The sequence below is a fragment of the Pseudorca crassidens genome, chromosome 11, assembly GCF_039906515.1.
Source record: "Pseudorca crassidens isolate mPseCra1 chromosome 11, mPseCra1.hap1, whole genome shotgun sequence".
NCBI lineage: Eukaryota > Metazoa > Chordata > Mammalia > Artiodactyla > Delphinidae > Pseudorca > Pseudorca crassidens.
Genome location: NC_090306.1, coordinates 41,734,676 through 41,806,353, shown reverse-complemented (window position 1 = coordinate 41,806,353; position 71,678 = coordinate 41,734,676). Strand labels below are relative to the sequence as shown.

The 71,678-nt window shown below is 40.2% G+C and overlaps 2 protein-coding genes and 1 long non-coding RNA gene across 4 annotated transcripts in view; 2 read left to right on the top strand and 1 right to left on the bottom strand.

Annotated features, from left to right (window-relative positions):
- ENDOU (endonuclease, poly(U) specific) overlaps positions 1–5,935 on the top strand; it is a 14,291-nt gene extending 8,356 nt beyond the window's left edge. Inside the window, exons 4-9 of the mRNA XM_067696307.1 lie at positions 1–81; positions 464–663; positions 3,308–3,421; positions 4,057–4,163; positions 4,893–5,035; positions 5,665–5,935. The exon at positions 1–81 is cut by the window's left edge and continues 91 nt beyond it. Coding sequence (XP_067552408.1) covers positions 1–81; positions 464–663; positions 3,308–3,421; positions 4,057–4,163; positions 4,893–5,035; positions 5,665–5,785 — 766 coding nt within the window. The 3' untranslated portion in view covers positions 5,786–5,935. The remainder of the gene's footprint in view (positions 82–463; positions 664–3,307; positions 3,422–4,056; positions 4,164–4,892; positions 5,036–5,664) is intronic.
- A 13,983-nt stretch (positions 5,936–19,918) lies between these two features.
- On the bottom strand, positions 19,919–20,568 carry LOC137201835 (uncharacterized). Its single transcript, XR_010932379.1, has 2 exons — positions 20,328–20,568; positions 19,919–20,216 (listed from the first exon to the last, which is right to left on the bottom strand). It is a non-coding gene; the product is annotated as an uncharacterized lncRNA (long non-coding RNA).
- RPAP3 (RNA polymerase II associated protein 3) lies at positions 20,500–62,242 on the top strand. Of its 2 annotated transcripts, none has more exons than XM_067696305.1 (17): positions 20,500–20,581; positions 23,313–23,496; positions 24,279–24,419; positions 29,480–29,602; positions 30,435–30,562; positions 33,696–33,817; positions 34,549–34,619; positions 35,638–35,763; positions 37,462–37,589; positions 47,716–47,837; positions 49,161–49,231; positions 49,348–49,449; positions 54,060–54,298; positions 57,748–57,934; positions 58,689–58,786; positions 59,253–59,353; positions 61,922–62,242. In XM_067696305.1, the coding sequence occupies exons 2-17, from the start codon at positions 23,344–23,346 to the stop codon at positions 62,005–62,007; spliced, it is 1,998 nt and encodes a 665-aa protein (XP_067552406.1). In that variant the 5' UTR covers positions 20,500–20,581; positions 23,313–23,343; the 3' UTR covers positions 62,008–62,242. The 2 variants fall into 2 exon arrangements, with proteins under 2 accessions (XP_067552406.1, XP_067552407.1); XM_067696306.1 differs by having other exon boundaries at positions 20,507–20,581; positions 23,207–23,496.
- The last annotated feature ends 9,436 nt before the right edge of the window (positions 62,243–71,678 follow it).

Genomic DNA, 71,678 nt, shown 5'->3' with positions numbered 1-71,678 from the left:
GGAGGAAGACATTGTTCTCAATCGCCAAAAGTGCATCTCGCCCTCGGAGGCCAGAGACCAAGTAGACCGCTGCCCAGAGCCGTGAGTTCCCTTCAGGCCTCTTCCTGCAGTCTCTCCCCCAGCTTTGCTCGCTTTGGTGCCTCAGCTCTTTTCTCCTCAAGGCAGGCAGGACCAAAGGGAGAGGGAAAAAATAGGTCTCCAGAGACAGATAAAGCCATCTGAGGACCTGTGGGGATCCATTTGGGAGGGTTTCTGGGACTGGCTGGGCTGAGAATAGAACTGACCTTCCAAGAGATGAAGTGGAAGAAAAGAGGGACCTCATGCGTTGTCCCCAAGAGTATGTGAAGTCCCCACTCTGCCTCTGAACCCAACCCTCTCATGCCCGCCCCTGCACCTGGAAGTTCTGGAGGGGTTTCTGCTCTGCGTGCAGGCCTCTCACTGGGCCTCCCTCTACCTGCCCCAGGCTCTTCACGTATGTCAATGAGAAGCTCTTCTCCAAGCCGACCTACGCCGCCTTCATCAACCTCCTCGACAACTACCAGCGGGCCGTGGGCCGCGGGGAGCACTTCACAGCCCAGCAGCTGGCTGAGCAGGACACCTTCCTCAGCGAGGTTATGAAGACGGCCGTCATGAAGGAACTCTACGGCTTCCTCCACCAGCAGAGTGAGTGACGCCGTGAGGCCTCCCCCAGGACCCGAGAGAGAGGGAGGCCCTGCTGAGGATGCGGTGTGCCCACAGCGGGCCAGGCACCCCTGGGGGCTCCACGGCGGGCAGGTTAAGAGAGCAGGTGGGGACTAGGTGGAGGCCAGTGGACCTCTGGGAGGGGACAGAGAGGGGCCTAGAAGAGACCACAGACCCAAGCAGGAGCTGAAAAATCCTCTGTCCGGCTTCGAAGTCAGCCCATCTTTTGACCTAATCTTAGCAGCCTGGTTTGCCCCCCACTTGCTGCTTCGGTCTCAGGGTTCTCCGCAGGCCGTGAGTCACCCAGCTCCCGCTCAGCCCCCAGGGCACTCCTCTGCCACCTGAGTTGATCCCGGACTCAGCACCGCTTTGCAGGCACGTAGGGTCCCTGCCCCCGCTCCCTCATCGGGCACTAAGTCCAGGAAGGAGGCCGGCCCATTCCACATTTTTGCTGGGGACACAGCAACAGAAAATCAACAAAGGTTCAGAGGGGGACGCGATACTGGGAAGGGTTCTGGTTGGAGAGACTCCAGATACAGATACATGTGAATCAGACCAAAAAAGGTTTGGGCCGCAGGACTTCTTGGCATGCGGTGTGTTTGTTGGTGTCCTCCAGATTCCTTTCCTGAACTCCGGGCAGCTGGGCCTTGCCTGGGGGTGGCTCCGTCCTGGTCATCCCTTGCTGGCCGTGGGATCGCCTCTGCTCGGAGCCGTTGCATTCCATCCTCCGGTAGCCCCGTTAAGAGTTAGTAACACTGTTTTTAGGTAAAGCCGGTGACACACAAGCAAGCCCTGTGAAGAGGGCGCGATCCTGCACTGCCCCCTGGTGTTCTCCTTGTAGTAAACACAGGAGAGGATCTTGGAAGTCGAGACTGAGCCCTAGTCCAGGCTGTTCCACTACCCACCCGGTCTGCGCCTCTCTCCCTGTCCAAATCCCACTTATCCTTAAAGTTCTAGCTCACATTCCACCTCATTTATGAAGCTGCACTTGCTGCAGCTCACAGCTGGCTTTCGGAGTCTCTTCAGAGGTCAAGGGTTTGGAGTGTGTCCTAAAATAGCCTTGGGCCAGAGAGACTTGGTTTCACTTGCTAATGACGCAAGGGATCCTGGGCCGTTTGACCCTCAGACCCCAACTGAGCCTTGTCTGTGCAATGCGGTCTTGGGGGATTCATGCATGTAAAACACTCAGTGGAAAGCCTGGCACCCGGTAAGCTGTAGCCATTCAGATTGCGAAGGCGTTCTCTATTATATCGTGTGTTCTTAGTCTTGTTTTCCAACTGCGTGGTTTTAAAAAACTGTTTATTGTATTTTATTTTTATTTTTGGCTGCGTGGGGTCTTAGTTGCGGCACGCTTTCTCTTCGTTGAGGTGCGCGGGCTTCTCTCTAGTTGTGGCGTGTGGGCTCAGTAGTTGCGGTGCGTGGGCTCTCTAGTTGTGGCACGCAGGCTCAGTAGCTGCCCCTCGGCATGTGGGATCTTAGTTCCCTGACCGGGGATCGAAACCCCATCCCCTGCACTGGAAGGCGGATTCTTAACCACTGGACCACCCAACCGTGTTTTAAGTCCTTGAAAGGAGGGAATATGCCTGGTATCTCTTTAGCGTCCTCTACACACAATTCTGGGCAGTGAACCGTCGATAGTTGCTAGCTCTCTAATTCAGATCTCCAGCCCTGACATTTCCCTGCCTGTCTAACTGGCATCTACTCAGAACTTAGGGTAAAGAGAACTCACGGTTCCTGCCTCTTCCTCCAGACCTGCTCCTTCCTCATCTTCCCCATCTCATAAATGACCCCATACTTCATCCAGTTGCTCAGGCCCAAAGCCCAGGGGTTATATTTGATTCTTCTCTTTACCTCCCCACTCCCCACCTCCATTTCCTCCACCAGGAACGCCTGGTAACAACCTGACATGAAGAATCTATGTGAGGATTGAAAGCACTCAAACAGTGCCAGGTACACAGAACAAACTCAGTAAATCGAAACTATTTTTCTTATTGTTAAGGTTTGACTGAGCTCCAACCTTCTTTGCATGGGCTGGCAGCTGCCTGCCTCTCAGACCTCCTCTCCTACCACTCTCCCTTCCTGCTGGCTGTGCTCCAGCTACATGGGCCCTCAGCTCTCTAAACACCGGGGTGTCCTGGAGCCTTTGCACTTGCTGCTCCTTCTACGTGGAAGGCTCTTTCCCCCAGGTCTTTGCATGGCTGACTCCTTACCCTTCAGGTCTCTGATCAGTGCTACCTTCTCAGAGAGGCCTTTCTAGAAAAGCTCCCACCCGAACCCCACCTCCAGGCATCATGGGACAATCTGCTTTATTTTCTTCATAGCACTTATGTGAAATCATACCGTTTATTGTTTGTTTATTATCTGTCTCCTCTACCGGAATATAAACTATAAAGACAGGAATCTTGTCCTTGTGATTCCCTGATGAATCCTCAGACTTTAGACCTGGGCCTGGCACAGAACAGGCGCCCCATAGAATCTATGGCATAGATAACTGCTGAGCGAACAACTGACTATGTTGGCGGAACCCACCTGTCTCTTGTCACGCTGGAGCAGGTGGCCCTTCCTTGCTTTCCAGGATCTGGCCCTGCCTTCCCCTCTCCTCAGTCCTCTGTGTTCCTCTCCCCAGACCGCTACAGCACAGAACAGGAGTTCGTCAACGACTTGAAAAACATGTGGTTTGGGCTGTATTCAAGAGGCAAAGAAGACGGGGACTCAGGCGGCTTTGAACATGTCTTCTTAGGTGGGATTACTCTGCTTGGGAAGAAAGAGTTGGAGGGATGAAGAGAGATGCTTCCCTCAGGCACAGGGCAGCATCAGCACCGATGAATCAGTAGTCGAGCCAGCTCGCAGGGCAGGGCACGTCTGCTCCCTGGCCAAGAGGGAGGGGACTGAGGGGCCATGTTTGAGGGCCAGTTTCTTCTGGAGTATCAGAGGGAGAAAGAAGCCCAGACACCGGGGCTCCCAAGGTGCACACGTAAGAAGAGAGACGTGTTTGAGGCCCTGGCTGTCTACCTCTCAATGGTCCTCTGCTTCCAGGACTTGGTCAGCAGTTTCCTAAGGAGGCCCCATTGCCCCAGCGTAAGGCTCCCACCAAGTCTGGCTTGCTCCTAGGGAAATGGCTAGAGGAGTATCTCAGAATGGCCCAGGGTCAGTGGGGAGAAGGAACTCTCCCAAGGGCTTCAGCTGAAATGGGAGTTGTGTGTGTGTGTGTGTGTAGCTTTCTGAGGTGAGAGTTAGGGGCGTGAGGGACTCTGGGAAGTTGGGGTGGACATTCTAGGAATAAGAGACTGGAGAAGGGGTACAGCCTTGGCACGGGAGTGGGGAAAGAGGTCGGAGGGGAGGCCCAGATCACCCACCTTGATCTGTTTATTACAGGTGAAGTCAAAAAAGGCAAGGTCTCTGGCTTCCATAACTGGATCCACTTCTACATGCAGGAGAAGGAGGGCCTGGTTGACTATTACAGTCACATCTGTGATGGGCCCGTGAGTACTGAGTGCTGACCCCGTGGGCTGGAAAAGCGCCGTCAGTACCCAGACATCCTGTCCTCGTTCTGAATTCCAAACAGGCAGACTTGTCTCCCACCCTGACCCTCTTGGCAGTCTAACGGGGATCGTGAATAGGACTTCCCCATTTGCTGGAAAGAGGGTTTAGCCAGCCAGGACGCTTCCAAACAGTGAAGGCTCCCGAGCTGCAGGGGGCAGGGGGCAGAGGGCGTCCTCTCTGGATGGGAGAGTGTGGGCAGGGGAGAATCCTTAGAGGGGAAAACCAAAGACCTGAATTTCCTTAGAATGTGGTGTCAGCTGAAGTTTCAGTCTGGCTAGTCTGAGTTAAACTTCTTATATTTTTATAAAAAAAAAGAACCCTTTGCTGCCCTGAGCCTGGAAATAATTTGGGGGCAATAAGCTGTCCTTCTCTTCCGCATGTGAGGGCCACAGGAAACGGTTATGTCCCTGCTCCCCTGGCATCGGGCACATGGATGCTGACTGTGGCCTTTCTGGGAGATGCGAGCTGGCGGCTCCAGAGAGAGGGTGTGCGCAGGACTCAGATACCCTAGCAGGGAAGACTGCATCGTCTGTCGATTTAAAGAATCCAGTCTCCCCAGGGAGCTCACACAGACCCCCCACGGGCCCTCGACAAATCCTAGCCAACCCTCCGTGCGACTCCGCACTGTGGCACTCAGCAGACCCCCTTTACCGCCCTTCTCTTCGCAGGGGGATTCTTACCCCAGGGTGCTGGCCTTGCAGTTCAGCTGGGACGGCTACTACAAGGAAATGGGTTCAGCTTTCATCGGCAGCAGCCCCGAGTTTGAGTTTGCCCTTTACTCCCTGTGCTTCATCGCCAGGCCAGGCAAAGTGTAAGTCCTGGTGGCTCAGGAGGGCTTGGACAAATCACTGTTCTGGGCCTCGGTTTTCTGTCTTGGAACGTGAAGCAGTTGATCAGATCAGTCGTGTAGCTGCCAACCTTCACCCCAGCAGCAGAACCACATCCCCTCCCTCCTCCAAGTGCAATCGTATGCAGGAGCTTAATATACAAAACAGTTAGAAATGGAGTTGCTCTGGGGCTGCAAGCCTCTCTGTTTGGCCCCTGAGGCTGTTTGGGGGAACGCTGGAGCCCCAGAGAGTACAGTTAGAAACCACTGGCCCTCATCTTCTCTAACATTTGAGGACTCTGGGCCCAACCACTTCTGAAACCCTAAGCGGACATTTCATTTCTGGAGGTCGCAGCTCTAGAGTTGGATTTGAGAATATTCCTGTAGGACAGATGAGAAGCAGTATTCTCTAAGAAGACAGAAAAGAAGACAGAGTTTAAGAGGGCCCTCTGCACGTGGGGAGCCAGAGGCAGACGCTGAAGCGAGCTGTGGCAGCTCCCTTAGAGGCTAAGACAGGGTGGAGCCCTTCCGCGCGGGCTGAACTTCATCCTTCCAGCTTGGGGACGGAGGTGGAGTGAAGCAGGTCCCTATGATTTGCTGATCTTTCCCCACAGGTGCCAGTTAAGCCTGGGTGGACATCCCTTGGCCATCCAGACCTATACCTGGGACAAGTCAACCTACGGAAATGGCAAGAAGTACATCGCCACAGCCTACGTGGTGTCTCCTACCCAATAGAGCTTCGAGCTAGAAAGGGGCGTGAGGGCAGTGAGAGCTCTTGTCGGACTGAGATGCTATTTGCTCTGCGCTGGAGGGGGAGGGAATGGAGGAGACTGGGAGGGACTCCCCAATCCAGAAATGCCCATATGAGAAAGAGAGAAAATGATACAAATTAGAGAAACAGTCACATCTTTGTCCTCCAGCATTTTGGAAACAGAAGGTGGGGACCCTCAATAGCTCTTTGCCCTGCTGGGAGGTGGAACCCTGAATAAGTCCTTGAGGTCTCCAGGCCTCATGTTTCCTTTTAATGCAAAGGGAAGGGGTTTGCCCCATTTCCTCTTTTGGGGGTTGGTGAGAAGGCAAACCTGATGACATTCTTACTGTGAAGATGTTTTCAATTGTTCTTAGGAAGAATGGCTGAGAGAAATTCAAGGTTACTCTAATGGCTGTTATGGTACACAGCTCTGCAAACTGTAATCACCCCCATACTGGGGCCTCAAATAAAACAGGCTATGGAGATCAAGGGTGGGTATTTGGTCTTTTCTAGGGTGAGATCCTCTCAGAACAGGGTCCGCGAGAGGGTAACGGCTGATGCAGCGAGTAGGCTGGAGCGGCAGTGGACTCCTCCAGGCCCGATTTTTTTGTAGTCAGCTAGGTAACTGCAACAAGAAGCTTCCTAACTGTGGGTATTTTGTGCAGTTACAGAGCTGTATTTTGATTCCAAATAGTTTGTAAAAGAGTTCCCCTCCTAGGCGGAAGATTTTGCATCAGAAGAAGAAAGGAACCTAGAGCTTGGTGTCACTAACGTAATTATTTTAAGTCTAACTCAGCAGCCATAATTTGCATAAGCTCTTAGAATGGAAGACAGGGAGACTGGGGCTCCCTGTTTCACTCAGTTATGCATTTCTCCCCTAATCACATTGGGAACCAGATGCTGTCCCACAGGGCAAGGCTTGAACTATGCTGTAGAGTCCTGAGTCTCAAGTCATTTCAGAAAACTTGAAATGTGTCTCTTCTTTGCATATGGTCCCCCTCAACTGTCTGTCTCCCAGCCTTTTCTGTGGAGCAGGGCTGGGAGTGATGCTTCTGGCTTTAGTGACTCTTTGGGATGACCTGGAGGATGTGGTATCTTGGTAAAGTTCCTGACTCACCTAAGTCTCTCTAGCTAAGACCGGTGGAGAATTCACCTGGTGGACTTGTAATGTGAAGGGCGGAAGGAGAGCCCTTCCCGCTTCTGGTTCCACATATAATTGAGCCTGGAAGTCACCATTCCATCCTAACAACAAGTAAAAACTGAACAGAGTGAAAAACCAACGATTCTTCTTGGATCTGTAAGACAGGGGAGAACACAGGCAAACTGTTGCCCTCGGACTGGAAAGACAGGTGAATGTAGGAAGACACAGAAACCAGGGCTGTGGTTCAAAAACCTGAACTGTAATCGATAACTGCTGGAGGTTCAGTGCAGTTGGCTCTGAGCGTTAAAAACTCCAGGGGACCCAGTCACAGGGCGCCTGCACAATGCTGTGAAATGTACCTCCAGGAGCTCCCATCATAAACGTGTGAGAAAAATCCCCTCAGCCTTCCCGCACCGGTGTGAGAAAAGAAACCATTTTGAAATACTCCAGAGCATTCTGTCCTTCTTAACAAAGTCTGCCCTGAGGGGAAGCTAGTTCACCAGAGCCTAAGCTGCTGGGGTATTGTCAGAGCCTAACTGACAGGTAGGGAGAGACCCAACTCTAGCCTTCCAAGTGGGAGAAGAGAAATTACCCAACTCCAGCCCCCTTCCATCCATCCTCTCCGCACAAGCGGGGAGAAGCACTTGGGAAATTCACAGTACAGAGGCATAGGCTGACTGAAGGACAGACCTACAGAGGACTACAGAATGCCTTCCCTCCCCTCACACCTCACCACCACATTACTAAAGGCCTATTTACAGCACTTTCTTTTACTGGTACATTATGTCTGGCTATCAAGAAAAAACTGTTACCCCAAAACGGGGCTCCCCTTTTGTTGGGTGTCGAGCCAAAAGACAACCAGGCCAAAGATAGGGAGGAAGAAGGATTTCTCACTTGCAGCCACAGTAAGGAGAACACTGGGGATCTTTCCCAAAGCAGTGTCACCCCAAACAGCAAAACTGGGGAAGTGTTAAGCTAAGGGCCCCTGCATGTTCATGGAGGGGCTTGGGCTGTCTGACAGAGTCCAAGCTTTAGTTGAGGGTCAGAAAAGGTCAACAACATCACCCCTCAGTTTCCAGCTGATGTGGTGGTTGAGCTCTTCAGGCTAATCTTTCTTTTTTGTGTGTGCGTTACGCGGGCCTCTCACTGTTGTGGCCTCTCCCTTTGCGGAGCACAGGCTCCGGACGCGCAGGCTCAGTGGCCATGGCTCACGGGCCCAGCCGCTCCGCGGCACGTGGGATCTTCCCAGACCGGGGCACGAACCCGTGTCCCCTGCATCGGCAGGCGGACTCTCAACCACTTCGCCACCAGGGAAGCCCCCAGGTTAATCTTTACTACTGAAACAGAACGGGGAGTTTTTACCACTGATCTTTGCTATCTTTTTTTTTTTTTTTCCTGATCTTTGCTATTGTTACTTCTCTTGCCTGATAACAGTCCTTTGTTTCTGCATTCTTTTGTTCCCTTAAGATCATTAAATACTCAGACCTGTTCAAGGGCAAGCACTGTGGCCAGGCTTAGATTACAGAATGGCTTAGGCCCCAAATGGCTTCTCTTCTGTCAAGAAAGCCATGCCTGGTTCTCTTTCTCTGGGGACTCCCTACCCTCTCTGCTTGCATAACGAAAGGCAAAAAACACAATTTGAAGAGATAGAGCAAATAATCAGAACCAGACATGGCAAGAATGTTGTAATTATCATACTAGGGATTTAAAACAACTATGATTCATATGCTAAGGGCTTTAAGGGATAAAGTAGATAGCATGCAAGAACAGATGGGCAATGTAAGCAAAGAGATGGATGTTCTAAGAAACAATTACTGGGCTGCACCCCACAGGCCTGCAAGCCCTGTACTTGCCCAGCCTGCAGGCTGAGGAAAGAGCCCAGGATCGAGGACAGAGACATCAATGGCTTAGTGGATAGGGGGATCTTACATGCCTGAAGCAAGGTCCTGGAGAAACACCCTGCTCTGTGCAGCAGGTGGCAGGCAGCAGTATTCACTACCATGGGGGTGGGTGGGTAGAGGAGAGCGAGGTTACCGGTGATAGAGGGAATTGACCTCAGCACGCCCCTCACTGCCCCTCTATGGTGGCAACACTAGTATGATGGTGAAACTATCATAGTGGAGACATTGTGATCTAAAGGTTAGAACAATCCCTTGCTGGAACCTGGGGCAAGTAGCAGACATTTACTGATGAGGCTCTATGATTAAGAGGGAAGGTCAGTCATGTGAGTAGGGTGTAGGTAAGGCAGGGACTGGTTGAACAGGGATGTACAGAGAGCAAGAGAACAGCCATCTTGGGTGGCCTGATCATACAACAATCAAAAAGAAATGCTAGAGATAAAAAACACTGTAATAGAAATGAAGAATACCTTTGATGGGCTTATTAGTAGACTGGACTGCTGAGGAAAGAATCTCTGTACCTGAGGATAGTTCGATAGGTACAGAAAAACCAAAAGGCAAAGAGAACAAAGACTAAGAAAAACAGAACATTCCAAGTACTGTGGGACAACAACAAAAGGTGTAACATATACATAATGGGAATACCGGGAGAAGAAGGAGCAAAAGGAACAGAAGAGATATATATTTTTTATTTTTATTTTTTTAGAAGGACATTTATTTATTTATTTATGGCTGCATTGGGTCTTCGTTGCTGTGCGCGTGGGCTTTCTCTAGTTGCATTGAGCGGGGGCTACTCTTTGTCACGGTGCGGGGGCTTCTTGTTGCGGTGGCCTCTCGTGTTGCGGAGCACGGGCTCTAAGCACGCGGGCTTCAGTAGCTGTGGCGCACAGACTTAGTTGCTCCGTGGCATATGGGATCTTCCCAGACCAGGGCTTGAACCCGTTTCCCCTACATTGGCAGGCGAATTCTTTTTTTAAATAATTAATTAATTAATTTTGGCTGCGTTGGGTTTTCATTGCTGGGCGGGGGCTTTCTCTAGTTGTGGCGAGCGGGGGCCCCTCTTCGTGCGGTACACAGGCTTCTCATTGCGGTGGCTTCTCTTGTTGCAGAGCACAGGCTCTAGGTGTGTGGGCTTCAGTAGCTGTGGCACATGGTCTCAGTAGTTGTGGCATGCGGGCCCTAGAGTGCAGGCTCAGTAGTTGTGACGCACTAGCTTAGTTGCTCCGTGTCATGTGGGATCTTCCTGGATGTTCCCACCGCAATGAGAAGCCCACGCACGGCAGCAAAGAGTAGCCCCTGTTCACTGCAACTAGAGAAAGCCCACGTGCAGCAACGAAGACCCAATGCAGCCAAAAAAAAAACAAAAAAAAGACAGAGATTGTCAGGGTTAATCAAAAAACAAGACCCAACTATACACTGTCTACAAGAAACCCACTTTAAATATAAAGACATGTACAGATTAAAAGGAAATGGATAGAGAAATATACCATGCTAATACTAATCAAAAGAAAGCAGGAGTAGCTATGTGAATTCCTGACACAGCCGACTTCAGAGCAAGCAAAGTTACCACAGATAAAGAAGGGCATTGCGTAACGATAAAGGAGTCAATTCTCCAAGAAGCCATAACAATTCTAAACTGTATACACCTAACAACAGAGCATCAACTACATGAGGCAAAAACTGATCGAACTGAAAGGAGAAATACATGAATCTATTATCATAGTTGGATATTTCAATATCCTTCTCTCAAAAATGGACAGATCTGGCAATAAAAGAGCAGTAAGGACATAGTTGAACTCGACAACACCACTGATCAACTGAATATAATTGACATCTATAGATTACTTCATCCAACAACACAGCATACACATTTTTCTCAAGTTCATATAGATCGTCCACCAAGACAGGCCACATTCTGGGCCATAAAACACACCTTAACAAATTTAAAAGAATAGAAACCATACAATGTCTGCTTTCAGACCACAATTAGCAAACTGAATCCAAAACAATATAAAAAGAATTATACACCACCGACCAAGTGGGACTGATTCCAGGTCTGCAAGGCTGGTTAAACATTCAAAAATCAATTAATGTAACCCAGTACATCCACAGTCTAAAAAAGAAAAATCACGTGATCACATCAGTAGATGTAGAAAAAGCCTATGACAAAATTCAACACCCATTCATGATAAAAACTCTCAGTAAATTAGGAATAGATGGGAGATTTCTCAACTTGATAAAGACTATCTACAAAATAACCTAGAGCTAACATCACACTTAATCGTGAGAAACTCAAAGGTTCCTGCTAAGATCAGGTACAATGCAAAGATGATCCCTTTCACAATTCTTTTTCAACATTGTACCCCAAGTGCTTGCTAATACCATAACGCAAGAGAAGGAAATAAAAGATATACAGATTGGGATGGAAGACATAAAACTGTCTCTATTCACAAATAACATGATCATCTATGTAGAAAATCTGAAAGAATCAATGAAAAAACTCCTGGAACTAACAAGCAATTATAGTAAGATTGCAAGATACAAGGTTAATATACTGAAGTCATTGCTTTTCTATATACCACAATGAACAAGTGGAATTTGACATTAAAAACATAATACCATTTACATTAGCCCCTCAAAAATGAAATACTTATGTATAAATCTAAAACAATATACACAAGACCTATATGAGGAAAACTACAAAACCCTGATGAACAAAGTCAAAGAACAATGAAATAAATAGAAAGATATTTCATGTTCATGGATTGGAAGACTCAATACTAAAGGTGTCAGTTCTTCCCAACTTGATCTACATATTCAGTGAAATCCCAATCAAAATTCCAGCAAGTTATTTTGTGGATATCAACACGCTAATTCTAAAGTGTATATGGCATGGCAAAAGACCTAGAAGAGCCAATAAAATATTGAAGAAGAATAAAGGAGGACTATATTACCCAACTTTAAGACTTACTATAAAGCTATGTTATCAGGACAGTGTGGTGTTGGTGAAAGAACAGACAAGTACATCAATGGAATAGAATAGTGAGCCCAGAAATAGACACCCCTAAATATAGTCAACAATCTTTGACAAAGGAGCCAAGGCAGTGCAACGGAGTTAAGGTAATCTTTTCAATTTTTCAACCTTTTCAACCTGTCAGTGATGTTAGAGCAACTGGACATTCACATGCAAAAAAATCTAAACACAGACCTTATATCCTTCACTAAAATTAACTTAAAATAGATCATAGACCTAAATGGAAAACACAAAACTATAAAACTCCTAGAAGATAACATAAAAAAAAAACCTACATGACTTGGGGTCTGGTAATGCTTTTTTATATATTTTTTATTTTTATTTTTTTTGCGGCACACGGGCCTCTCACTGTTGTGGCCTCTCCCGCCGCAGAGCACAAGCTCCGGACGCGCAGGCTCAGCGGCCATGGCTCATGGGCCCAGCCGCTCCGCGGCATGTGGGATCTTCTCAGACCGGGGCATGAACCCGTGTCCCCTGCATCAGCAGGCGGACTCTCAACCACTGCGCCACCAGGGAAGCCCTATTTTTTATTTTAAAAAATATTTATTTTTTGGCTGCGTTGGGTCTTCGTTGCTGCGCATGGGCTTTTGTTAGCTGCGGCAAGCGGGGGCTACTCTTTGTTGTGGTGCACGGGCTTCTCACCGTGGCTTCTCTTGTTACGGAGCACGGGCTTTAGGCACGCGGGCTTCAGCACTTGCAGCACACGGGCTCAGTAGCTGCGGCACGTGGGCCCTAGAGCACAGGGGCTTCTGCAGTTGCGGTGCGTGGGCTCAGTATTTGTTGCTCACAGGCTCCAGAGTGCAGGCTCAGCAGTTGTGGCACACAGGCTTAGTTGCTCCGCGACCTGTGGGATCTTCCCAGACCAGGGATCAAACCTGTGTCCCCTGCATTGGTAGGTGGATTCTTAACCACTGTGCCACCAGGGAAGTCCCTGGTAATGCTTTTTTAGGTACATCAAAGGCAAAATCCGTGAAAGAAAAAATTGATAACCTATACTTCATTAACACTAAAAACTTCTGCTAGAATAAAAACCATATGATCATCTCAGTAGATGCAGAGAAAGCTTTTGATAAAATTCAATATCCATTTATGATCAAAACTCTCCAGAAAGTGGGCATAGAGGGAACGTATCTGAACATAATAAAGGCCATCTATGACAAACCCACAGCTAACATCATACTCAGTGGTGAAAAACTAAAAGCATTCCCTCTAAGGTCAGGAACAAGTCAAGGATGCCCACCCACTCTCGCCACTTTTATTTAACAAAGTTTTGGAAGTCCTAGCCACAGCAATCAGAGAAGAAAAAGAAATAAAAGGAATCCAAATTGGAAAGGAAGAAGTAAAATTGTCACTGTTTGCAGATGACATGATACTATATTTAGAAAATCCTAAAGATGTCACCAGAAAACTACTAGAGCTCATCAATGAATTTGGTAAAGTTGCAGGTTATAAAATTATAACACAGAAATCTCTTGCATTTCTATACACTAACACAACTATCAGAAAGAGAAATTAAGGAAACAACCCCATTTACAATCACATCAAAAAGAATAAAATACCTAGGAATAAACCAACCTAAGGAGGCAAAAGACTTGTACGCTGAAAACTATAGGACGCTGATGAAAGAAACTGAAGATGACACAAACAGATGGAAAGATATGCCGTGTTCTTGGATTGGAAGAATCACTGCTGTGAAAATGACCATACTACCCAAGGAAATCTACAGATACAATGAAATCCCTATCAAATTACCAACGGCAATTTTCACAGAACTGGAACAAACAATTTTAAAATCTGTATGGAAACACAGATGATCCCAAATAGCCAAAACAATCTGGAGAAAGAAGAATTGAGCGAGAGGAAACATGCTTCCTGACTTCATACTATACTACAAGGTATAGTAATCAAAACAGTATGGTACTCAGGACTTCCCTGGCAGTCCAGAGGTTAAGACTCCATGCTTCTATTGCAGGGGGCATGGGTTTGATCCCTGGTCAGGAAACTAAGATCCTGCATGATGTGTGGTGCAGCCAAAAAAAAAAAAAAAAAAAAACCACACACACACAAAATAACCCAGTATGGTACTGGTACAAAAACAGACACACAGATCAATGGCAAAGGATAGAAAGCCCAGAAATAAACGCATGCACTTATGGTCAATTAATCTATGACAAAGGAGGCAAGAATATACAGTGGAGAAAGGACAGTCTCTTCAATAAGTGGTGCTGGGAAAACTGGACAGCTACGTGTAAAAGAATGAAATTAGAACATTCTCTAACAGCATATACAAAAATAAACTCAAAATGGATTAAAGACCTAAATGTAAGACCGGATACTATAAAACTCCTAGAGGGGGCTTCCCTGGTGGCGCAGTGGTTGGGAGTCTGCCTGCCGATGCAGGGGACACGGGTTCGTGCCCCGGTCCGGGAGGATCCCACATGCCGTGGAGTGGCTAGGCCCGTGAGCCATGGCCGCTGAGCCTGCGTGTCTGGAGCCTGTGCTCCGCAACGGGAGAGGCCACAGCAGTGAGAGGCCCGTGTACCGCAAAACAAAACAAACAAACAAAAAAAACCCCAAAAAACTCCTACAGGAAAACATAGGCAGAACACTCTTTGACATAAATTGCAGGAATAGTTTTTTGAATCCATCTCCTAGAGTAATGGAAACAAAAGCAAAAATAAACAAATGGGACCTAATTAAACTTAAAAGCTTTTGCACAGCAAAGGAAACCATAATCAAAACAAAAAGACAACACACAGAATGGGAGAAAATATTTGCAAATGATGCAAGCAATGAGGGATTAATTTCCAAAATATACAAACAGCTTATACAGCTCAATATAAAACAAACAAACAACAGAATCAGAAAATGTGTAGAAGACCTAAACAGACAGTAGGGAAGCCTCCTACACTGTTGGTGGGAATGCAAATTGGTATAGCCACTATGGAAAACAGTACAGAGGTTACTTAAATAACTAAAAACAGAGTTACCATATGATCCAGCAATCCTACTCCTGGGCATATATCCGGAAAAGACAGAGACTCTAATTTGAAAAGATGTACCCCAATGTTCACAGCAGCACTATTTACAATAGCCAAGCCATGGAAGCAACCTAAATGTCCATCAACAGATGAATGGGTAAAGAAGATGTGATACATACACACACACACACACACACACACACACACACACAATGGAATATCATTTAGCCATAAAAAGGAACAAAATAATGTCATTTGCAACATGGATGGACCTAGAGATTATCATACTAAGTGAAGTAAGTCAGACAGAGAAAGACAAATATCATATGATATCACTTAAATGTGAAATCTAAAAAAATGATACAAATGAACGTACTTACAAAACAGAAATAGACTCACAGACATAGAAAACAACTTATGGTTACCAAAGGGCGAAGAGTGGGGAGGGATAAATTAGGAGTTTGGGTTTAACAGATACGCACCACTATATATAAAACAGATAAACAAGAACCTATTGTATAGCACAGGGAACTACTGGGTTGGCCAGAGTCTGTTTGATTTTTTTCTGTATGATGGCTCTAGTAGTGCTTGTCTAACTTCATTCGAAACAATTTTGTTAGATTGTATTGTGACAGCATATCAGCATGCATTAAAAAAAAACTTATCAAAAATGGTGAATTTTTGTGTAGCCATTTTAATACTGAAGTTGGAAGAAAAACAGCAACATTTTCAGCATATTATGCTTTATTATTTCAAGAAAGGTAAAAACGCAACTGAAATGCACAAAAGATTTGTGCAGCATATGGAGAAGGTGCTGTGACTGATTGAACGTGTTGAAAGTGGTTTGCAAAGTTTCATGCTGGAGATTTCTCGCTGTATGGTGCTCCACCGTCGGGTAGACCAGTTGATGTTGATAGCGATCAAATTGAGACATTAATTGAGAACAATCAACGTGGCTATACCACATGGGAGATAGTCGACCTACTCAAAATACCCAAATCAAGTGTTGAAAATCATTTGCACCAGCTTGGTTATATTCATAGCTTTGATGTTTGGGTTCCACGTAAGTTAAGCGAAAAAAATCTTCTTGACCATATTTCCACATGCGATTCTCTACTTAAACATAATGAAAACGTTCCGGTTTTAAAACAAATTGTGATGGGTGAGGAAAAGTGGATACTGTACAATAATGTGTAATGGAAGAGATCGTGGGGCAAGTGAAATGAACCATCACCAACCACACCAAAGGCCAATCTTCATCCAAAGAAGGTGATGCTGTGTATATGGTGGAATTGGAAGGGAGTCCTCTATTATGAGCTCCTTCCAGAAAAACCAAACCATTAATTCCAACAAGTACTGCTCCCAATTATATATATAACTGAATCACTTTGCTGTACACCTGAAACATTGTAAATTAACTATACTTCAAGTAAAAAAAAAATTCTGCTCTGGGAAAGACAATATCAAGGGAATTAGCAGACAAGCCACAAATAGGGAGAAAATATTTGCAAAAATATTTGATAAAGACCATTATCCAAAATATAAAAAGGATGCTTGAAACTACAAAAAGTAAACAACCAATTAAAGAATGGGACCTTAACAGACATCAACCATCAATAGACCAAAGAAGATCTACACATGGCAAATAAGCATATGAAAAGATGCTCCACCTCATATGTCATCAGGGAAGTGCAAATTAAAACAAGACACCATTACACACTTGTTAGAATGGCCAAAATCTGGAACACTGACAACACCAAATGCTGGTAAGGATATGGAGCAATAGAATCTCTCAGACATCAAGGGTGGAAAAGCAAACCGGTATAGCCACTCTGGAAGACAGTTTGATTTTGTAACAAAACTAAGCATATTCTTACCATATAATCCAGCAATTGCACTCCTTCATAATTACACTCCTTCATAATTACACCCCCAAAGGAACTGAAAACTTCTGTCCACACAAAACTCGACAAATGGATGTTTTTAGCAGTTTCATTCATCATGGCTCAAACTTGGAAGCAACCAAGGTGTCCTTCGGCAGGTGCATGGATAAACTGTGGTACGTCGAACAATGGAATATAATTCACAGCTAAAAACAAATGGGCTATCAAGCCATGTAAAGACATGGAGGAATCTGAAGCTCATATTACGAAGTGAAAAAAGCCAAACTGAGAAGGTTCCATACCGTATAATTTCAACTATTTGACATTGTGGAAAGGGCAAATCTATGGAGACAGTAAAACTAATCAATGGCTGCTGGGGGTGAGCGTGGAGGGGGAGAGATGAATATGCAGAGCACAGAGGATTTTTAGGGCAGTGAAAATACTCTGTACGGTATTATAATGATAGATATATAGCCATTAGTCATTTGTCCAAACCCACTGTACAACACCAAGAGTGAACCCTTAGTTAAATTATGGATTCTGGGTGACTATGATGTGTCAATGTAGGTTCATACCTGGTAAAAAATGTACCATTCTGGCAAGTGATGTTGATAAAGGGGGAAGGCTATGTATATCTTGGGGTAGGGGGTGTATGGGAGATCTCTGTACCCTTATCTTAATTTTATTGTAAACCCAAACTGCTCTCAGAAAATAAAGTCTCTAAAAAAAAAAAAAAGAACGGAAGGAGCATTGCACATAGACTCTGAGGGGATACATGGAGACTGGTGGTCCCTAGCCTTGGTAACCAGCCCCCTTGACCACGTACACAGGGAACATAAGGACACCTCTGGATGCAGCTTCTGTGGTTGCAGAGGTTGACCAAACTGAGGGAGGAGGAGTGCCAGAGAGATACAAGGAGACTTCTCACCTGTAAACAGATTATTTAGGCCACAGATGCTAGGAAAATGACAGGTATGGAGTAGTGCCTCAGGTAAGTCACAGAGTGCAGATTTAAGAAATAGGGCCACTCTTACCCTTCCTCAAGGGAGGTCACAGTCAAATGAGCCAGACAGGGCGTAGTAGAACGGGCAGTCACAGGTGCCAGCTCTGAAGACAGACTGCCCAGGTACCTCACCAGGCTCTGTCATTTGCTGGCTGTACGGGCAAATTTCATAATTATTCAGGTCAGCGTCCTTACCAGTAAAATGGGGATAATATTACCATTGCTGTGAGATGAGGAATGTAAAATAACATGCTTATGTCTTATTACAATTCTTACTTGTCTTCCTTATTATACAGATTTCATTTTGCATTAGGAGAGGCAGTTTACCTTCCCTGCTATCAACCTTAACCTTTATCTCCTGGTGCCCAGTACTTGTGCTTCTTAGAGACATCTTCAGAGGTCTTCCAGACAGTCAAGTGGGAGACAGGGAGAGATGTAGGAGAGAGTTATTAAATCCCCGGGTCTGGACCTTAGCTTTACAGGAGGGAGAGACAGGAAATAACATTTGTTGAGCTCCTACCATGTCCCAAGCTGTGCTAAGTAGGCCATCTACATACATTTTCTTACTCCAGTAGGTATTTTTATCTTCTCCATTTTAATTTTAATTTACATTAAGCCTCAGTGTACAGATTACATTCAGATTACATTTTCAGTAAGTGGAAGAATCAGCATTGCAGAATTCAATCTTCTTCCTCAGGTTATAGTGAGCCTGGATTTCTAGCAGTATCAACTCATTCATTCACTATTCTTTTGACAAATAATTAAGGCCTTTGATAGAGGTTACTGGTTGCCCCTCAGTATCTGCTCCCTTCCTCTCCTTCCTTATTTACTGAATTCTTGTTTTTAGATGAGCACATGACTGCCAATAATAAAAAACCCTCAACCTCCCTTGCAGAGGGAAGGCTGCCATTACAGGCATAGTTTTTTGTAGGACAGTGGGAGCCTCAGGATTAGGTGATGGTGGCCATCAAGACCATCTGACTAACTCCTCTCACTTTGATTTTGTACTCACCAAGCAACAACTGATTATTATGTGAAGAGAGAGAGAGAGAGAGAGAGAGAGAGAGAGAGAGACAGAAAGATGTGAGAGGGTCTATGAGGTATTACTAGAACAGCCAGCTGGCCCCCTTCTCTCTCATCTCAGTTGACTCTGACAGAATTAATTTTTAAAGATAGACTTGCTTTGGGACTTCCCTGGTGGTCCAGTGGTTAAGACTCTGCACTTCCACTGCAGGAAGCACAGGTTCCACCCCCAGTCAGGGAACTAAGATCCAGCAGGCCCTGCGGTGTGGTAAAAACAAAACAAAACAAAACAAAACAAAACCCATAAAAACCCCAACAGAGTTGCTTTTGTTAAGAACATCTATAAATCTGTTTTAAAATTATTTATTATTAGATTAATTTTAAAACACACACAAAAAAATCCCTTAAAAGTCAGTTTTCTGTCCGCCAACACAAAAGACAAAAGAATCATTCCCTTAGTAAATATTTTGGTGACAGTTAATGATTTGACTACTATGAGTTTAAAATACAAAGATACCAAATAATTATACAGTGGGAAAGATGTGCTGATGACTTTGTAAGGAAGGTCCCCAGGGTGGTTTTTCACTGATCCTTACCTGGATTAGTGGGTCCCAACCTCAACTGCATGGCTATATCTTGTGCTTTTAAAAAAATCAGGATGCCCAGGCTGTGCTAATTAAATCACAGTCTCAGGGGAGAGGTCCTAGAAATCAGGATTTCTTTTCCCCACACTCCCAAGGTGATTCCAAAGTTCAGTCAAGCTTGAGAGCCACTAATCTGAATTTTTGGTCTAATGTTTAAGATCACAGAGCTATTTCAAATGGAAAGGTTTGTTTGTTTCTGTTTGTTTTTGTGGGCTTTTAAAATTACTTTTGTTTTACAGTTTTAGAGTTGCCATGAAAAATGAGAGAAAGTTCACTCATACAGGAAGCAGAAGCACAAAATATTAAAAGCTTCATATTCTTTTTTTCTTTGTGGCCAGGGAAATCTAAAGACAGACCTTAATACCGACACACATCCAAGAAAGACTCAGAAATAGATATTTAGAAAAGGAAAGAGTTTACTTGCAAAGGTGCAAGGTAGGCAGACTGAGAAACTGGTTTGCCGAATACAAGAACTTAAAGAAAAAAAAACTACTACAAAAATTGCTAGAGTTACTAGTTTACATAGCCTGTTTATGGTAGACAAACAGTAACTTTCTCACATGATTATCATACAAAGGTTGTAAAATACCATTACACACAGCAAGGCAAATATTAAAACTGAGGGGAGGGCTTCCCTGGTGGCGCAGTGGTTGAGAGTCCGCCTGCCGATGCAGGGGACACGGGTTCGTGCCCCGGTCCGGGAAGATCCCACATGCCGCGGAGCGGCTGGGCCCGTGAGCCATGGCCGCTGAGCCTGCGCGTCCGGAGCCTGCGCTCCGCAACGGGAGAGGCCACAGCAGTGAGATGCCTGCGTACCGCAAAAAAAAAAAAAAACTGAGGGGAATGCAAGGAATTATTCAAGGCGTTATTATTTGGGGAATCAGAACAAGTCAGGATGATCCTGCAGTTTTTGGATTACCTAGTGTGAAGTTTGGTCATACCGGAAGCAGGCAAAACAGGAGATTTTGCTTTAACACACCTGTCAACGCTCTAGGCTGGTTCTACCCCGAAGAGGGCACAGTGTATCTGACCTTCTGCGCACGCTCCGACCCGGCTCCAGGGGGCGGGGCGAGGGCACGCGGGGACTTGTGGGAAAGCCCAGGAAGGCGGGGCCCGGCGTGAGTCATTGCGGGCGGGAAGCTGCGGCAGTGGGGACGGTAACAGCACGTTAAGGTGAGCCGGCTTTGCGGTTATCACCGGCTGCAGCAGCGAGGAGGCTTTTGGGGTCGCCCTGCGGGAGGAGGGGTGCAGCCGTGGGTCCCGGGTGAGGCCGAGAGGGCAAGGGCGGACGGCAGGGCCCGGCGTTGGGGCGGCGCGGCGGTGTCTAGGGTAGAGGCGCACCGGCGAGCTCGTTCCGGGAGGGGCTCGCCCCGAGCAGCCCGGGCCTGGACGGACAGCCTTGCTGTCGGTCTCTCCACCCCGGCTGCCTGGATTATTGGGCGATTTGCGTTGGTCAGGACCTTAGATCCACCCTCCCTAGGGTACCTCGGTGGGGCCTGCCCCCTTTTGGCGTGGGTGTGCAATGGTCGCCCGGATATTGGGTATGAAATTGATACCCCAGGCGCTGGAAGTTTCTGGTTGCCTGCCTGGACGCAGGTTCCGTGGGAGCAGAGGTGATAGGTGAAATGGAAAAGGTTTCTTCTCCCCCCCACCCCCCAACGTATCTCAGTGGCTTGCTGCGCTTTTATTCACTTTTTTTTTTTTTTTTTTTTTGCAATACGCGGGCCTCTCACTATTGTGGTCTCTCCCGTTGCGGAGCACAGGCTCCGGACGCGCAGGCCCAGCGGCCATGGCTCACGGGCCCAGCCATTCCGCGGCATGCGGGATCCTCCCGGACCGGGGCACGAACCCGCGTCCCCTGCATCGGCGGGTGGACCCTCAACCACTGCGCCACCAAGGAAGCCCTTATTCACATTTTTGAGTCCTTCGGCAAAACATTGTACTAGCTTTGTTTTTTAATGAGATATACGTATGTGATCAAACATGGGCACTGCCTGAAAGAAGCTTAAGTTTAGTTTACTTTCTGACGCAAGGCCGGGGGGTCAGAAGACCTATATGCGGTTGCAAACATCTGTTCCTCCTCCTAAACGAATCCCTTTTCTAATCTCTTCTGTCTCTCCCATCCTAACCAACCCTCACCCCCCTGTCCACCCCATACACACTTAAGCTTTGAATTCCCTCCCACCTTTTTGGGGACCTTGCCGCATCACGCATCCCCTTTCCTATATTTTCTTTTACCTTGCTCCTCAATTCCCCCCTATACTCGTGGGCAATTTTAGGTTATGAAAGGCAAAATTATGCTAATCCCCATATAATCTCATTTACTCAGCTCATTTTATTTCTCTCCTTAAAAAAAATCCCATTAAAACTAAATCTTTATATGACTAAATATAATGCACTTTATTTCCTCCATGTGACTTCTGTGGCCTTTGACACTGCTAACTTTCCGTATTCTTGAACTAAAACTTCTCTTCTGTGACAGTACTCCAAGTTTTCCTCCCAGCTCTCTAGATGCCACTGCCTGATTTTTACTGTGTTGGCATTTCTTCCTTGGTTTGTTCCCTAGATATGTGTTCTTCAGGCTTCCCCCAGCGCCCCCCCCCCATTGTCACAGTAATTAAACATATCCAAATCTCATGATTGTAGCTTCTACCTTTATGCTAGTGACACCCAAATTTATATTTCTAGCCCTCTGTAACTACATACTGGCTATGTCCTGATGTCCCATAAGAACTCAGTCACCTTATCCCAAACTGAAAAAAATCTGTCTTTACACATGTTCTGCAATCCTGAAACCTCTTTTCCTTTTAAAATTGTGATTCCTGACTCAGAGTGGTACCACTAATCTTACCAGGCTCCCAAACCAGAAATCTAAGCCTTTGAGTCCTTCTCTGCTCACCAACTCCTCAATCTAATGAGTCATCATGTCCCTTTTATTTTACCACCTTAATGTTTCCCACAGCTTTCAGACTGTAGGTCAGATCTCATGGCCTGGCATTTCCTGATCTGTCCCATATTTGTCTTCTCTTCCGTTATTCTCCCTCCCAGTCCCTCATTCTCCTGGCCCACTCCTCCACATTAATCACTTGGCTGGCCCCTTTTGAAACATGGCTACATTTCAGCACCTCTGGGGATCTTTCCTTGAACCTGCCACTCTACTGTCTGATTTATACCTGTCCTTTGTGGTCAGCCCCATTAGCATCTGCATGTACCGCTAGCACAGTGGTTCTCAACCAGGGGATATTTGAAAATGTCCGGAGACATTTTTGCTTGTTACAGTCCAGAGGGAAGGGAGTAATACTGGCAGCTAGTTAGTAGAGGCCAGGGATGCTGCCAACCATCCTACAATGCACAGGACGGCCAACCCACAACAAAGAATTATCCGGCCCCAAATCTCAGTAGTCCCAAGGTTGAGAAACCCTGCCTAGCATAATATTTTGTTACTCAGTACTTCGATCATTTTCTTTTCTCCTCCACTAGAGAAGGGACCTTGTCTTGTTTTTGCATCCCTAAATCTTGATACAGGGCCTGTCACATAGCCAAAGTTCAATAAATGTTGAAAAAAAAAAAGAGTAAAGGAGGTAATTAGGCTAAACTTATAAACTCCAGAGATGAGTAGCCAATCTGCTACCATAGGCTGCTTGCTAATTTTCAGTGATTTCCTCCCTGTTGCCTTTCATTCACGTTGCATGGATGCCCAACCTATCTGTTTACTTTGCATTTGTTTATTCAGCAAACATTGATTGACTCATTTTAAGCATAATATACTGATATTTTCTTTCTTCTGCATCACTGTAGGTTCCTTTCCTTACATGTATCTTGGCCATTTATGAAGAGGTAAAGATCATTAATTAGCTGGGTTTCAAAAAAAATAAACCAAATAATTCTATTTAATTCTTATCAGAGGTTGGTTGATAAAAACTGTGCAGGCCACAATGACTTCAGCAAGTAAAGCAATTGAATTACAACTACAAGTGAAACAAAATGCAGAAGAGTTACAAGACTTTATGAGGGATTTAGAAAACTGGGAAAAAGACATTAAACAAAAGGATATGGAACTTAGAAGACAGAGTGGTGTTCCTGAAGAGGTAAATTGCTTAATTAAATTCCTACTTTAGCATCCAGCAAAACTATCTTAAAGTAAAGCACCACCTTTAAAATGTTTTGTGGAAATACTGATTGAAGTGATTTGCTTTCTGCCAACATTTTGAAAAATTCTACTTTTTAAAGTCTTTGTAATAATTGTATTAACTATATTAAGACATTTTAAGGTTTAGTGAATAGTTCCTGAAAGGAAGACCATGTGATAATTTTAAGGTAAATGAACAGAATCATAAAATATGTGGGTTTGTATATAATTCTGTGTATCATACATAATTATATATTTAGTGATATATTAACATACAGTATTGCCGTAAAAACTTAGGTAGTACCTAGGCTCAACCAAATGGTTTTCTTAAGACAGTGCATTCAAATACGGATAGCGTTTTCATACTGCTTGTAATGATGTGGAGTCAGTTCAGTGTGCCATTGTACTGCTGCTAAATCATTGTACCAAGGCTGAAGATCAGGCAGTTTTTGAATTTAGGATTGCAAATCCTAAAATGCAAAGTGTATAATTAAAATTTCTAGGTAATATCAATACTTTTCTTATGACTGAACAATGTTCAATATTTGTCAAAGGATGAATTAAACTTTTTAGGCATAAGTTATCATTATAAATGAGTGAATTGGTATTTCTAACCACTTGAAAATTAAATTAAAAATTACTTTTACTTGAAAATATACTTCAGTGAGAATTTTGAACATCGCTAGTTATACAGAAAAGAAAAGAGCAGTCTTAAAACGTTGTGTTGTTTTCCCTTCCTAGAATTTACCTCCTATTCGAAATGGGAATCTTAGGAAAAAAAAGAAAGGCAAAGTTAAAGAGTCATCTAAAAAAACCAAAGATGAAAACACAAAAAACAGGATAAAATCTTATGATTATGAGGCATGGGCAAAACTTGATGTGGTAAGTTAATCTGGTTATATGCTTCTTAGTATTTGAGTAAAATTTTCTTGGAGTTAGTTAAGAGTCATGGATTAAATGAAAAATCATGTAGAGTTCTTAGGACCTGTGTCTTTCTCTTATAGACTACTTTGTGTGGAATAAAAACTTAAATACCTAGCTGTTCAGTTAACTAGATTATTTTTTCTCCTACAGTCCTCTATCAGTGAATAGTGGCTAAAACAGCTGGATTCTTTTCTTTTTTCCTATTTTTTCTTTTTTTCTCCTTTTGCACAAATAGTACATAAGAGATCCAGTGTACTCTTCACCCAATCTCCCCTAATGGTTACATCTTATTTAACTATAGTACAGTATCAAAACCAGGAGATTGATATCGGTGCAATGTATGTATAGTTCTTTGCCATTTTATGACCTGTAGATCTGGGTAACCACCATTGCAATTAAGGTACAGAAATATTGCATCACCACAAAGACCTCTCCACCTATAGTTGTGCCTACCTCCTTCCTCTTCATCATCTCTAACCCTTAAACAGCCAGAATTCTAAGATAGTAATAATATGAGAAAAGAAGGACTCTACCAACATTTTTTTTTTTTTTTTAATAGACTGAAGGACCTGTAGAATACTGGCTAAAAGAGAACGCCTTTGAGTTTAGTCTTAGGGCTAGGGCTGCGTGACAATAGAATTAGGGCTATCTTGATTTCAGGAAGGGCCCTTCTAGGCTGGTGTGGTGCATGCCTCCCATCTCCCACACATGAGACACAGTGTAGCTGGAGAATTAATTACTCTGCCTCATAACCCTCTACCCAGTATTCCAAGCAGCCACTGTCAGGCCAACCTGTGAACGGGAACCTGTGAACGGGAACCTGTTGGCCAACCTTATTCTAGACTCTGACCCACCCTAAGGGTTGATTTTGTTAGGTTGATTTGGAATACACACTCGCTTTTAGTCTTTTTAAAAGTGTTCATTATGTAATATTTGATTCATACAAAATAGTTTGTAGAGATACGTGTTCTAAAGCATGATAATAAAATGAATACATAAACCCACCACCTAACATAAAGAGAAGTTTTTCAGTCCCATTGAAGCTGCCATTGTGCTCCTTCCCTGTCCCATCTTCTTTTCTCCTCTCTATCTTCAGAGGTAACTACTATTCTGATTTTTATGTGTATTATTTTCTTTGCACTTTTTTGTTTTAACATTTTTATTGAGGTATAACATTCATACAGTAAAGTCCCAAAATCTTAAATGTACAACTTCCTGAATTTTCACTCATGTACAAAACTGAGAAACTACCATCCAGATCAAGATATAGAACATTTCTCGTATCCCAGAAACCTCCCTTTTCGGTTGATTACCTCCCAAAGGTGGCCACTGTAGTGATCTCTAATATTGTAGATAGGTTTTGCCAGTTTTGGAATTTCTTACAGTTGTATCGTACAGTATGCACTGTTCTCTGTTTGGCTTCTTTTGCTATTATTGTCTGAGATTGATCTGTACTGTCAGTAGCAGAAGTTTGTTCTTTTTCATTGCTGATCAGAATTCCATTGTGTGGCTATATCACAATTTGTGTATCCATTCTCCTATTGATATACACTGAGTTGTTTTCAGCTTGGGGCCGTTATGAATAAACCTGCTATGAACATTCTTGTACATGTCTTTTGATGGATATAGCACCTGGGATGGTATTTGCTTGGTCATAGTTTGTATATGCATTTAGCATTAGAAGATACTGCCAAATGGTTTTTCAAATTAGTTGTATTTCTCTTTTTATAAAACATTTATTTTTAATTAATTAATTTTTAAATTGAAGTATAGTTGATTTACAATTTAGTTTCAGGTGTACAGCAAAGTGATTCAGTTTTATATGTATATATACACACACACTTATCTGTACTTTTTCAGATTCTTTTCCATTATAGGTTATTACAAGATATTGAATATAGTTCCCTGTGCTATAGTCGGTCCTTATTGTTTATGTTTTATATATAGTAGTGTATATCTGTTAAACGCAAACTCCTAATTTATCCCTCCCCCACTTCCCCCTTTGGTAACCATAAAGTGTTTTCTATGTCTGAGAGTCTGTTTCTGTTTTGTAAGTGAGTTCATTTGTATCACTTTTTTCTTTGTCCTTTTTAATATTTATTTTATATTGGAGCATAGTCGATTAACAATGTTGTGTTAGTTTCAGGTGTACAGCAAAGTGATTCAGTTATACATATACATGTATCTATTCTTTTTCAAGTTCTTTTCCCGTTTAGGTTATTACAGAATATTGAGCAGAGTTCTCTGTACTATACAGTAGGTCCTTGTTGGTTATCTATTTTAAGTATAGTAGTGTGCACATGTCAATCCCAAACTCCCAATCTATCCCTGCGCCCCGACCCTTCCCCCCGGTAACCGTAAGTTTGTTCTCTAAGTCTGTGAATCTGTTTCTGTTTTATAAATAAATTCATTTGTGTCTTTTTTTTTATTTTTTAGATTCTGCATATAAGCAATATCATATGACATTTGTCTTTGTCTGACTTACTTCACTTAGTATGATAATCTCCATATCCATCCATGTTGCTGCAAATGGCATTATTTTATTCTTTTTTGTGGCTGAGTAATATTCCATTGTATATATGTACCACATTTTCTTTATCCCTTCCTCTGTCGATGGACATTTAGGTTGCTTCCATGTCTTGGCTATTGTAAATAGTGCTGCTAGGAGCATTGGGCTGCATGTATGTTTTCAAATTAGAGTTTTTGTCTTTTCCAGTTATATGCCCTGGAGTGGGATTGCTGGATCATATGGTAGCTCTATTTTTAGTTTTGTAAGGAACCTCTATACTGTTCTCCATAGTGGCTGAACCAATTTACATTCCCACCAGCAGAGTGGGAGGGTTCCCTTTTCTCCACGCCCTCTCCAGCATTTATTATTTGTAGACTTTTTGATGATGGCTGCTCTGACTGGTGTGAAGTGATACCTCATTGTAGTTTTGATTTGCATTTCTCTGATAATTAGTGATGTTGAGCATCTTTTCATGTGCCTGTTGTCCATCTGTATGTCTTCTTTGGAGAAATGTCTATTTAGGTCTTCTGCCCTGGTTGTATTTTTCTTAATGAAACCAAGGCTAATTGAGTCCAGAGAGAGCACACATTATTATTTAAATAGTATGTCATCTGCTTTAGTAATGTCTCGATGCAAGAGAAGTATGATTTTGGGTCTTGAATTTATTACTGTTGGAAATGATACTTTCTGAACATGATTTATTCTCTGCTAAGTATTATTTAGTCTGCTTTCATTTTTTGTAACTTTACCTCCTTCTATGTAGCCTTTTCCTTTCCATAAATTGGAATCTTCTTATAATGCCCTTTCCTAAAAGGCATCATGTCAGATGATTTCTTAGAGAGTTGCTTTCTACAGTCATTTATTCATTCAACAGATATTGATTGAACTCCTGGTTTGTGTGGCCAGTGCAGTCATGGTTGTTCCATTCTAGTTCAGATCTGAGCAGCGGCTTTGGTGTTCTGCTGCTATTAGTTTTCTACACTTGTCTGTGTAACAGGGTTGGACAGTCTTGGCTTTAATCTTGGTAGGCTGATGGAATTTCTAGAATCTTCATGCTAAAACACATAGCTAAATTTCAGTCCATCTTTGAATGTTCTTTCAATGAAACTAAGCATAGGTCTTATTTTGTTTTTTAATTTATCAACAATTTTTTCCTACATAAATTATTTAAAATAGTATATTGTTAAATACAGAAAGGATTTTGTTTATATAATTAAGTTTTTGTTTACATGAGTTTTTTTAAATAAATTTTTAAATTTTATTTTACTTATTTTTGGCTGCATTGGGTCTTCGTTGTTGCGTGCAGGCTTTCTCTAGTTGCGTCAAGAGGGTGTGCTACTCTTTGTTGCGGTGTGCGGGCTTCTCATTGCGGTGGCTTCTCTTGTTGCAGAGCACGGGCTCTAGAGCACAGGCTCAGTAGTTGTGGCTCACGGGCTTAGTCGCTCTGCAGCACGTGGGATCTTTCCGGACCAGGGCTTGAACCCGTGTCCTCTGCATTGGCAGGCGGGTTCTTAACCACTGCGCCACCAGGGAAGCCCCGTTTACATGAGTTTTAATGAACTCTTTAATGGTTACTGGTTTAAAATCTCTTACTAGGGAGTTCCCTGGTGGCCTAGTGATTACGATTCTGGGCTTTCACTGCCGTGGCCTGGGTTCAGTCCCTGGCTGGGGAACTGAGATCCCGTGAGCCAAGTGGTGCGGGAAAAAAAAGAAAAATCTCTAACTAAAAATCATTCTTTTATTATATGTGCTAAAAAAAATGATTAAAAAATACTGATGGGGTCCATGAAATGATTCATTACCATGAAAGGAATGTGTGAGTCAAAAGAGATTGGGAATTGCTGGACTAGCATCTTATGTATTTTCTTTGGTAGAGTCAGCTATATTTGGAATAGACTGAGAAACAGTATAATATAGTCATTGAGAGCCCTCTGGAGGAGGCAGACTGCCTGGGTTCAGATCCTCATTTGGCCACTTACTAGCTGAGTGACCCTGAGTGAGTTAACTAACTTCTATTTGTCATTTCCTTCAAGTGAAACACATGAAGTTGCTGTGAGAATCAGGAGTTAATTGTGCTCTACAAGCAGTTTTTGTTTTAAAAATAAGAGAAAAAAAAGGTTTTTAGACAAAACCTTTCTCTGCTGTTGGATGCAATTACATAGATTTGGGGTTATTTGCAAACTTCTCTTACGTAAAGGAATAATACTTCACTGCTAATAGTTTGTGATTTAGGGGTGATTTTTAGACTCTATTGACTTAGCTTACTTTATGAATTCAAAGTCAGATTCTCTAAGTGGTTTGGATCTTGGTTTTCTAAGCAAGAATACCCTTTTGTCTGGGTTTAGTCTTAAGAATGAGAGGTTACTTGAGTTGCTTTTGTAGGCCTTTAGGTCCTTAGATTGTAACAACTTAATGTTCTGTTGAATGTTCTTTTGGGGGGGGCGGAGTTTATCTTCTGTTTTTAATGGTCATGTAATCATGAACACTGTTTCCCTACTTTTGATTTCAGGACAGTATCCTTGATGAGCTTGACAAAGAAGAGAGTACCCATGATTCTGTGTCTCAAGAATCGGAGTCAGAAGAAGATGGGATTCATGTAGATTCACAAAAGGCTCTTGCTCTAAAAGAAAAGGTACTCTTTAGGTTAGCCGTTGGTTCCTTCAAGTAAGCAGGATATGTAGAAGATCATGTCCATCCCAAGATTTCTACAGCATAATTTAGGGGGTGTTCAAACTTTAAGCTGTTATTGGCTATATCGCTATCGGGAGGCAGTACAGTGTAGTGGTTAGGAGTATGTGCTCTGAAACCAGATTATCTAGGTTCACATTCTGTGACAAGTTCTTTAAATTGCCTGTGTGTACTCAGTTTTCTCAGCTGTAAAATAAGATTAATATTATTACTGAACCTCAATGGGTGGCTGTGTTATTAAATGAATTATTATATGTAAAGTGCTTGGAGCATACAGAGAGTTATTCCAGGGCTTTAAGTAGTAGACTGAAATACTAATCAAATCAGCGCGTGATTCTTGACATGGACATTATATCCCACTCCTCCATATCACAGACCATCTTTGGTTGCTTTTTGGAACGTTCAACATCTCCCTGAGGAATGCCTCATTATTGTAAAACTGGCTATATTGCTTTTCAAAGAGGTGGCACTCTTTCAGATTAAAATTTATCTTTGTGCCTTTCTTTTGTTACATTTCTGTGGGTTCATATTGTCAACAAGAAGTATATAATGCTAGGTATTTTACTCATTTTTCTGCCAGGGCTCTTGGATTGTGACCAAACTATGACTATGTAGTGAATTTTAGCACTTGTAAAAAGACCACTTTGCTTAATTCCCTTGCCTTTCCTGTGAGCCTTGATCACATGGCTAATGAGATAGGAAGAGATGGATAATAATGAAAGAAAATGGCTCTGGAATTCTGTGCCAGTATATATCTGACTCGTATGCTTTTTCAGGGTAATAAACACTTCAAACAAGGAAAATATGATGAAGCGATCGAATGCTACACCAAAGGCATGAGTGCTGACCCATATAACCCTGTGTTGCCAACAAACAGAGCATCAGCGTACTTTAGACTGAAAAAGTAAGGAGTTTCCATAATGTGTGTGAATGTTTTATGTGTATATGGAGACTTGAAAAAAAAAACTTTCGTGATAAAATGTGTGGGAACGCTTGAAAAAGTTTTACATTTCTTTTCAACTACAAATTTTTGTAACTCTCCCTTTTATTCAGTTCTTTTACTTAAGCCATTTTAAACATTCAGGTGCTCAAACCCTGCTCCTGTAGCCCACTTTACCGAGGTGTTCCTCCTCTAAAAGTTGAGTAATGATGCTCTTTACCTAATTCACAGGTGCAAAAAAAGTCAGCTGGGTAAAAATTTTTTATAAATTAATTTTGCTTCATTATTTTGAAAAATTATTTATCCACTGTTTAACACAGAGAACTTTTATTATGGTAAACTCAAAATGTGTTTCAACATTTGTTTAAGTCATACCCTTTAAATAAATACTTAATGTTGAAGAACATAAATGTGTATGGTCTTAATCCTAAGCAGGGAACTGACCTATCATAAGAAATTTTAAAAAGACAAATACCATCAAGGAGGACATGCTTACTGTTTTAATTATTTGGAAATACGAACTATATTGGTGTCTGAGTTTTTACTGTTTTAAATAGAATATTTTTAGATCTTTGAAACTCGTGCTATTCATATCCTGACAAATTAGGGGAATATTTACATTTTATAATATTTGATATCTACACTATGTAAGTGATGAAGAAAAATTTTAAATAAACTTGCATGAGCCTGCCACCCAGCTTAAGAACCAGAACATTATTTTTGAAGCTACCTTTGATATTCTTTTCCATATCCTGATCTCTCCCAGTAAACCATTATCTTGAGTTGTATATCATTCTTTTGATTTAAAAAAAAAAAGTTCATTATATATGTATGTATCTTTAAATAATATATTGTATAACATTGCTTATTTTTGAGCTTTAAAAGTATTTCATACTGGATGTAGTCTTCTGTGGCTTGTCTATTTCTTTGAATAGTATCTTTCTAAGATTTGTTTGTATTTTGCATATAGCTGTAGATCTCTCATTTTCACTGTTATATGCAGTTCCTTTTTAGTAATATACCATTATGTATCCATTCTCCGGTTGCTGGATTGTTGGTTTGTTCCTTTCTTTCTCTCTTTCCTTTTCTTCTCCCTGCTTTCTTTCCCTGCCTTCCACCCTCCTTCCCTTTCTTATTTAACAACAGTGATACTGTGAACACTCTTGTACCTATTTCTTGGTGCTGGGTCATAGGATGTGCACAGGTTCAACTTTAAATGGTGGTAACCAGTTGCTACAAGGGTAGTTGTAACATTCCTGTTAGCAGTGTATAAGAGTGAATGTTCCGTATCTTTACCAACACGTGTATAATTGGGCTTCTGAATTGTTTTCAGTCTAGGGGGTGTAAAATGTTAATTCACTGTGGCCTTAACTTGCATTTCCCCAATTTCTAATGAGGTTGAGCATCTTCTTATATGTTTATTCACCACTTATTTATTTTTTTTCTGTGAAATGTCTATCTTTTGACCATTTTTCTCTTAGGCTGTTTTGCTGTTGATTTTTAAGAGTTCTTTATTCTAGATACTAATTCTTTAGTGTTTATAATAATTATCTTGTCTCAATTTGTAGTTGATTTTCCTTTTTTTATGGAGTCTTGGTGAGCAGAAATTTTTAATTTAATATAATTTTTTATTATTATTTTTATTTATTTATTTATTTTTTGCGGTACGCGGGCCTCTCACTGCTGTGGCCTCTCCCGGTGCGGAGTACAGGCTCCGGACGCGCAGGCTCAGCGGCCATGGCTCATGGGCCCAGCCGCTCCGCGGCATGTGGGATCTTCCTGGACCGGGGCACGAACCTGTGTCCCCTGCATCGGCAGGCGGACTCTCAACCACTGCGCCACCTAATTTTATTTTTTAAAAATATATTATTATTATTATTTTTTCGACCCCACCATGTGGCATGTGGGATCTTAGTTCCCCAACCAGGGATTGAACCTGTGCCCCCTGCATTGGGAGCTCAGAGTCTCAACTACAGACTGCCAGGGAAGTCCCAGAAATTTTTAATTTTAATGTGTTTCATTTATTGATTTTTGTAAAATGTTGGCACTTTGAAAAATACGATTTGTTAAAGTAGTTTCCTTCCCTGAGTTCGTAACAGTCTCCTATATTTACTCCTAAAAGTTTTACTTTTCACGCTTAAGTCTTTTTATATATGCTGAAGGTAGAATTCCAGTTTCATATCTTTTCACATGAATATCCCAGTTGTTTCAGACCTATTTGTTGAATATCCATGCTTTCCCCATGAATCTGCAATTCCACTGTTGTCATATGTCAAGTTTGCACGGATCTCTTTTTCATCTCTCTATTCTTTACGTTGATCTGTTGCCCATTACTATAACCATTCCACACTGTCTTTAATTAGTATAGCATTATAATTATAATTTCTTGGTATTTGGTATAGGGCATTCTCCTACCTTATTATCCTTTAGGAATGTTGGGTATTTTTGAACTCTTACTTATCAGTATAAATTTTAGAATCATCTTGTCAAATTCCTTGAAAACTTTTAATTACAATTGCTTGGATTTATAGATCAGTTTGGAGAGAATTATATTGTTGTGTTTTTGTGTCTTATTATAGATGAATGTGAAATTGCTCTACTTCTTTGATGTCTTTGAAGACAGTCTTGTAATTTTCTGCATATGGATCTTGTACATCTTTTGTTAAATTTATGAGTTTTTTGTTGCTGATCTCTAGTAGAGTAGCCGCCTTGCTAAACTTTCATTATTTCTAACAGTGTCTCCAGATTGTTTTTGAGTTTTCTTGGTAGACCATCATATCATCTAAGAATGGCAGTTTTGTTCCTTCCTTTACAGTTCTTTTGGCTGTTATTTCTTTCTTATGGAACTACATTGGCCAGGACCTCTAGCACAGTACTGAGAAAAAGCAGTGATAGTGGGCATTTTTGTTCTTTGCTTTAAAGGGAGCAGTGCTCAAGTCTCACCATCAGGAATTATTGATTTTAGTGGGCTTCACTAAAAGGAGATGGGAAACATGCCTTCAATTGGGAAGTAAATTCCCTTTTCAGAGATTTCAGAAACAAATTTTTTGAAGTTTTGGTTTAACAGATGATTTTTATTTATTTTTTTAAATTGTAGATTTGCTGTTGCTGAGTCTGATTGTAATTTAGCAATTGCCTTGAATAGAAGTTATACAAAGGCTTATGCAAGACGAGGTGCTGCTCGATTTGCTTTGCAAAAATTAGAGGATGCCAAAAAAGGTATTAATATTTTCCAAGTCATCCATATCTAAAAAATGATTTAAAATTTTAATTTAACTGATGCTATACGAAGAATAATAGAGAATGACAGTTACTACCTTCAGAGATCTGTCTATTATTGAATAAAACTCATTTTTGCAATTTAAAATGTGTCTTGATATTTTGGGAAAAGAGCATGTTATTTGCCACCAATTAGACTTTGGTTCAAATTCTCATTTGACCATGAGCTGTGTGACCAGGAGAAGATTACGTATCTTCTCTGATTTTCAATTTCTCATCTGTAAAATAGGGATTAAAACATCTTGTTGGCTATTATGAGGCTAGAGGTAATGCATGTAAAGCCTTAACACATTTTTATTTATTTGTAAATTCTAAGCCTTCCATTATTCCATAAAATAGGTTTGCATAGTACAAATCACAAAATCTGAATGACGCTGATGTCTGAAAGATTGTGCTCCTTCTTGGTTTTATGAAGTATAACTTATGATAGCAAGTATTCTTCCCGGGGCTGGTAGAAGAAGGTGATCTGTCACAAGGATTCTGTCAGGGTTTTGTCTGTCCTGGGGGAATGGAGGCAGTCCAGTGGCATAATGTTAGTGTTTCTTAGTTCCTCTTAATTTGGCTACAGGATAGTTACCTATTTGTCACATGTAAGCAAATGATTGTTGTTCTATACCAGTTTTTTAATCTCATATGTCTTTCAAATATTCTTTATCTTCTGTTTTACTCAGATTATGAAAAAGTATTAGAACTGGAACCCAATAACTTTGAAGCTACAAATGAACTCAGGAAAATTAATCAGGTAAACTGGTTATTTAAATTAAGTACATTACTTATTACTTTTATTTGATAAAGTAAAGGTTTTTGCATAGACTTTGTACTATGTAACATAGACATTTTTCTACTTTTAATTCTTTGTACTATAGAGTTTTTTACTAAACAAATGTGTAAGCTAGAGGTGGTATAATGGTATTTAAAGATTCTTAATTAGTTATTATCTTAAAAAGTTGTCTGAGATATTTAGAACTACTGCTGCTTCACTTTTTCCTAGATGTCAGAATCATTTTTCTTTATCTCACTGATTTTTCTGATTTGGCTTGTGCTTTGATTTTTGTACTTTTGCATATTTCTTTGATTTTGTATAGTTTTAAAGTTGCTCCATCTTTATGGTCTATATAGCAAAAATAATACTAATTTTTTAACAGTAAGAAAATAGGTACTTAAATGTAAAATTTGCTGTCAAATGATACTGAACAGTTACATATTCCTTTTACTTTACTGTTGAATCAGTTATAATTATTTTGCCATCTGTTGAAACTTTGATAAAAAAGTGACAATGATTGGGGAAAGTCTGCCTTTAAATATTGCCATTACTTATTGCACATAAAATCTGTTGGTAGATATATCAACTTGATTATAATTGTGAACTGTATTGTGTATTTTCGTGTTTTGTCCTAGGTCAAATAATGACTATGAATATTAAATTTGAGAAATTTGGTGATGTGGTCTCAAATTACCTTCTTTATTTTTGAAAATTGTTCCTAGAACAGTGTAGAAATTCAATAAATATTTGTTGAATAAATAAATGAACAACTGTCTTTAGTGAATATAACTTATTTTAATTGGAATAAGATACACATTAAATTTCTTTTCTTTTTATTTTAGTAAGTAGAAAGATTTTGAATTGGCATAAATATTATTTTAATGATTTGAAATGTGGCAGGAATTCTAATATATTTGAATAATTTATTGTTTTAAAGTCAAATATGTATGCGTCTTCCATTACTTGTTTTATTTTAGCTGACTGCTATGTCTCCTAGGCTTTAACTTCCAAAGAAAACTCATATCCAGAGGAAGCTGATACAATGATTAAGTCAGCTGAAGGAGAGAAAAAACAAATTGAAGAGCAACAGAATAAACAGCAGGCCATTTCAGAGAAAGATCGGGTAATCCAGGATTCCAACAAATATATGTTTCTCTGAGCTTACTCTTAGCTTTTTGTGTATCAATTAAGTTTCTGTCTTTCCTAATATTATATTAAAATTCTTCTTCAGTAGAAACTGAAACTTAAATATACTAAAACTTCTGGGGCCTACTAATTAAAACTTTGAGTAATTGATGACTTAATACATAATATTAAAAAAGTATTTAAGTTTAGGAAACAAATTATTTTTGAGCATTTTAACATATATTTACATATTGTGGTTATAAATTTAAAATACAAATAAATTACAATTCATTCTTACTTATTTTTCATTAACTCCCACTGAACTATTTCTGATAAAAATTTCTTTAGAAATCCTGAGTTGAGATTTAATTTAACATATTATAGCCTTTCATGGACCCACAACAAATACTTATGGAATGATTATTGATTGTGATATATCTGATTCTGATTAGAAATAAATGTTACAGTGAACTCTAGTATACACATTCCAATACAGTTTAATTTATCCTATGTTTAGGTATATTAATGTTACTGAAGAGTGAGCTGTACAGTCTGATACTCTGTTCTTTCACAAAAATTATTTGAGTTTTGAAATTCTTCTGTAGAGATTCTATTTTTTTTGGCCGTGCCTTGTGGCTTGTGGGATCTTAGTTCCCTGACCAGGGTTTGAACCAAGGCCCTCAGCAGTGAGAGCGTGGAGTCCTAACCACTGGAACGCCAGGGAATTCCCTGTACAGATTCTAATATTACTAAAGAGTATAATATTCGGGCCTATATTTATTTATTTATTTATAAAATTCTATTTACTTATTTATTTTTTGGCTATGTTGGTCTTCGTTGCTGCGCGCGGGCTTTCTGTAGTTGCCGTGAGCGGCAGCTACTCTGCGTTGCGGTGCCCAGGCTTCTCATTGTGGTGGCTTCTCTGGTTGCAGAGCACGGGCTCTAGGCACACGGGCTTCAGTAGTTCTGGCGCACGGGCTTCAGTGGTTGTGGCTCACGGGCTCTAGAGTGCAGGCTCAGTAGTTGTGGCACCTGGGCTTAGTTGCTCCACGGCATGTGGGATCTTCCCAGACCAGGGCTCGAACCCGTGTCCTCTGCATTTGCGGGTGGATTCTTAACCTCTGTGCCACCAGGGAAGCCCCTGGGCCTATATTTATTATTTATTTATTTATTTATTTATTTTGTAGTACGCGGGCCTCTCACTCTTGTGGCCTCTCCCGTTGCGGAGCACAGGCTCCAGACTTGCAGGCCCAGTGGCCATGGCTCACGGGCCCAGCCGCTCCACGGCATGTGGGATCTTCCCGGACCGGGGCACGAACCCGTGTCCCCTGCATCGGCAAGCGGACTCTCAACCACTGCGCCACCAGGGAAACCCCTGGGCCTATATTTATTAAAATGTGTTTTTAATTTAAGCTTTGTCCAATCTTAATTAATAAAATAATGGTTAATGCCACAAGGTAATATAGTAGCATACTTTTTTTTAGTACTGAAAAGAGGTTAACACCATTGGAAAAGCAATCCAAACTAACAGATCCTAAAACAAGTATCATGGATTTTTAGCAATTAAAATATAGTTTAATTACTGATATAATAATGATGGGTATACTTGCAGTGTTGCTAAAGATTTGAATTCAACTAACTTTTTTTTTTGCATTTTCTTTTTTATTCTTCTCCATACTTCTTTCCAAAATGACAGGGGAATGCATTTTTCAAAGAGGGGAAATATGAAAGAGCAATCGAATGCTATACTCGAGGGATAGCAGCAGATGGCGCTAATGCCCTTCTTCCAGCTAATAGAGCAATGGCCTATCTGAAGATTCAGAAGTAAGTATTGGTTACTTTTAATTCTTTTCAAGATGAAAAATGAAATTTACCATAAATTGGCATATTAGCTAAATAATAAATTTAATTCATTTACTTCTAAGCATTTAAGTTAGAGAGAGAGAGTTGTGTATGTGTGTCATAGTACATATTCAGTAAAAGTTAGCTCTAAAATATTTTTCCAGTTTTAATGCTCTGGCATTACACAATTTAACGCTTCTTTTATTTCTTTATGTTATTCTGAATTAGTGATTTGAAAGTTATTTTTAACCTCAGAACCCTTTGGGCAGAATCTTACCTGGAAGTGTATACATATATAACAAAAGGGAATTGCTGTCATTGAAACTGCTGATTGATTACATATACAACTAAAACTTGGTTCTGTGATACTAACCACATATTTCTGGATGCACTCAAGGGCTCCATGTTGGACAGTCAGCAGGATAATATCTGATGACAGAAACTATGTCTTTGAATCTGTTGTAATAATACTTTACACACTAGTTACAGAATTAAAAATTCCTATAAATATTATAAGTAAGGATTCTAAACTATTCTGGTGCCGTAGACCACTTGGGCTGCATGGTGCACCTTTCTCAAGATAATATTTTTAACTGCATAGTGATACATTTAGGATTACAAAGGAAATCAACTATGTTGAAATAGAGTTTTAAAAATATTAAAATTTGTGATACATTGGTATACATACTTTTAAAAATTAACATAGTACAAAATGAGAAACTATGTTTAAAATACAGGCAAGTTAAAAATAAAAATACAGGCAAGTTAAAGTTAAAAAATTTTTTAAAGACATATTATTGTGAAAGTTTGAATAAAGCCACTAGAATTTGGGGGTGTTCTTTGACACATCTTCCACATATTGATCAACCAGTACGTCTAGGTAATGCCCAGAAAGCAGCACAGATGATTACATTATACCAGTGTGATAACATATGGCTTCATTCTTTGGCATTCGAGTGACTGCTAGGGACAGCGTTGCCTGGTTGCTGGCCAGCTGTGTCGTAAGAGCATTTATAAACAGGGGTACTATGATCACATGCAAACAAACAGCAGGTTAAACTGCCACTGTATTCCTGAAGTAGTTGTGTTATCTTAAAGATGTCTGTAACAAATGTAATGTGATATGAAAATAACTGATTTTTATTGGTGACAAAGTCATAGGTACTGTTTTTACTACTGTGGTTTGTTATCTACGCTTGTAATTGAAAGGAAAGCTGCATTTCATTTGAAAGTTAATGAAAATAAGGGTACAGTATTTTTCCCAACCAAGTTTTCAGATCTCTCACAGGATCTCAGGATAGGAACCTCTATCATATAAGAAAATTTTGATTGTATATTTAACCTCATTGAAATTAATAGACACATTAGAAGTGTATTATTTTGATTAGTCAGAGTAAAAGATCATTGCATATCTTACTAACTTAGGAAAATTTTGAATTTTGCTATTCCAGAATTGCACATGATTTAAAAATTGTAAGGCCTACATTTTTAGGTTTGACTAGTGCCAAGAATAATACCTTCTAATAGGTGATTATATTTACATTTATGAGAGCTCTAATTTATTGTGTTTTATTGCTTTAGTTGATAACCACAGAAGTATATTATGACAAGTTAACAGTATTTTTTAATTTGAAAGAACTATTTTGTGACTTTTTAAAACACCTTTAGTGGAGTATAATTGCTTTACAATGGTGCGTTAGTTTCTGCCTTATAACAAAGTGAATCAGCTATACATATACATATGTCCCCATATCTCCTCCCTCTTGCGTCTCCCTCCCATCCTCCCTATCCCACCCCTCTAGGCGGTCACAAAGCACTGAGCTGATCTCCCTGTGCTATGCAGCTGCTTCCCACTAGCTATCTGTTTTACATTTGGTAGTATACATATGTCCATGCCACTCTCACTTCGTCCCAGCTTACCCTTCCCCCTCCTGGTGTCTTCAAGTCCATTGTCTACATCTGCGTCCTACGTTCTTCATAACCATTTTTTTTTTTAGATTCCGTGTATATGTATTAGCATAAGGTATGTGTTTTTCTCTTTCTGACTTACTTCACTCTGTGTGACAGACCCTAGGTCCATCCACCTCACTACAAATAACTCAATTTCGTTCCTTTTTATGGCTGAGTAGTATTCCATTTTATATATGTGCCACACCTTTTTTATCCATTCATCTGTCGATGGACACTTAGGTTGCTTCCATGTCCTGGCTATTGTAAATAGAGCTGCAATGAACATTTTGGTACATGACTTTTTGAATTATGGTTTTCTCAGGGTATATGCCCAGTAGTGGGATTGCTGGGTCATATGGTAGTTCTATTTTTAGTTTTTTAAGGAACCTCCATAATGTTCTCCATAGTGGCTGTATCAATTTACATTCCCACCAACAGTGCAAGAGGGTTCCCTTTTCTCCACATGCTCTCCAGCATGTATTGTGTATAGATTTTTTTGATGATGGCCATTCTGACTGGTGTGAGGTGATACCTCATTGTAGTTTTGATTTGCATTTCTCTAATGATTAATGATGTTGAGCATTCATTTGTTTGTTGGCAATCTGTATATCTTCTTTGGAGAAATGTCTGTTTAGGTCTTCTGCCCGTCTGCGGATTGGGTTGTTTGTTTTTTTGATATTGAGCTGCATGAGCTGCTTGTATATTTTGGAGATTAATCCTTTGTCAGTTGCTTCATTTGCAAATATTTTCTCCCATTCTGAGTGTTGTCTTTTGGTCTTGTTTATGGTTTCCTTTGCTGTGCAAAAGCTTTGAAGTTTCATTAGGTTCCATTTGTTTATTTTTGTTTTTATTTCCATTTCTCTAGGAGGTGGGTCAAAAAGGATCTTGCTGTGATTTATGTCATAGGGTGTTCTGCCTATGTTTTCCTCTAAGAGTTTTACAGTGTCTGGCCTTACATTTAGGTCTTTAATCCATTTTGAGCTTATTTTTGTGTATGGTGTTAGGGAGTGTTCTGATTTCATTCTTTTACATGTAGCTGTCCAGTTTTCCCAGCACCACTTACTGAAGAGGCTGTCTTTTCTTCATTGTATATTCTTGCCTCCTTTTATCGAAAATAAGGTGACCATATGTGCGTGGCTTCATCTCTGGGCTTTCTATCCTTTTCCATTGATCTATATTTCTGTTTTTGTGGACAGTGCCATACTGTCTTGATACTGTAGCTTTGTAGTATAGCCTGAAGTCAGGGAGGCTGATTCCTCCAGCTCCGTTTTTCTTTCTCAAGATTGCTTTGGTTATTCGGGGTCTTTTGTGTTTGCATACAAATCGTGAAATTTTTTGTTCCAGTTCTGTGAAAAATGCCATTGGTAGTTTGATAGGGATTGCATTGAATCTGTGGATTGCTTTGGGTAGTATAGTCATTTTCACAGTGTTGATTATTCCAATCCAAAAACATGGTATATCTCTCCATCTGTTTGTATCTTTATTTTCTTTCATCAGTGTCTTACAGTTTTCTGCATACAGGTCTTTTGTCTCCTTAGGTAGGTGTATTCCTAGGTATTTTATTCTTTTGTTGCAGTGGTCAGTGGGAGTGTTTCTTTAATTTCTCTTTCTGATTTTTCATCATTAGTTTATAGGAATGTAAGAGACTTCTATGCATTAATTTTGTATCCTGTTACTTTACCAAATTCATTGATTAGCTCTCGTAGTTTTCTGGTAGCATCTTTAGGATTCTCTATGTATAGTATCATGTCATCGGCAAACAGTGACAGCTTTACTTCTTCTTTTCCAATTTGGATTCCTTTTATTTCTTTTTCTTCTCTGACTGCGGTGGCTAAAACTTCCACAACTATGTTGAATAATAGTGGTGAGAATGGGCAACCATGCCTTGTTACTGATCTTAGTGGAAATGGTCTCAGTTTTTCACCATTGAGAACAATGTTGGCTGTCGGTTTGTCATATATGGCCTTTATTATGTTGAGATAAGTTCCCTCTATGCCTACTTTCTGGAGGATTTTTATCATAAGTGTGTGTTGAATTGTGTTGAAAGCCTTTTCTGCATCTAATGAGATGATCATATGGTTTTTATTCTTCAGTTTGTTAATATGCTGTATCACATTGATTGATTTGCATACATTGAAGAATCCTTGCATTCCTAGGATAAACCCCACTTGATCATGGTGTATGATCCTTTTAATGTGCTGTTGGATTCCGTTTGCTAGTATTCTGTTGAGGATTTTTGCATCTATGTTCATCAGTGCTGTTGGCCTGTAATTTTCTTTCTCTGAGACGTCTTTGTCTGGAAGTGTTTGAGAAGGATAGGTGTTAGCTCTTCTCTAAATGTTTGATGGAATTTGCCTGTGAAGTCATCTCGTCCTGGGCTTTTGTTTGTTGGAAGATTTTTAATCACAGTCTCAATTTCAGTGCTTGTTTTTGGTCTGTTTATATTTTCTGTTTCTTCCTGGTTCAGTCTTGGAAGGTTGTGCCTTTCTAAGAATTTGTTCATTTTTCCAGGTTGTCCATTTTATTCGCATATAGTTGCTTGTAGTAATCTCTCATGATCGTTTGTATTTCTGCAGTGTCAGTTGTTACTTCTCCTTTTTCATTTCTAATTCTGTCGATTTGAGTCTTCTCCCTTTTTTTCTTGATGAGTCTGGCTAATGGTTTATCTATTTTGTTTATCTTCTCAAAGAACCAGCTTTTAGTTTTATTGATCTTTGCTATTGTTTCCTTCATTTCTGTTTCATTTATTTCTGATCTGATCTTTATGATTTCTTTCCTCTTCTTAACTTTGGGGTTTTTTTGTTCTTTTTTCTTTAATTGCTTTAGGTGTAAGATTAGGTTGTTTATTTGAGATGTTTCTTGTTTCTTGAGGTAGGATTGTATTGCTATAAACTTCCCTCTTAGAACTGCTTTTGCTGCATCCCATTGGTTTTGGGTCGTCATGTTTTCATTGTCATTTGTTTCTAGGTATTTTTTGATTTCCTCTTTGATTTCTTCAGTGATCTCTTGCTTATTAAGTAGCGTATTGTTTAGCCTCCATGAGCTTGTAATTTTTACAGATTTTTTCCTGTAATTAATATCTAGTCTCATAGCGTTGTGGTTGGAAAACATACTTGATGCAATTTCAATTTTCTTAAATTTATCAAGCGTTGATTTGTGACCCAAGATATGATCTATCCTGGTGAATGTTCCATGAGCACTTGAGAAGAAAGTGTATTCTGTTGTTTTCGGATGAAATGTCCTATAAATATCAATTAAGTCCATCTTATTTAATGTATCATTTAAAGCTTGTGTTTCCTTGTTTATTTTCATTTTGGGTGATCTGTCCGTTGGTGAAAGTGGGGTATTAAAGTCCCCTACTATGTTTGTGTTACTGTCGATTTCCCCTTTTATGGCTTTTAGCATTTGCCTTATGTATTGAGGTGCTCCTATGTTGGGTGCATAAATACTTACAATTGTTATATCTTCTTCTTGGATTGAGCCCTTGATCATTATGTAGTGTCCTTCTTTGTCTCTTGTAATAGTCTTTATTTTAAAGTCTATTTTGTCTGATATGAGAATAGCTACTCCAGCTTTCTTTTGATTTCCATTTGCATGGAATATCTTTTTTCCATCCCCTCACTTTCACTCTGTATGTGTCCCTAGGTCTGAAGTGGGTCTCTTGTAGACAGCATATATATGGGTTTTGTTTTTTATCCATTCAGCCAGTCTGTGTCTTTTGGTTGGGGCATTTCATCCATTTACATTTGAGGTAATTAGCAATATGTATGTCCCTATTACCATTTTCTTAATTGTTTTGGGTTTGTTATTGTAGATCTTTTCCTTCTCTTCTGTTTCTTGCCTAGAGAAGTTCCTTTAGCCTTTGTTGTAAAGCTGGTTTGGTGGTGCTGAATTCTCTTAGCTTTTGCTTGTCTGTAAAGCTTTTGATTTCTCCATCGAATCTGAATGAGATCCTTGCTGGGTAGAGTAATCTTGGTTGTAGGTTTTTCCCTTTCATCACTTTAAATATGTCCTGCCACTCCATTCTGGCTTGCAGTTTCTGCTGAAAGATCAGCTGTTAACCTTATGGGGATTCTCTTATATGTTATTTTTTGTTTTTCCCTTGCTGCTTTTAGTATTTTTTCTTTCTATTTAATTTTTGATAGTTTGATTAATATGTGTCTTGGCGTGTTTCTCCTTGGATTTATCCTGTATGGGACTCACTGCGCTTCGTGACTTTGATTGACTATTTTCTTTCCCATATTAGGGAAATTTTCACCTATAATCTCTTCAAATATTTTCTCAGTCCCTTTCTTTTTCTCTTCTTCTTCTGGGACCCCTGTAATTTGAATGTTGGTGCATTTAATGTTGTTCCAGAGGTCTCTGAGACTGTCATCCATTCTTTTCATTCTTTTTTCTTTATTCTGCTCTGCAGTAGTTATTTCCACTATTTTATCTTCCAGGTCACTTATCCGTTCTTCTGCCTCAGTTTTTCTGCTATTGATTCCTTTTAGAGAATTTTTTATTTCATTTATTGTGTTGTTCATCATTGTTTGTTCACTCTTTAGTTCTTCTAGGTCCTTGTTAAACGTTTCTTGTATTTTCTCCATTCTATTTCCAAGATTTTGGATTATCTTTACTCTCATTACTCTGAATTCTTTTTCAGGTAGACTGCCTATTTCCTCTTCATTTGTTTGGTCTGGTGGGTTTTTACCTTGCTCCTTCATCTGCTGGGTGTTTCTCCGTCTTCTCATTTTGCTTAACTTACTGTGTTTGGGGTCTCCTTTTCGCAGACTGCAGGTTTGTAGTTCCTGTTGTTTTTGGTGTCTTCCCGAAGTGGCTAAGGTTGGTTCAGTGGGTTGTGTAGGGTTCCTGGTGCAGGGGACTGGTGCCTGCATCTGGTGGATGAAGCTGGATCTTGTCTTTCTCGTGGGCAGGTCCGTGTCCAGTGGTGTGTTTGGGGGTGTTTGTGACCTTATTATGATTTTAGGCAGCCTCTCTGCTAATGGGTGGGGTTGTGTTCCTATCTTGCTAGTTGTTTGGCATAGGGTGTCCAGCACTGTAGCTTGCTGGTTGTTAAGTGGAGCTGGGTCTTAGCATTGAGATGGAGATCCCTGGGAGAGCTTTCACCATTTGATATTATGTGGATCTGAGAGGTCTCTGGTGGACCAATGTCCTGAACTTGGCTCTCCCACTTCAGAGGCACAGGCCTGACACCTGGCTGGAGCAGCAAGACCCTGTCAGGCACATGGCTCAGAAGAAAAGGGAGAAAAAAAGAAAGAGAGAGAAAAAAAAGAAATAAAGTTATTAAAATAAAAAAATTAAAAAGTAATAAAAAAAGAAAAGAAAAGAAAAAAGAGAACAACCAAACCAAAAAACAAATCCACCAATGATAACAAATGCTAAAAAACATACAAAAAACCCCCCCAAAATTAATGGACAGACAGAACCCTAGGACAAATGGTAAAAGCAAAGTTGTGGAGACAAAATCACACACAGAAGCATACACATACACACTCACAAATAGAGAAAAAGGAAAAAAATGTATCGTTGCTCCCAAAGTCCACCTCCTCAATTTGGGATGATTCGTTGTTATTCAGGTATTCCACAGGTGCAGGGTACATCACGTTGGTTGTGGAGATTTAATCCGCTGCTCCTGAGGCTTCTGGGAGGGATTTCCCTTTCTCTTTGTTCACACAGCTACCGGGCGTTCAGCTTTGGATTTGGCCCCGCCTCTTCGTGTAGGTCACCTGAGGGCGTCTGTTCTTAGCTTAGACAGGATGGGGTTAAAGGAGCAGCTGATTAGGGGGCTCTGGCTCACTCAGGCCAGGGGGAGGGAGGGTTACGGATGTGGGGTGAGTCTGCAGCGGCAGAGGCCGGCGTGACGTTGCAACAGCCTGAGGTGCACCGTGTGCGTTCTCCTGGGAAAGTTGTCCCTGGATCATGGGACCCTGGCAGTGGCAGCTGCACAGGCTCCTGGGAGGGGCGGTGTGGATAGTGACCTGTGCTTGCACAGAGGATTCCTGGTGGCTGCAGCAGCAGCCTCAGCATCCCATGCCCGTCTCTGGGGTCCGCGCTGATAGCCGTGGCTCATGCCCGTCTCTAGAGCTCGTTTTGGCGGTGCTCTGAATCCCCTCTCCTTGCGCACCCCGAAACAATGATCTCTTGCCTCTTAGGCAGGTCCAGACTTTTTCCCAGACTCCCTCCCGTCTAGCTGTGGCGCACTGGCCCCCTCAGGCTGTGTTCATGCCGCCAACCCCAGTCCTCTCCCTGCACTCCGACCAAAGCCCGAGCCTCAGCTCCCAGCCTCAGCTCGCCCGCCCCAGCCGGTGAGCAGACAAGCCTCTCGGGCTGGTGAGTGCTGGTCGGCACTGATCCTCTGTGCGGGAATCTCTCTGCTTTGCCCTCTGCACCCCTGTGGCTGCGCTCTCCTCTGTGGCTCCGAAGCTTCCCCCCTGCCCACCCCCTGTCTCCACCAGTGAAAGGGCTTCCTAGTGTGTGGAAACTTTTCCTCCTTCACAGCTCCCTCCCAGAGGTGCAGGTCCTGTCCCTATTCTTTTGTCTCTGTTTTTTCTTTCGCCCTACCCAGGTATGTGGGGAGTTTCTTGCCTTTTGGGTGGTCTGAGGTCTTCTGCCAGTGTTCAGTAGGTGTTCTGTAGGGGTTGTTCCACATGTAGATGTATTTCTGATGTATTTGTGGGGAGGAAGGTGATCTCCACGTCTTACTCTTCTGCCATCTTGAAGGTCTCCCTATGTGACTCTTATTTGTATCTTTTTCTAGTGTATGTTTTAGATTCAGTTAATATCAGAAGTTTTCTCTTCTACATAGTGACTGCTGTCAGATATTACAGACTAGATGAGGAACAAGGAGAAGAGCAACTCTTTCAAACAGGAGTTTGACCTGAACCGAGATCTAAAGGGATAGTATGATTAGTGAGGTGAAAAAACAGGTCGAGTGTCCTCGTGCAGGTTCACAGGCACAGGAGTGGGAAATTCCATGGTACCTCTGGAAAGGACAAGTGGTCCGTATGGTGGCTGGCATGCAGGGGCAGTGACAGAGATAAGGCTGGAGCATCATGCAAGCCCCCGACTTTGTGCTCTGCAGACTTTATTGTAAAAAATGTGGGGACCATGCAGTATCTTGAATGGGAGAATGATATAATCAGTCAAGTAGAAAATATACTGGTTGGGGCATGGACACGAACACACACAAACATGTTCTTTCTCTTGCTGAAAAGTGAATTAAAGAATTCAGAGGTGTTTAATCTTTTTCACCCTAGGTCTTGTTTTGAATGTAGAATGGCATTCACTTAGGCCTTGGGAAGAATGTGATCACAGAAGATTCTTTTTTAAAAAAATATTTGTTATTATGAAACTTTTCATAATAAACTCTATGTACCAAATCATCTAGTGTTCACTAGCCATACCTGTTTTGTCATATTTGTTTCAGCTGTTTTTCCCCCGAATTATTGTAAAGCAAATCAGAGACATTATGATATTTCATCCCTAAAGGATGTTTCATACATAATCACAATACCATTATTATGCCAAATAAATTCACAATAATTCATTAATGTCATTTTAATATATATGAGGGTCTCAAGTTTTTTCTATTGTTTGTTTTTTTTTTTAGCTTTTCTTAGCTTTTTGTTGTCATAAAGCAGTACTCAGACTGAATTAATTGCTGGTTGCATGACTGAGTAGAATTTATGAAAAGTAGTAGGTGGTATGCTTTCACGTATATAATGGATTCTGAGTTCTGTGTGTGCTGTTTTCCTTAGGTGATGTGTACTGTGGGTAAATATTAATGAAGTTTGGAGATTTAATGCCAGTTATAATTTTTATTATAGTACCTGTACATACTGAGAGTTGGAGGGGAGGTACACTGCCAGCAGTGGTGTTCTTTTGTCTGCTCTACTCATATTTTATCATCATTAATTTCATCCTTCCAGCAGACTCATTCCTGACTTCCCCTTAATCTGATACCTTCTCTTCCCTCACCAGATGATTCCAAAATTTGGTGAGAATAAAAAATTTAAAAATTAGTCTTTTCCCTCAAACACAGATTTGGGAGCTGGTAATTGAAATTGTATGTATATTTTTATATTAGAAACTCAGTTTATATGAAGTTTGCTGTAAGCTACATTTTTCCACTTGGTCGTTTTATCATGTTTAATAGGTATGAAGAGGCTGAAAAAGACTGCACACAAGCTATTTTATTAGATGGCTCATATTCTAAAGCCTTTGCCAGAAGGGGAACTGCAAGAACATTTTTGGGAAAGCTTAATGAGGCCAAACAAGGTAAGACTATTTTTATAACACCCGGCCCTCACTCTTCCTGTTGACACTCCTGTTATAGAAGCAGAGATTTGCATAGCCTTCCCATGTTTCAAGGATACAGAACCTAGAAAAGTACATTTTCTTTCACAGTTTAGATCATGAATACGTTTGTAGATTTGAAGGAATTCAGCTTCCATAGTGGACCTGGTTATCTTTTAATAGCATACAGTACAATCTGACCAAAATTAATGAAAAATTCAAATTATAGGTGAGAAGGAAAAAAGCAAGAAAAAGGCAAGAATGAAAAGGGAGTCAGCAACCAGGAGGTAGAGGATAATATGAGACTGTAGTGATGCCCCCGCTTTTTTTCTTGATACTAGTTATTCTTATTTTTTCATGATCTTTTACGTATTCTGTTAGTTATTTTGAAGAACCAACTTACTTCTCTTGTGTGTTTTCTGTTTTACATATTTCTGCTTTTTATTTCCTTCCTTCATCTGTCTTTTGGCTGAATTTGCTGGTTTTCTAACTTCTTGACACATCAATGCTTATATAATTGGTTTTCAGCCTTTGTGTTTTGAATGTTCATTTAAATCTGGCAGTTTAAGTCTGACTTCAGCTGTAGCCCATGCATTTTTTTATCATGGTACAATAGACATAACATAAAATTTACTGTTTTAACCATTTTTAAGTGTACAGCTCAGTGGCATTGAGTACATTCACATTGTTGTCAGCCATCACCATTACACATCTCCAGAACTTTTTCATCGTTCCATTCTGAACATTCTACCCTTTTGACAATAACTCTCCATTCCCCCTTCCTCCAGCCCCTGGTAATCAACATTCTACTTTCTGTCTCTGAATTTGACTATTCTAGTACCTCATGTGAGTAGAATCATACAGTAGTTGTCCTTTCGTCTCTGGCTTGTTTCACTTAGCACGTCTCTAAGGCTCATGCATGTTGTAGCATATATCAGACTTTGATTCCTTTTTAAGGCTTAATAATATTCCATTATCTGGGATTCTCTTAGATTCTGTCTTATGTTTGGTGATTACCCTGTCGTTCGTTAACAGTGTGAGTTTTGGTGAGTTAGATGACCTCTAGATCAAGGCCTCAGTTGTTTCACTGTAAAGTAGAGTTGTAGTCATGTTACATGAGAATTCATATAAAGCAACTAGAATAGCAGTTGGTAAATGTTAGTTCTTATTATTGCTCACCAGCTTCCTAGCATCCTGAGTAAAACTTCTTGAGATAAATATGGGATTACTAACTAAATATATAATTTTTTGAACTCCATAAAGTATTTTCACTAATTTATTATATTTCTTAAAAATTCATTTTAGATTTTGAAACTGTTTTACTTCTGGAACCTGGAAATAAGCAGGCAGTGACTGAACTTTCCAAAATTAAAAAGGTATGCATTCTTTCCACCAAAATGTGGTCTTATTTTCTGAAGCATAAACACATTTATTTGTTGCGTGATTAACTTGAGCATATTTTGATAGTCATGGTTACAAATTTATTTTCAAGGAATTAATTGAGAAAGGACACTGGGATGATGTCTTTCTTGATTCTACTCAAAGGCAAAACGTGATAAAACCCATTGATAATCCACCTCATCTTGGATCAACTGTAAGTAAAGGCCCTTTAATTTTTTCCCTTGCTATTTAAATATCAGTGTTCTATTAATAAGAGCTGAAAACAAATGTTGAGTTAGTAGACTCTGAAAAGAAATGTTGAAATCTCTTCCAAGAGCCATTTTTAGAATCTTTAAAAAATACTTCTTAGGAATATTGGCATAATCAAATTGGGGAAAATTGAGCTGTTTAAAGTTCTGGGGTAACTTTTTAAAGCGACTTTTAATTTAACACTAAATATTTCTACATATTTTCTGGCTTTAAAGGAATTTGGAGCTGTTTTACATTTTGTAATTAAATATTTTTATTTCTATTACTATTACTTGAGATTGGGATTTTATTACAGTAGTCTTGCATCTTCTGTGGGGTTTGATCTAAAGTTAGCACTTTGGCAGAAATCTAGTACAGGCATACCTTGTTTTATTGCACTTTGCAGATACTGCGTTTTTTACAGATTGAAGGTTTGCGGCAACCCTGTGCTGAGCAAGTCTATCAGCGCCATTTTTCCAATAGCATTTTCTTACTTCGTGTCCTTGTGTCACATTTTGGTAATTTTTGCAATATTTCAAACTTTTTCATTACTGTCATATTTGTTATGGTGATCTGTGATCAGTGATCTTTGTTACTATTGCAAAAAGACTTGCTGAAGGCTCAGATGATGGTTAGCATTTTTTTGCAATAAAGTATTTTTTAATTAAGGTATGTATGTTTTTTTAAGACATAATGCTATTACACACTTAAAACAGTACAGTATAGTGTAAACATAACTTTTATATGCATTGAGAAACCAAAAGATTTATGTGACTTGCTTTATTGCAATATTCACTTTATTGTGGTGGTCTGTAACTGAACCTGCAATATCTCCAAGGTATTGCCTGTATAGGCAGAGTTATTCTTAAGAATATACACTGCACATTGTTTTTGGTATGCCATTACTGTTTTTCATTAAATCCAACAAAGCCAGTTTTTTCCTGCAATGTTGGAACAGAAAGAGTAGCTGGTAAAATTCAGTGGTTTGTTTTGTTTATATATATATATATATATATATACCTATATAGTGTGTGACTCTATGGTAATTTCTAACATTTACATGGTATTATGTATAGAAATTATGAAAGATAAAATGCATATAGAAAAGTACACAGAACAAATTAAGATTTAAAGAATAAAGTGAACATCTGTGAAACCACCAACCAGGTCAAAAAATTGAAAGGTATCAGCTTCCAAAAATCTCCCTGTGTGCCCCTCACTGATCATGATCTCCCTACACCCTAGAAGTAACTGTTATGCATGGATGATGCTTTGAGAGAAATAACAATTTTACAAGGAAGTCGGAGCAGATATTTTTATCCTCCTTTTCCAAAGGAAGAAGGTGAGGCAAAGAAAGTTTTGTGTTTTGCCAAGCTCATAGTTCAAGTTAGTAAGAGATAGAGGAATTCTTTGTTTAATATTTTTCTTGGGTTCTTATTTTGACTTTATTCTTGAATTTTCTGAGATAATAATTGTTTCATGTGCCAGGCATAAATCTTAGTTGCTTTCATACATTTTCATATATCATGTTCATTTTCATATATCATATTCACTTGCTATTATTCTATTCTTAACAATAAAGGTGATTAAATGTTTAATCCAATGTGATTTAAACTTTTATCTCTTTGTAAAACTTTGTCACAGAAGTTAATTCAAAAGGTAAAAACAAAGCCTTTGTCAGACTTCTGCTGTGCATAATTATAAAGACATTACCATGTGGTAAATCAGAAATCTGTGTATGGAAGAAGGTCCCATGGCCAGTATACCCTAAACAGCTTTTATAAATCTGTTGGGTACTCTTCTCCCTCAGTTTAAAAATCAGTTTATGTTAATAGTTGTGAAAATGCAACATAAATTTGAATCTTTTGTGGCTGGATCTCAAAACAGAACACCTTCATGAATTGAGAGATCTGGGGTAAACCATTTTGTAACTGATCCAACAGAAACAAAATCATTATCCTAGTGGGAAGGGGAAAAAATTGCTATTTATTTTTATAATAGGTCTCCATTTAAAAAAGTGGGCATTGTTTAAAAAATAGTAGGTGCAGTTTGGTATGATGCTTTTGAGTTGATTTGAGCCCCATTTCATAAGCTTTAAAATTTTAGGCGAGTGTGAACCCTATGTGATTCTTACTTTTTCTACTTAAGTTGAGAATAACTCACAGGTTAGTTGAGATCAAAGGAAATAATGTCCAATAATGCTAAGGCAGTTTCACGTAAAACAAATGTTAATTTCCTTTTCAGTCATATATGTGTGAGGCCACCTGGACACTGAGGAAAGTGGTCAGGAAAGAAAGGAAGGCCCAGGAGGTGGAGAAAAAAGAGTCCTGGGGTTACTTTATTCAAGCGAGAGGCTCGGTTGGGGTCTCCTGTGCTTGAGGGTTTGCAGCGGGGAGTACTGTTAATATATCTTCTATAGAGAGACTGTAGGAGAGCAGTAATGTAGGTCAGCTGGGCCTGGGGTTCCTAGGTAGGATGGTAGTAAATGAGAGTTTGTCCTGATCTCTTGGTCTCCACTAAAATATTTTATTTTTTTCATTTTCCTGATTCCCCATATCAAAAATTCACCTTTCTGCTTGGTCTCCTTTGTCTCTTTCTCCTTTTCTGTTTATTCTTTTTTTAAAAAATAATTTTATTTATTTATTTATTTATTTTTGGCTGTGTTGGGTCTTTGTTGCTGCACGCAGGCTTTCTCTAGTTGCGGTGAGCGGGGGCTACTCTTCGTTGCGGTGCGCGGGCGCCTCATTGCCGTGGCTTCTCTTGTTGTGGAGCACCGGCTCTAGGTACGTGGGTTTTGGTAGTTGCCGCTCGTGGGCTCAGTAGTTGTGGCTTGCGGGCTCTAGAGTGCAGGCTCAGTAGTTGTGGCGCATGGGCTTAGTTGCTCCGCGGCATGTGGAATCTTCCCGGACCAGGGCTCAAACCCATGTCCCCCGCATTGGCAGGCAGATTCTTAACCACTGTGCCACCAGGGAAGCCCTCTGTTTATTCTTATTTCTCTTTTCTTTTTCTTGAAATGATATAATATAGTTAAATAAAATGTATGCTTCTAAATCTTAATTTAAAAAGATGAATTGATCCTTTCATGTTTTCTTACATCTTTCAACTGTAGTGGTATCTTTTGTGTTTCACTCCTGTTACCAGCATACTGTCATCCCCTCATCCCTCCCAGCCATCAGTAGCATTGAGCAGCTCTCAGTAGCCACTGGTCTACCCTGAAAGAGATCATCTGTTAGGAAATTCATTAACTAGGATCATGTTTACACCTCTGTTGTCAATGAAAGGATTTGGTTTTAAATGGAACTGCATTGATACAATTCAGTAGTTATAGTCTATTTTTTATAGTCTGTTCTTTAACACTATTTTTTTAACACTAACACATATCCATTCTTGGTCAATATCTTGATAGAAAACTATTGGTGTTGATAGTTATCAGCAAAGCAAAGGCCTTAGATTAACATGATTATCCTTAAAGATAGAACCGCTAACGGGATTCTGTTAACAGACTTTTAATAGCTTTTTTATTTATGTGCATTCATCTAGTAACACTCAGTTGTTACCATTAGGTCTTTTCTTAGTTATGCTAATGGAATGCCTGGTTTTAACACTGAGTTTAGTATATATGTCAAAAGTTTTTATATTTGCAGCTTTCTGATTTAAAATTCAACTGTACAGTTGGAATGAAAACTTAGAGTATACTAAAGAACGTCTTTTATTAAAAAGCAAAGAGTATTGCATGTAAGCTTGGGAAGAAATTGAAAATATTTGCCACCTGTTATGATTGAAATAAATAGTGAATGCTATTTATATTAATAAATTAAAAACCATTATTGTGGTCAGGTACTTACCAACTTTGTGTAAATTATTTGGCAAATCTTTAATTCTAGGCTGGTTTTATCCAGCAGTTAGAGGATGCAGTTAGGTTTTTGTTTTTGTTTTTTAAAAATATTTATTTATTTCCTTATTTGGCTGCATCAGATCTTAGTTGCAGGATCTTCGTTGCGGCATGCAGGATCTTTTCTTTCATACAGAATGCAGGTTATTGCCTGGCCTTGTTCTACTTGCCTTCAGCCCACAATACTGATGTCACTTGGTCATATTTTTTTCTTGGCTTTGTTGCCTCTAGGATAAACTTCAAGCTCCTTGATACAGCACACAAGTCCCTTTATAAGCTGCCTTTAAGCAGCCTTTCAGGCTTTGTCTCCACCTCTCCTCCCCTTGCACCAGCCCTACTGGACTTCTCACCTTTCCACTGACCATACCCTTCAACACTGCCATTCCTGGGTACTTTTTCTGTGAAGCCCCCCCGATGTCAATTTTTATCTTCCTTCCTCTGTTCTTTTAGCACTTTGTACCTGTACCTTTTATAATGCATATTCCATTGCCTTGTAATTATTTATATATGCATCTTCTTTCCCCCATTTAGACCTACATATGGTAGTCTGGCAGTATGACTCCAAATTGAATTTACTTACAACTGGGATGTTGGCTGTAAAAACACTGTAACCTTTTAATTTGTGCCCCTAAAATAGGAAACCTTTGTATGTTGATGCAAAGAATTGATTTTAATTGTTTTAGAAACCACTCAAGAAGCTTATTATCGAAGAAACTGGTAATTTGATACAGACTGTTGATGTGCCAGATAGCACTACTACTGCTGCTGCTCCAGAGCGTAATCCTATTAATCCAGCAAAGGTAACAGCAACCGCTGGCACAAGTAAGAAGAACTCAAGCCAGGATGACCTTCTGCCCACAAGTGATATCCCAAAAGCAAAAGTATTGAAAATAGAAGAAGTCAGTGATACTTCAGCTCTGCAGTGAGTAGAAATACTTTTATCTGATAGTCATCTAGAATGGCAGTAATCCCACTAGAAAATAGATATTGCTGATGAGACTTCTGGTTTGTACTCATCCACATAGTTTTTTGAACTATCCAACTTTACATTGTAGTTTTTCTTTTAACTGTAAGAGAGGTTTTGCTGAAGGAATGATCACTATTCCTTTACCACACTGAGGACTTTAGAAATAAGAGAGAGTATCTTTTTAAAAAAATATATTTTAATTTTATTGGAGTATAGTTGATTTACAATGTTGTGTTAGTTTCAGGTATATAGCAAAGTGATTCAGTTACACATATACATATATTCATTCTTTTTTAGATTCTTTCTCAATGTAGATTATCACAGAATATTGAGCAGAGTTTCCTGTGCTATACAGTAGGTCCTTGTTGCTTATTTATCTTACATATAGTAGTTTTTGTATGTTCATCTCAAGCTCCTGATTTATCCCTCCCCTCCATGTTTCCCCTCTGGTAACGATAAGTTTGTTTTCAATATCTGTAAGTCTGTTTCTGTTTTATAAATAAGTTCATTTATATCTTTTTTAAAAAAATTAGATTCCACGTATGAGTGGTATCATATGATATTTGTCTTTGACTTAATTCACTTAGTATGATAATCTCTAGGTCCATCCATGTTGCTGTAAATGGCATTATTTCATTCTTTTTTATGGCTGAGTAATATTCCATTATGTGTATGTACCACATCTTATTTATCCATTCCTCTTTCGATGGACATTTAGGTTGCTTCCATGTCTTGGCTGTTGTAAATAGTGCTGCAGTGAACATTGGGGTGCATGTATCCTTTCAGATTATCGTTTTCTCCAGATATATGCCCAGGAATGGGATTGCTGGATCATATGGTAGTTCTGTTTTAAGTTTTTTAAGGAACCTCCATACTGTTCTCCATAGCAGTTGTACCAATTTACATTCCCATCACCAGTGTAGGAGGGTTCCCTTTTCTCCACACCCTCTCCAGTATTTATTGTTTGTAGATTTTTTGATGATGACCATTCTGACTGGTGTGAGGTGATATCTCACTGTAGTTTTGATTCGCATTTCTCTGATAATTAGTGATGTTGACCATCTTTTCATGTGCATTTTGGCCATCTGTATGTCATCTTTGGAGAAATGTCTGTTTAGATCTTCTGCCCATTTTTTGATTGGGTTGTTTGATTTTTAGACATAGAGCTGCATGAGCTGTTTGTATATTTTAGAGATTAATCCCTTGTCGTTTGCTTCGGTTGCAAATATTTTCTCCCATTCTGTGGTTTCTTTTCGTTTTGTTGATGGTTTCCTTTGCTGTGCAGAAACTTTTAAGTTTAATTAGGTCCCATTTGTTTATTTTTGTTTTTATTTTCATTATACTAGGAGGTGGATCAGAAAAGGTATTACTGCAGTTTATGTCAAAGAGTGTTCTGCCTGTGTTTTCCTCTAAGAGTTTTATAGTATACAGGCTTACATTTAGTTCTTTGATCCATTTTGAGTTTATTTTTGTGTATGGTATTAGAGAATGTTCTAATTTTATTCTCCTACATGTAGCTGTCCAGTTTTCCCAGTACCATTTATTGAAGAGACTGTCTTTTCTCCATTGTATAGCCTTGCCTCCTTTGTCGTAGATAGTTGACCATAGGTGTGTGAATTTATTTCTGGGCTTTCTAGCCTATTTTATTGATCTGTATTTCTGTTTTTGTGCCAGTACTGTACTGTTTTGATTACTCTAGCTTTGTAGTATAGTCTGAAGTCAGGGAGTCTGATTCCTCCAGCTCTGTTTCTCTTTCTCAAGATTGCTTTGGCTATTCAGGGTCTTTTGTGTTTCCATATAAATTAAAAATTTTTTTGCTCTAGTTCTGTGAAAAATGCCATTGGTAATTTGATAGGGATTGCATTGAATCTGTAGATTGCCTTGGGTAATATAGTCATTTTGACAGTATTGATTTTTCCAATCCAAGAACATGGTATATCCTTCCATCTGTGTCATCTCTGATTTCTTTCATCAGCATCTTATAGTTTTCACAGTAGAGGTCTTTTGTCTCCTTAGGTAGGTTTATTCCTAGGTATTTTATTCTTTTTGATGCAGTGGTAAATGGGAGTGTTTCCTTAATTTCACTGTCAGATCTTTCGTTGTTAGTATATAGGAATGCAGGAGATTTCTGTGTATTAATTTTCTATCCTGCAACTTTACTGAATTAATTGATGAGCTCTAGTAGATTTCTGACAGCATTTTTAGGATTTTCTATGTATCGCATCATGTTGTCTGCAAACAGTGATGAAAGTATCTTGAACAAATTGATTTTGTGCATTTTCTTTTCTAGAACTTCAGTAAATATGTTTCACTTTGTAATTCAGGATTTTTAATTTTTTATAGGGAAGCTTCATAAACAATGTAGAATTTAGGCATTATTATTCTAGCCATTAATATTTAAGATATTCATGGGCTCTTTAAATTTTGTTTGGAATTTTTCAAAAAGTCATGCATTTTCTTAATGATGAGAATATAAAAGACATAGTTTAGTAGTTTACTTTGGGGTGTTGAAATTTTATTCATATATTTTTGCATTGCTACTCAACAGTCCTATTAAAAGGTTTTTTTGTTTTAAACTTTGAACTTTAGTAGTTGTTTACAGTGACATTATAGATTGTGGGAAAACTTTAAGTAGGCAGTTTTTTTTTGTTTTTTTTTTTTTTAAAGGAGGAAGCATTTCTTCCTTCTTGGAATCTTTCTTGAAACTGTGGTAATTCACATAATTCAGAGTGAAAGGTTGACTTGTGAGTATATGTGATATAATAATGCAGTGTATAGAAATGTTTTCTCAAAAGGTGGCCAGACTATTAGCTCAGCTAATGAGAATAGTCATTACGTAACCAGCATCTGAAAATTTGCACAAGTATAATCTGTCTTGCCAAAAGTATACATATATTATCAGCTGAAAGAATTTACTACTGGCAGAATATAAATAGATAATATAGTATTAATAAAGTCAGAAATTTAAAAATCTCTGTTGATGTTTCCTTATATAAGCTTTGACTATTTGTGGTTCTTCTCTTTGTTTTTCTTTTTTATTATTATTATTTATTGATTTTTGGCTGCCTTTGGTCTTCATTGCTGCTTGCGGGCTTTCTCTACTCTTTGTTGCAGTGCACGGGCTTCTCATTGAGGTGGCTTCTCTTGTTACAGAGCACGGGCTCTAGGCGCGTGGGCTCCAGTAGTTGTGGCATTTGGGCTCAGCATTTGTGGCTCACGGGCTCTAGAGCACAGGCTCAGTAGTTGTGGCGCACGTGCTTAGTTGCTCCGCGGCATGTAGGATCTTCCCGGGCCAGGGATCAAACCTGTGTCCCCTGCATTGGCAGGCAGATTCTTAACTGCTGCGCCACCAGGGAAGCCCTGTGGTTCTTTTCTAATTGTTTGATGCTTCTGAAATATTTCAGACCTGAAGTCAATTTGAAAAAGGATGTATGTCGGACTTTCAGTGAGAAGATTTCTATAGAGGTAGACAAAACACCTGCTCAGTTTATCAGGACTGCTCTTCCTCCAGTTCCTGCAAACTCATTTCAGCTTGAATCTGATTTCAGACAACTGAAAAATTCTCCAGATATGTTGTATCAATATTTGAAGGTAAGAGGGAGGAAGGTGGTAGTTCTCCTGTAAGTTAGAGGTCAAAGAACTTCTTTGGTCACTATATAATAATAGTACTATATTTGCTTATAATATGATTGTAGAAAATGCTCTCATCCCTTGCCTGATACGTATATCAGCCTGGTCAGACCATTTTAAATATTTGCAACCAGTGAACCTCTGAAAAAGGTTCTGTGTTAAATTTTGTTTTCTAAAATAACTTAATCTAATTTCATACATCATGACTTAAACTTAATTCTTCATCCTTCAAGATGAGGAAAGAAGCTAAAATACATTGAGTGCCTTCTGTGTGCCAAGCAATGCTTGCAATATTTAGGCCGTCAGTTTCCTGAAAATGAGCTTTTATTTGCTCAAGAAAAAGAATTAACTCATATGAAATTTACCAAATAATGGATTTTTAGCATTGTCTTTTTCAAGTAGTTCTATTTTTTAAACTTTCTAATTCTTTTTATTGGTCCTTGAGAGCTCTCTTTCATTTCCTGTTTCTGTTGGGTAGTACACATCTCTCCATGAGATTTTTCTCTGTCTGGAACAGAGTGATTATTTTATAGTTCCTCTAACTTTCATTCTTCTATCATAGTTGCATTTCAGTATGACTCCATTATTATTCATTGAATACTAATGCATAATAGTTATTTTTTACTATGTTGAACTAAGCAGTTATTACATAAATAGTTTGTGATTGGGAATGTTGCCATAATTGAATTTTCTAACACCTTATATTTTTCCCAAGCAAATTGAACCATCCTTGTATCCCAAGCTGTTTCAGAAAAATCTAGATCCAGATGTATTCAACCATATCATTAAAATTCTGCATGACTTTTACATTGAGTAAGTAAGTTTAGTTATGCTTTCATGTTGTAATGCTCAGCTGTTTCTAGTGATTTGGGAACTTCGTTCTTTTTCATGTCATATTACCTTTTGTATAGCAAAATTAGCTCTCTTATAAATTTAGCTGTTGCAGAAGTTGTAAAGAGATGACAAGTACAAACAATGAAAAAGGAAATGATTAGGAGGAAAAATGACTTAAAATTTTTTTAGAGAAAGGTAGAGTATGGAAGTGGCAAATATTATAGCAGATTAATAACGTCTGTGCTGTGCCACACATTTAAGAATATTACGATTTTTTCAGTTGACTTGATAAAATTCTTCATTTGGGCACTTAAAATATAGACAGTATGCAGGGGAAAATGATACATGAAGACCTTATTTATATATAATTGGAAATATTATTTTAGTAAGCAGACAATGAGCTGCTTTTAATTGATCATTTGTTTTTTTATTTGGATTATTTCAGGAAAGAAAAGCCATCACTCATCTTTGAAATCTTACAAAGACTTTCTGAACTAAGAAGGTTTGATATGGCAGTGATGTTTATGTCAGAACCTGAGAAGAAAAGTGAGTTCTGTGAAGAAAGCTTTTTCATATCTCTTTATTCTTGTGTGTTCCTTTATTCAACAAATGATAGCAAATATTTATTGAATGTCAATTATGTACAATTAAATTAATTACAATTAAGCTAATTAAATTGAATTACTATTAGATTAAGTAAAGTTAAATTTTTTCATCCTGACAACAACTTTGTGAGGTGTAGGTATGATTATCATTTTGGTTTTACAAAGGAGGAAACTGAAGCATACACAGGTAAGGAACTTGACCGAGGTTCCATAGCTAGGAAGCCAGACCCAGGAGTTAAACTGAGGTGTTCTGGGCTCTTCTACTAGAAAACACAGTGATAATGTAATGGTTGAGCTCCTGGCATGATGGAGCTCGTGCAGGGTTCCTGCCACAGGAGCTTGCAACCGGGCGTGGGTGCATCGGAGGTCTCACCCATTTTTTTGAGCTAATTTCCTTGAGTTTCTTTGATTTAAGCTGAATTCTCAAAAAAGTGCAGGAGTCAGATGAAGGAGGTGGAAATGTGCAGAGGTTTTGAGGCAGGAGAGAGCAAATTGAGCTCAGAAAATTAAAAGGAGTGCAGTGTGGCTGGATTGTAAAGTTAGAGGGTAGAAAGAGGCAGGTGATGAGCCTGAAGAGTTAGATCCCTTGTTTATTTCTACATCTCAGTCTTTGGCATAAAATGTCAGTTTTGGGGAACGCTAATTTAAGTAAAATCAAACTATGGAGAAACTTCAATTACAATTGACCCTTGAACAACATGGGAGTTAGGGGCGCCAACCCTCCACACAGTTGAAAATCCACGTACATTTTATAGTCGGTCCACAGGATGTGAGGTTCCTCATTCACAGATTCAGCCAACCGTGGATCATGTAGTGCTGTAGTGTTTACTGTTGAAAAATATCCGCCTGTAAGTGGATCTGTGCAGTTGAAATCTGTGTTTTTCAAGGGTCAGTTGTACTTGGAGTTTTAAGGCTATACTGTAGTTTTAGGAAAAAGAGAAAAATCATTAGAATGCAGGAGTACCAGTTTTTTAGTTTTAAAAATAGCAAAAACTATGATTTTCAGATACTTTCTGGACTAAACATACTTTGGGCTCCTTTTCTGTTTCTTCTTTATGTATGTAGCAGTGACATTGAATCTGAATCACTAAGAAAAATACTCTGTATGTTGAACTTAGGGAAGTGGACATGTAATTTAGAGAGATTCCTAATAGGGGTAAACCAAAAGAAGTTTCTGCTTAATCTTTAATCAGAAACAGTCCCTGAAAGTATTATCTGCATTCAGTTGAATGCAGACCTCATTTTTTATCACTTTTTTTAGTCATTCTGCCCCACCTCACTGACTTTGTGTCTTTTTAATATACCAAATTACCAAACTTCTTATAGCCTCAGCGTCTTTGTGTTTGACTTACCCCTCAGCCTAGACTATCCTCCCCTGCCTCTTCCTCACTTCATGCAGTTTCCACCTAATAGTCACCTCCTCAGAGACACCTTTCCTCACAGGCCTACTCACAGTAACTGCCTGCCTCCCTTTCCTCATCACCCTCTGTCATCTTACTTCGCTTTATTTTTCTTCATAATACAGAACGAGCTGACAGTATTTTAAGTATTTGTTTATTATTTCTCTCTCCCTAATAGAATGGAAGCTCCATGACAGCAGGAACTTTGTCTACCTTGTTCTCTAGGCCTCAGCGTGTAGAACGGTGCTTAGTACATAATAACCTCTTAGTATAAGTGCATGAGTGAATGGATTTCTTGCCACTATGATGTGATAACTTGAAGTGTGCTCAAAGAATGTGAGCTGGCCCTTCAGACTGGCCTCTACCAACAGTACTGTCTTGGTGGGGTCACCACTGTCCACTAAGTTAAACATGGGAAGCACTTACAGTGGTTCCTGGCGTGTAACTTAATATTCAATAAATAGTAGCTGCTGTTGTCTTTTATTATTGTCATTATTATTAAAAACTGTTAGCTAGTTTTAATGTTGAGGAATGTATGAACTATAATAGCGTTTTCCATAGTGTTGAGTGTAGACCAGCCATTTCAGTGGTATGAAAGATATTAAATGACTCATAAGCAAATCTTTTTTTAACTTTTAATTGTTATTATAAAAATGTACAGCTTGCCCATCAAACATGATTTTTGTGAATGTTATTGCTAATTTTTAATTTATAGTAGTGATATAAATTTTTCTTTTAAAATAAAATGATTTAAATTTTGAAAAAGTTAATTGGAATATTAAATAAGTAAAAGTATACTTGTTACACAGGTCAAAAATCTTTAGGGTAGTACAGAATGAATTATGTTTCATCTGCAAAGTTAATGTCATTGAGGATGTAGGGGATATTTTTTACTGCCAAAGCAAAATATTCTGCTAAGAAACATCATTGGACTGCTGTATAGTTTTCTGTTCTCAGGTTGGCTTTTTAAATATCTGAATTAGAATTTATAAATAATCCTAATGATTGCTTTATAATGTAAAAAATATTTAACAGATTTGATTACTCCCTTTAATTTTTGCTTTACTTTTTAAAAATGGAGATTAAAATGAATTTTTTTTCTTTTTCAGTTGCACGTGTATTATTCAATCACATAGACAAATCAGGATTGAATGGTAATTCTGTTGAAGAACTCAAGAAAAGATATGGTGGTTGATTTCCATTTTTACTGAAATTATTGCCTTTGGATTTCATATGTAAATTTTTTCCTGCTGAAAATAAAATGTTTTGCTTTTTAAGAAAATGATATACAGGAAAAGTACCGTTTTTGGATGTAAGCTAATTAAATATAAAGTGAATTGTGATATAACTAGTGAGAAATATACTTAAGTGAACTATTTATAAGTTTTTTTCTGAAAATAAAAATATAAATAATGAGGTATACTTGTAAAGATCGGTGTTTTATGTCATTTTATTTTATTATTTTTATTAACAAAATTTTTTTTATTTTTATCTTTGGCTGCGTTGGGTCTTTGTCGCTGTGTTTGGGCTTTTTCTAGTTGTGGTGAGCGGGGGCTACTCTTCGTTGCGGTGCACGGGCTTCTCGTTACGGTGGCTTCTCTTGTTGCGGAGCATGGGCTCTAGGTGCGCAGGCTTCAGTAGTTGTGGCATGCAGGCTCAGTAGTTGTGGCTCACGGGCTCTAGAGCGTGGGCTCAGTAGTTGTGGCGCACGGGCTTATTTGCTCCGTGTGGCATGTGGGATCTTCCCGGGCCAGGGCTCGAACCCGTGTACCCTGCATTGGCAGGCGGATTCTTAACCTCTGTGCCACCAGGGAAGTCCTATAAGTCATTTTAAATGTTAAGTTTAGATACATTCTTCAGTGCCCCGTAAGTGTTACATTTTTAAAAATATTTTCACGAGTTTTTGTAACCACATGACAAGGTTGCTTCCTTAGCATATGAATAAAGTTATATAGAGGGAGTTAAGTAGATATCAGATTGTTTCATTATAAAATGTTTTCGTACCATTGTGCCAGTTCACTATCACAAAATTGCTTAGTTGCAGGATGTGTATTTTTAGTATTTATGTTGAAAGGAGACTTTCAGTTAGACTTTTTAAATAGGTTACTTAGAGAGTCACAGCATACTTAAATTTCAGTGCTACAGCTGTTTTTCCTCATGATATCCATGTCCATGTTATATGTCAACTGAATGCAGGTAATCTAAAGCAAGGTGTAAAAGTTTAAAAACTAGGAATGTTTCAGGTAGTAATTAGTGTATAACTTGTGTGTGCGTGGTTCATGTGAGTGTGGTGTCTGAGCTTTTGCAATCCAGGCTAGTGTTCTACTTATCCTTGTTCTGCATGGTCGCTGGCCCAGTCCTTTGCACATAGTTAGGTGCCCACTTGGTAAATGTAATTGAATATAAAGTTTAATTGAATTGATGGTAGGAATCAATTTTAGTAAATGTTCAAAGTAGCAACTTAGCAAATTTTGGGCATCCTGTAAATATTGCTAAAATCAATTTAATTTTAGAGGCTGTCATGTTAAAAAAATACTAGGTCACCATCCTATAGCTGTTAGCATCAATAAGACAGTCAAATTTAAGACTTTATTTTTGTTGCAGCATACATATTATTATGCCTACAATTACTTGAAGAATAATCAATCTGTTTAAAAAGATAATTTCCACAGTTCATGGTATAACTTATTAAGATCATAATTTGTATAGCTCAGTGTTTTACAACATGCTTGGAGTTTATTAATGTTATATGTTGCTAAATGTATAGTCTTATGATATATAAACAGGCAATGAAATGTAGTCATAAAGTATAGCTTATACATAATAATAATGCATTTTGAATGACTTGAGTTTTTCTTAAGTCATTGATAAGAAGGTGATTTTGCAGGGATTTTGCAGTCATTAATAAGAAGGTGATAGGCAGGAGGATGCTTGCGGGGGCTTGGCCGTGGGGAGGTGGCTGAGAGGGTGGGAGCCAGGGCATGAAGGGCCTTCCACGCAGTGACAGAGAAGCTGGTTTTCTGAAAGTGATGGAGAACCACTCAAGGTTTTAAGAAAGAGAGTGACATGTGGTTTGAGTTTTAAAATCATTCTGGTAGCGGTGATGAGCAGTGGATTGGTGATGGTGTGGCTAGAAACAGGGAGACCAATTGAAGAATACAAGCATGCAGGAGAGAAATAACATTTGAACTAATAATAATGGGTAACATGAAGTACTGCCTATTTGCCTGACATTAGGGGCTTTATGTCTTTTTTCATTTAAATCCTCAACAAACCTAGGAGGTAGGTTCTGTTATCTCCACTTTACAGATAAGGAAATTGAGGCATATATCGGTTATGTAACTTGCCTATGGTCACCTGGTAACAGGTAGTCTGTATCCAAAGGCTACTTGCCCAACCACCATTCTGTACTATGCTGACTGGTGCAAAGGGATGGAAGACAGGTTGAGTTTAAGATATCTTAAGGAGGGAGAATCCACAGGGCGTGGTCGTATTCATTCACGTCTATTCAAACATTTCTTGAGTGTCTGTAATGTGCTGGTAGGTGACTAAGCACCGGGGAAAACACAGGCCCAGTTTCTGCCCTCCAGTAGCTCGCAGTGTAGCTGGGGAGTCAGATAAACCAGCAGTTGCAGTACAGTGTCACGAGTGCCTTGATAGTTTGGAGAGGGCACTGGGGGAGCACAGAGGGTGCAGCTCTGAGTCAGACTGGGTGGCACAGGGAAGGAGGAGGCAGTGTTTGATATGAGAATTGAGATATGAGAACGATGGTCCAGGTGCACGATGGGAGGGAAAGGGTCCTGGCAGAGGGATCAGCATAGGTGGAGGTCATGTAACATGTCATGAGCCCCTTGACTTGCCCTGGGGGTTGTAGGCAATTCCATGCACTATCAAGGCTGTTGTATGGGATAGAGTTTGAATTTGATTGGCTACAGTCTCCTTTCGTTTGTTTTATTGTTTGTTTGTTTTTTTAATTTTATTTTTTTATTTATCTTTGGCTGCGTTGGGTCTTCGTTGCTGTGCACAGGCTTTCTCTAGTTGTGGCGAGTGGGGGCTACTCTTCGTTGCGGTGTGCGGGCTTCTCATTGTAATGGCTTCCCTTGTTGCGGAGCATGGGCTATAGGTGCGTGGGCTTCAGCGGTCGTGGCACGTGGGCTCAGTAGTTGTGGCTCGTGGGCTCTAGAGCGCAGGCTCAGTAGTTGTGGCTCACAGGCTTAATTGCTCCACAGCATGTGGGATCTTCCCGGACCAGGGATTGAACCTGTGTCCCCTCCATTGGCAGGTGGATTCCTAACCACTGTGCCACCAGGGAAGTCCCTCCTTTCATTTGTTTTTATTTGTTAATTTTTCATGTGCGTGCATCCTGACTCCATACTAGATTTTAAGCTCCTTGATGGTCGTGACACTGTCATGTGTGTTCTTAGTGCTAACATTGGCCTTGTTCATGACAGAGGCTCCGTTAACGTTTATTGATGGATCAGTCTTACCACCTTTCTTCTTAGATTAGGCTAGATTAGTTCGTGCATTTCTTCTCTCACTGTGGTTATTTAATGTAGGACCCTCATTAATCCTGGCTCTAGGAAAACAGTTTCTCCTTAGATTCAGTGGCGTTGAAACCAACTCACAAGGAAGCTATCAATTTAGTTTACCACGTGCCAAATCCTTCCTTTTTGGGGCTGCTTCTGATCGGCTTTGATTGCAGACATTTTGCTACAGCTAGTCTTCACAGATGTGGTTAAAGAAACCTTGTTTTCATGCTTTTAAAAATCTGAAAAGGTAGAAAGTAGACTTTCAGGCACATTGGCTTTTGAAAAAGAGGTGAGAGATTCAGTTGTTTTCATGAAGTGAGTTATAAAGCGGGTGGCATTACAAAATAAAGCAGAACGTCTAATTCTCTGGAGAATTACACTATTCACAACTTTTTCACAGAAATCACTTGGAAAAGAGAAGAAAAATGAAACTATACGTAGTATGGGTTATCCCCATATCAGTAGGATTAAAATCAATAATAATTTGGGGCAACAAGGGGACTTGATTAAAAATCCTTTTTAACATGATTGTTTTATTGAGCTTGTATAGGTATAAAAACTCAATTATTTCCCCTTGAAGCCTGAGGACGGATAGCTTCCCTTTAACTCAGCCCTAACGTCAGCTCATCTAGCCGTAGGACATTTAACAAGATGAGTGATGTCTTTTACTTCTATACAGCAGTCCACGTGGCCTTCTAATCCCAACCTGGCAGTGGTGAGGAGGCAGAATTCCTTACATCTGAAAAGGGCTGCTCCTACTTGAGAACCTCAGTATGTGGAAACCTTCATTAACTGATGCTTACTGTGGAGTTTAAAAGTAAGCAGAAAAGGCCTCTGGGTAATTGTACTTCATACACGTTCATCTGCTGTGTGTGCCCCACTAGATGCACCTCTTGTGGCGACTGTGGTTAATAGTGCAGAGGGCCTGCGGAGGGCTTGGTGTCTCAGTTCTCCTAGGCTCTTCCTATCCCAGGATCCAGGGCCGTGGGCAGCTTATCTAAGAAGACAGCACTCCTTCGCTTTGTGTTGACTTCTCTGATGGCAACCAGCCGAGCACATGGGAGATGGGAGACAGTAGATTCCCACGTAGCTCATGGAAACCGTGTGGTGCCTTGGCAGCGACTGGTGCTGTGCTGACAGCTGCAAAGCCAGCAGGACTGAGAGTGATGAAAGGCTCAACGGAGGTACGGTTCTGGAGCTGGAGATGTGGGGAACAGACAGGGAAGGTTGCAGGGAGAAGGTGGGGTCTGAGCGGGCCTCAAAGGACAGGTGGGATCTGGGTAGGTGGGGGAGGGGTGACGACATTCTAACTGTCCTGAGTGGCAGATGGGTAGTAAAATGGCAAAGTGGAAATTGCTGTGACGGCAGTTCCCTAATGGCACAGCAAAACCCAGTGCTGTTCACGCAGGAGAGGTCGCAGGGAGAAGAGCAGTAGTAGACTTGTCATTTGGTGTGTTTCCTGGAGGATCTTATATTTTACATAATGACCCTGCAGCATTTAAACTTCACGTTTTGAAATAATCAGCTTGAGGGGTCAGAGAATAAAAGGGAACAGGCCATGTAGTCGACATGGGTAAAACTAAATTTAGGCCTCATTAGAATCCTTCTTTTGTTTATTATCTCTGGGGAATAGTGTAAATGAGGAAGGTATGCCTGAGTTCCAGTGGTCTGGTTTAATCTACTGAAACTAATCTGCTTGCTTTACTGACCAACATTTAAAACCATCAAATTGAACATATTGATGATGACCCTGAGGCCGATGATGGGGGAAAATAGTTTCATGAACCCAAGGACATCCCTTGGGTGGTGTGGGGCCGATGAAATCAGGATAAAATATGCAACTTAATAAAGGTTGAGTATAGAAATATTGAAAAGTGTGTGAAAATGTTGTCAGTAATAAGAGATTCTCAGCTGCTAATACGCTACTGAAATACATCAAATGCTCTTCCAACCCCTGTCCGGTTGTCTTTCACTGATGAGCCTCCCGAGTTGCTTCCTGTCTGGGGGTGGAGGCCTACTGTATTTGCATAGAGCAGAGCACAGTTGGGCGCAGGATAAATGCTCACTGAATGGAAGGGAGTGGAGCTGGAGACAGTTGTTGCTGTGTATTGTCCACAAACACCAGGCAAAAGTGATGCTGAATTAATTCAGTTTTACAAAAGGAGAGTTTAAAAAAACAGCCATTCCTATAGCCAGAGTGGGGAAGACACACAAGGGTAGATGACTCAATCATTCCATTAATCACGTAGCAGAATGGAATTTGCAGCACCGTTTAGAATACATCTGGAATTTTGTCCCGAAGAATCAGGACCATAGAGAACATACAGTTTTTATCACAACAGTGTGCTCTGTGCTGTATAGTTTTCTTGACACTTCGTCCTATTTGACCTTTGAAACTTGAGAGATTTAGGGCAGCACTTAGGTTAAATTATTTGCTCAAAGTCATGTGAATAGTGATATAACTCAGAACTCTGTGCTGGTTCCAGAAACCTCTATCAGGTCTCCTCACATGGAATCCAGTAATGATATGGACTTTACTGAGTCAAGTTTTACACCACAAACCACTGAGTGTGGACTCAATGGGAACTAGAACTAGTCTGCATATCAGTGGGATATAAACGTGCAATGTGTTTTCAAGAGATGGTTTCCATAGCACATTACTTGGCTCATAATAGGAAGTTAATAAATATTTGCTGAATAAATGAATGAATGGATTCAAGTACTATAGAATGGGCTGAAGAATCCAGATGAAGAGCCTTTTAAGTTTGGCTCAAAGCACTTGCCTGAACGTTAAAGACCTTTTCATCGTCAATGGGGATTATTTCAGTTCTCTTTTACAGGACTGTGTTCAGAGAGCTCCTACCCGCAAACATTTTTTGAAGACTAAATTAGTGTGGAAAGGGAATAGGAATTTTGTGGAACTCTCGTATTGGTCCTAACGGTTCAAACAGACTAGTGATACTGTTAGCTACCATTTGTATGCGCTCTGTTGTATGCTGGGCACTGTACCAGGGCTTTGCATATATCATCTCACTTAATGCTCACAGTATGCTCAGAGAGATAGGCTGTCCTGTGAAGCTGGGAGTCCAACAGAGGTCAGACTGACTTAGACACTCTTACTTCTACGCTGCAGTCACAGCTGAACAATCTTCGTGATAACACAAAAGCAGGACCAGGGGAGAGGCAGGCTGGCAGCTGGGATTTCTTTATTACTGCCACCCCCTGGATCGTCAGAAAATAGCATGTACGTGGCCGAAAGCATAGGAGTCAAAATGAAAGTGAATTTATTGTTTATTGAGGTAACATTGGTTTATATATAACATTATGTAAGTTTCGTGTGTATAACATTATGTTTCTACTTCCACATACACTATAGTGTGTGCTCACCACCAAAATTCCATCTGTCACCATTCAGTTGACCCCTTTTACGCATTTTTCACACCCCAAAGTCAGTGCCCCATACTGACCATGTCAGAGGCCCCACCTTCCTACACCAAGCAGAGTCCCCTTTTCCACTTTCACAAGGTCTTTCTAGGGACCCGTAGGATGTGGAAGGGTATTCTTCCTTCAGTACTTTAGTGCATGGGACCTGGATCTAAAATAAATATCAGACCGGGCTTTGAAGAGGAAGAGACGTCCCAAAAATGCAGTCAGAACGCAGTGTGCAGAAATGTCTGTCTTTCCTTGGGCCAGAGAGAGGGAAGCACATGTTTGTGTGTGTATGCACGCCCGCGTGTGCGGTGGGAAATGGCTGTGTCTGTATATGATAGTCGTGTGTTTTAACTACCGGCATACAGGGATACCTGTTTCTCTTCTATTTTCCCTGCCTCCCAGTTTCTACCTTCAATAAATTGTTTTGATATTTACTTTATAGAGGCCATTTACATAATAAAATATAGTGATTTTGCTTTTTATAGTGATTTGCTTTTTTGATTCCATGGAATCATGGAATATGTATGTTCTGTGACATCAGAGCAAAAATTCATCAAGGCAGATCCTGAATTTTGGGAAAGGAGTGCATTTGCAGTGGCAAAAGGCCAAGTTGAGACCAAGAAGTTGTCACTGTTTTGTGGTCATTGGTTTGATATCCCAAAGATTATATCATGTTCCATCCTCTCTTTTCTACTCTTTGTATGAAGCCTTTTGTGAGTGCTAAACATCCTGGAATTCTCTGTGATTAGTTACTTGCTCATTGGTCAAGTGGTAGTTTATTAGGATGGCAAGAGGACCAAAGGAAAGCACTCATGTATTTATTAGCCAGCAATAGATAGAGACCACTGGTGTGCCAATCTGTTTCTCTAGCTACTGATCTTATTTTAGCACCAGGAGACTACAATTCAAGACCCAAGCAGTGTTATCCAGAGAGTCTGGCAAGGGTGGAAGCTCTGCTTGGTTGTAGACTTGATCGTGTTCTCGGTCTCTGAGCAGTGCCAGAGGGCCCCTTGCCAGATACGTCTCCCCACTGGCTTGCTGCAGTGCCTGGAAAACCTATTCTACACCTCTTGGAAACACAAACAGTTTACTCGGCCCAGGCCTTATAATAGTTTGAATTTGAGCGAATCGGCCCATTAGCAGAGATAATTTTATCTGATAAAACCCACGCCATCCTCATGCTTTGGAGAAGAGGATTCTGCAAAACTCCAAAGGCAGGCCTTGGGACACCAAAGCCAAGGTGGAGTTTAGGGTAATCCAGAAGTGAAAAGGGTGATCTAACTGGGGAACTGGAGAAGCGTAAGGTAGGGAGCCTGCCGCCTCCCACAGGTTCAGAGCTTTGCCTGAGTGGGGCCTGGAGAAGCCGAGGTCCCGGGCTCACAACTTGACTTTGAGTATCCATGAGTCTCCAGGGTGAGCGTTCTGAGTCAGTTTAGTGCTATGCACTCCTACCTTATAGCTCTGGTTATTGTTACCTTAGTAACAGCTGGGCTGAGGTTAGTAGAGGGTGAGGATGCTGTAAGATGGCCCCCATCTGCCTTCGGTTCTACTGCAGACCAAACAGTAAGGCCATGTGAAGCCCCCAAGATGCAGAATACCAGACTTAAATAGACTTAGGTATCATCACTAGGGCTCCAGCTCTAGGGGATCATTCATCACTCTGATGCCCCCAAACAACCTGAGCTGCCTCCTTGTGTCACTGGAAGACACCAGGCTTTAATGGGTCCCAGCGACACGCAGCCCAGGGAGTGCTTACCCGCGCACAAGTCCATCCTAACTGCTCCTTGTCAGCTCTTCTCTGGACGGCTGCTGCAGGCTTCCCTCACAGCCTCCAGGCTTCGCTCCTCCCCAGGCCGGTTTAATCCCACGTGTGGGTACAGGCCTCTCCACTAGCTTCCCAAACTCAGCTGATACCAGAAGGCAGAGTTTAACAAAACGTTACCGAATACTTGAGGATGCCATCAGAGCATTAGGGGACAGAAAAGAGAACAGGCATCCCTGCTCCCGGAGCCCACTGCTTCTTTGCACTGGTGCCCCTTCTCCACTACGAGCTGCCTAAGTCGGGTGAAACAAGCCCAGTTCCAAACCTCACAGTTTATGAGCAAACCTCATAGTCTCTGCAGAGTTTCACTACTCTCTGTGAAGACGGGCCTTACATTTAAAGGCTCAGCATCTCAGCCTGCAACCTCTGCACTTGGCACTTGTGTTATTCCTGCTTTCAGGACTTCCCTTGACCAAACCCCGAATTGTGTTTCCCAGAACAATGGGAGAATCTTCCCAAAGGAAAAAGAAAAGCCGGGAAACACACAAGAATGCAGAAATGCTTGTGAGTCCCCAAATGTTGGCTTGATTTTGATTTTGTCTGTTACATTGGGTACCTGGGATTGGACTTGGCCCTTTTGACTCACCCTATCACCTTCTTTCCCATCCAAGAAAGCCTGATTTGGATAATCAGAGCCAGTCAAAATGTGGATTTCTAGTCTGTGGTAAAAACCCCAGCCTGCAGTCTGAAATGCTACAGTCAGGTTGCACTGCCTATTTGCCATCTTATTTTTCATTGCATTTAATTGTCATTGCTTTTGATAGAGCAAAGCAGAACAAAGTTTTCTCTAATATCGACCACATGAGAGCTTTGAGTCCAGGCTGGGTGGACATTCAGAGAAGGAGAAAATCATGTAAGGGAATGCGGCTCCTTAGATGAACTTGGAAGACAGTTTTAACAGGTCACCTTAACTAGCTGTAAATGACCTGAATTCAGGACTAAGATTTTCATTACCATAGTGATCAATATTGACTTTAATTATATTATCCTTAACATTTGTTAGAAGGAGAGCAAAGAGTCTCATTTTCACCTATAATTACTTTTCATAGATCTGCTTTTTACTCGGAGCTGTATTCATGTCAT

Excerpts from the sequence above, each read along its gene's own strand:
- RPAP3 (XM_067696305.1), top strand. The coding sequence starts at position 23,344 with ATGACTTCAGCAAGTAAAGCAATTGAATTACAACTACAAGTGAAACAA. Across the intron at positions 35,764-37,461 it reads CCATTTCAGAGAAAGATCGG|GGGAATGCATTTTTCAAAGA; the intron begins GTAATCCAGGAT and ends CCAAAATGACAG. Across the intron at positions 57,935-58,688 it reads TGTTGTATCAATATTTGAAG|CAAATTGAACCATCCTTGTA; the intron begins GTAAGAGGGAGG and ends ATTTTTCCCAAG.